The sequence below is a fragment of the Pyrus communis genome, chromosome 17 (assembly GCF_963583255.1).
Source record: "Pyrus communis chromosome 17, drPyrComm1.1, whole genome shotgun sequence".
NCBI classification, from domain to species: Eukaryota; Viridiplantae; Streptophyta; class Magnoliopsida; order Rosales; family Rosaceae; genus Pyrus; species Pyrus communis.
In genome coordinates, this window is record NC_084819.1 from 14,942,283 (window position 1) to 15,014,371 (window position 72,089).

The 72,089-nt window shown below is 37.7% G+C and overlaps 4 protein-coding genes and 2 pseudogenes across 5 annotated transcripts; 3 read left to right on the forward strand and 3 right to left on the reverse strand.

Annotated features, from left to right (window-relative positions):
- Positions 1-221: 221 nt before the first annotated feature.
- LOC137722606 (protein OCTOPUS-like) lies at positions 222-2,708 on the reverse strand. Its single transcript, XM_068461650.1, has one exon. The coding sequence runs from the start codon at positions 2,549-2,551 to the stop codon at positions 428-430; it is 2,124 nt and encodes a 707-aa protein (XP_068317751.1). The 5' UTR covers positions 2,552-2,708; the 3' UTR covers positions 222-427.
- An 11,044-nt stretch (positions 2,709-13,752) lies between these two features.
- Positions 13,753-16,715, forward strand: LOC137722607 (pentatricopeptide repeat-containing protein At3g09060-like; annotated as a pseudogene).
- A 126-nt stretch (positions 16,716-16,841) lies between these two features.
- LOC137722608 (uncharacterized) lies at positions 16,842-18,249 on the reverse strand. Its single transcript, XM_068461651.1, has 2 exons — positions 17,756-18,249; positions 16,842-17,649 (listed from the first exon to the last, which is right to left on the reverse strand). The coding sequence occupies exons 1-2, from the start codon at positions 18,221-18,223 to the stop codon at positions 17,206-17,208; spliced, it is 912 nt and encodes a 303-aa protein (XP_068317752.1). The 5' UTR covers positions 18,224-18,249; the 3' UTR covers positions 16,842-17,205.
- Positions 18,250-24,774: 6,525 nt separating this feature from the next.
- LOC137722072 (protein NRT1/ PTR FAMILY 8.1-like) lies at positions 24,775-39,017 on the reverse strand (annotated as a pseudogene).
- Positions 39,018-49,772: 10,755 nt separating this feature from the next.
- On the forward strand, positions 49,773-53,144 carry LOC137723396 (laccase-4-like). The gene is made up of 6 exons (XM_068462590.1): positions 49,773-49,924; positions 50,525-50,676; positions 50,772-51,016; positions 51,118-51,246; positions 51,502-52,434; positions 52,650-53,144. The coding sequence occupies exons 1-6, from the start codon at positions 49,835-49,837 to the stop codon at positions 52,778-52,780; spliced, it is 1,680 nt and encodes a 559-aa protein (XP_068318691.1). The 5' UTR covers positions 49,773-49,834; the 3' UTR covers positions 52,781-53,144.
- Positions 53,145-53,415: 271 nt separating this feature from the next.
- Positions 53,416-57,366, forward strand: LOC137722469 (transcription factor DIVARICATA-like). 2 transcript variants are annotated; one of them, XM_068461475.1, is made up of 3 exons: positions 53,416-53,560; positions 55,286-55,955; positions 56,425-57,366. In XM_068461475.1, exons 2-3 carry the CDS (start codon positions 55,531-55,533, stop codon positions 56,921-56,923), a joined length of 924 nt encoding a protein of 307 aa, XP_068317576.1. In that variant the 5' UTR covers positions 53,416-53,560; positions 55,286-55,530; the 3' UTR covers positions 56,924-57,366. The 2 variants fall into 2 exon arrangements, with proteins under 2 accessions (XP_068317576.1, XP_068317577.1); XM_068461476.1 differs by lacking the exon at positions 53,416-53,560 and adding an exon at positions 54,686-55,028.
- Positions 57,367-72,089: the final 14,723 nt, after the last annotated feature.

Sequence of the window (72,089 nt, forward strand, 5' to 3'; positions counted from 1 at the left end):
AATAAGCAAACGAACAAATACTGGTCCTTGCTAACTCCTAACAGGCCCGGCACATCCCTTCTCTTTCGGAGATTCTCACCGCCTATCTCCGAAGATATATCCCGCCTCTTTCCATCTCTCACGTCACGTGATGTGTCTCCGATTGGATTATATAGCCGAAATTTACAAGTTGCACACATTAATTAAGACACTAATTAACGATGATTAAAGGCGAACGAAAAACACCGAACTGTTGTTATTTGAGTAATTGAAGCAAGTAAATCGCTAATCACATGAAGAAAAAAAAGAAGGAACACTTCAAATTTTTTATCCCACCAACCAACAAGAATGCATTAGGCAATGTGTGGTTTTACACAAGAAATGCAGCAAATGAACAACATGAACTTTAAAGCCAAAAGAAACAACACCTCATCCATTCACTCATCGTTCAATACAATTTCAGTACGCTTCTGGCAATCGAATGAGCATGGCTGGACCTGCTTTTCCCGACTCCGCCGCTCCTCCAGCTGCTCCTCATCGGAGTCAAATAAAACCTCAGCATTCCGTTTTCAATATGGTTCGGAGAATACCTCGCGCTCCGGTTCCGTTCCAGCACAACCTGATCCTCTTTTTTCTTCCTCCCGGCAGTCCCATTTCCAAACCCGTTTGCCTCCACGACAGGAACCCCGCCATTGCTCTTCCTCATGCTCCCAAATGCACCGCCACCGAAACCGCCATACCCATGAGAACCATTCCTCCAACTAGCACTACTATTACTCCTCATAATCTTGGGGTTAAAGCCCTTGGCTTCCCCATTCCTCTCACCACCACCGCTGCCGCCTCTGAGCTCCGGCCACGACTCCGAATAAGACCGCTCCACGCCGTTTGATCTAACACTACTATACCTATCGTCGTCCTCATCTTTGTTCCCACCCCTCCTGTGTATAAAACTCCATATATTCCACGCCTTGCCCCACCTCCTAGACTTTTTACACCCTTTATTCCTCTCCCCATTTCCCACCACCGAACCCGTATCTCCGCCGCCCCGAAACGACGCCATATCAAAGCTCTCAGAGCAGTCATCCCTCAGAGAATTCGAGTTGTAAAATTCCCTCAGATCTCTGTCATCAGGAACAGTCGTGGGCGACACCTTGGCGTTGGCATTGGCATTCGAAACCGACTTCATTTCATCAATCTCCGCCACCACCGCCGCCGCAGTCTTCCTAATGGAGTTGGACCGGTCGAGGCTCTTCCTCCGCCGAGAAGAGGAGTCCGAATAGTAGTCCCGGGTCTGGGCCGACCCGCCCGGAACCGTTTCCTCTTCAATCGAATTCTTAGGCGGCTCCTCCACCGGAATCTCAGCGTCGCATCTCGCCACGTGGACCACTGGAGCGTCCTCCACCACCGAGAGCATCGTTGGCATCCTCGGAAACGTTCTTCCGATGAGGTACCCGTCCCACGAGGCCCGAGGCTCGTCAAAGGAGTATCTCGGGTTGTCGAACGATATCCGACCCGCGTCCAATGACATCCGACCCGCGTCCAGCGACATCCGACCCACGTCTAGCGAAAACCTCGGATCCGTGTCGCAGGAGCGCCGGCCGAAGCCGTAATCGGCAATCTCCGACTGAGTTTCTCTGAACTGTCTTCCGATTGGCTTCTCCACCAGCAATGTGGCCGATCCGCCGCCGTTCCGCCGCTTCTTCAGCTTTTGTTTCTGCCTCCATTTCTGTAATTTCTTGCTGAAAACCGAAGCTGCTGACCAGAAGCTTCCCGCAATCTCCTTAAGGTCTCGCTTCTTCGTCTGAGAATCAAGATCTATGTGATCTTTCATTGGTTTCAACTCCTCTTCTTCGAATTGCTCCGGCACTGGCTGCGGTGGTTGAAAGTCTTCCTCCTCCTCCTCTACGATTTCAGGAACTCTGTCTTCTGTTACATTTGGGACAATTGCATCCTCACAAATTTCAATTCCGAAGTCCTCGCCGCCACTAAACTGGTTCTCGTCCTCTTCGGCTTTGTCCTCCTCTTCCTCCTTGGCCTCGATGACGGGACCCCGGAAGCTGGAAGAAGACCCACCCAAATTCCGGGTCTCGACCTCAACGTCAGTGGGCGGTGCTTCCTTCTTGTTGGGATTGCGGCCGTCGTCTTGGTGAAAGAGTGTCCACAGAGTGTTCCGAACGTCGCAGGACTTCCTCTGCGGCTCAAACACGCCAGAGAAGCCCTCGTTTTTAGAGGCAGAGAAAGACTTGGTTCGTCGGAGCTCCGGGAAAAATGAGGTGGGTCGATTTTTATTGGAAGAGGAGGCCCCACCACCGCCAATGGGGGGCTTGAAAATGGCCTTAAGCGCGGCTGCGGCGGTGGAGGAAGTAGGGGGCTTTCGAGAAATTGAAGAGGAAGAAGAGGTTGTTGAAGGTTCCAACTCGGCAAGGCGTTCGCAGAGGCATGAGGGGCAGAAGCCCGTGAAATGCTCTTCCGGGTGTCGGGCGCAGGATGTAGAGGGACGTTGGGCCTGAGGCGGCTGCGGCGGTTGTAGCGTTGGAGGCGGCGGTGCTGCTGCTTCTCCGCTGGGATTCATAACCGGTGGCGGTGCTCTGCGTTGTTGCCCACTTTGCTGCTGCTGCTCATGTTATGAGAGTGAAGCAGAGAAGAAGGAGAAGAGTGGCTCTTTCTTTTTGGCTCCAACGGAGAGAGAGAGAGAGAGAGAGAGTGAGAGTGAGAGACTGGGGAGTGAGAAGCACAAAAGGAGAAATAAATGAAATGAAAGTATTTATTTTTCATTTTTCATTTTTTGTGGGGGTTTTTAATTAATTTTCTCTGGGGGCACTCGCTGGTGAAAGGACAATTACGGGCCTACTGAATCCTTAATCGAGGTCAGTAAAAGGGGATATAGGGGTGTGTTTGGCAAGTGGGTTTTTTAACTTGTTTCGGAAGGCTTCAGATTTACATGTTTACTTGTCCACTCTCTACCATATACTACTATATACCTCTATTCACAATGTATTATTGCAAAATCATTTCTTTTGATTTTAACTTCTCATTAAGAATACGATATTTTAAAACCACTCTAATTTATAACATAACGCAAATTGTAAAATTTTAATACGGCCAAACACTCTCTCCAGTATTATGTCAATATTTAGAGATACGGGTCAGCAATCTATTACTTGTTGCCAACTTACATCTTATACTTTTACAACATATTAATTACAATAGTTTTTTGCATAAGACTTTTTTTTTTTTATTCAAAAAAACATTTAAATTAAATAGTCATCACGATTACAACTAGTTTTCATACAATCAAACAAGAAGGCTCGATGAGCCACATTCCGAAGAGATTCTGATTCGCCCCAAATATGAAGATTATTATGGTGAATGCCAGTACTTGTAACATCATCTGCTAGAAAATTACCTTCTCTAAACACATGTGACCATGAAATAAAATCAAAGAAGTTTGCAACATCCTTGATATCATCAATGACATCCTAAGGCGCCAAGAACTAATGCATGATCCCACAACAGCATCAATCACTAGCTTCGAATCACCCTTCGCACAAATTTTCTTAAATCCTTTGCTCCTTGCAATCCAAAGTGCATCCCGTTGAAAGTGTAATTAGAAGTTGAAAATATATAATGCAAGTTGCTTTCAAAATTTCTCGACGTAGCATTTTTGTATTCTTCAAAACATTGCACAGTTAAATCTACAATGCAAGAATGTGAAAAGTAAAAGTTAAATTGGTCAATTATTCGAAAAATGTTTTGTCAAATGTCACCCGACTGACCCTAAACTTCTTAAACACTCAGTTAGCATTAATCAAATTCCTAATTAAGTTATTAGCAAAATAAGAGGATTGAGGTGCCCCAAATTGGTTGGCTTTTTCCCTTTCTCTTGCTAATAATCTCTGTTTTTCTTTTCTTAATATATTTTTATATTAAAAATTCGTAAGAACGCTTTGGATTTTCAAAGATTCCTGTCGATTGAGAAAAGCAAAAGCAAACCCACGCCAGCCCAAAACGAGAGAGATGGAGCGCTGCTGCCTGCTGTTGCTCTCTTTCTCACATTTCGCTTTCTTTCCTTCTTTCTTTCTCTCTTTCTTTCTTTCTTTTCCTCCTTTTTCTTTTTCCTGTTTCGGGTTCTTTTTGTTTTTCGGCTTTTCTCTTTTTTTTTTTCCCTCCCAAAATACCTTCCCATCGATCGTATTCCCTGTTTGGCACTCTGGCATTCGCTTTCCTTTCCCACTTGGATTCATTTTTCTCACCAACCAAACAAAAACCAAAACAAAAGCAAACAAAATGATGGGTTGCACTCTCCAAACAGTACAGCTCAAAGCCCCTCTTGCAGATTCAGCCCTTGTCGTGTTGCACATTCATCACCTGTCATACTCACACTAACATACAAAGTTACAAACGGAGACAGAATCACACCTAAGCAAATGTCAAGCGGGAAACGGGGACGTCAAGATGATAGTGTCTCAAATTAAATAATGCAATGAGTAAAACTTCAACTTTTTTGTTGATATCAGAGTAAGTTGGTCCAAGTGTGAAGCCTAACGTCAGGAGTGCTCTACGTCACTCAATTTATCCATGTGTAAGGTTTAAATGACCTCACATGCAAGAGGATGTGTTGACAATGTAAATCTCATGTCGAGAAATTAAGGAATGTTGTTCCTACTTATGAAGATGGCTAATCCCCACATCACCAAACGGTCATAGTAAAACCTCAACCTTTTTTCAGCAAGAAGGTTAAAGCATGTGGCTACACATGATAAAATTTTGGACACCATTGTTTTGGCGTTTGTATTTACATACAAAGAGAGACAAAACAAATATCTCAACCCAAATGTTAACCAACAGGGTAAACGATGCCAAGGTGATGATATCTCAAACCAATCTTGTAATATTATTAAAAAAATTTAAAACCCGTGATGACACGATAGGTTTAGAACAAAGTTACTTTGGTGTTAATTATGTCCTCTAAATTAAACAAACTTTGGCCACATTCAATTAATTGATGAGAGCATGCATGTATCTTATATTCAGAATATGACGTCCTACAAATCTTTCTGTATTTGTGTAAAGAAATGGGGACTTAAGCTATTGGCCTGCCTTTATATGTTTGGCAAAAGAGTTTGCATGTATTCGTGCCCTAATGTTTGCCTGCCTCTGCCTGCTGCCTGCTGCCTGCACGCCGCTGTTGCACACATAGATTCTCAGAGGGTCTCTCTCTCGGACTCTCATCTAACACAAAAACGGAACCACTCGAGAGGATGGTGAAAGCCTTCGGTTCCCTATACATTTTCTCCAAAAGGACAATCTGCTTTTCCAATTATTTACTAGTGATTCAAACCAGATCTCATAACCTCCAAAATCTCTTTTATATATTCATTCTTTTGGGCACATGCACGAACACTTTGGTCACCTATTTTGTTTTGTACTGCGACAAGAAAAAGTTACTCTTAACGTGAAAGTTATTATTTTGTACTCGAATGATATTCTAATAGATCCTAAACTACGAAAAAATGAGTTTAAACATGAATATAGAGATGCTTAGACTCAAAGTGACACACTATTTTAACCAATTCTGCTGTATTCAGGTCCACTAATGTGAAGACTAGAAACAGATTAGATTAATTACATATTACTAACGATACTTTGTGCTAATATAATATGATTTTGGACTAAAGATCAAAGAAAATATTTATAAAATTTGTTATGAAAACTCAAATTTTACTTGGTTTCCGTCAAAAGGTCACATTAGGTGCTTTTGTAACATGCAGTACTGCACGACCATGCATGTTCTATTGAGTACCGAGTAATATACTGTGCTGGTGTATGGTGGGGAATATTGGGAAAGGAAAAAAGAATCGACCCCGAAATGAAGGTTTGATTTTCTGATTGATGCGATACATGGTTGTACATGTTTTGCTTGTGAAAAAAGAACAAAAAAAAGTGAATGATTTACACCGGTACATATATGGTATACAAGATTTTAATATTCAAACTTAATTTTGAAACTCCGTGAATCGAACATAAGCATCGTACGTTTGTCATACTGTTAATATATTTGACTAATTGGTTACGTTGATTCTTGTTTTAATGTGCGGTTTCGTTTTATAGTTTAATAAAACAACATAATTTGATAACGGAATATTACTTTCAACGTAGGGTTTTGATTAGTTAACATTCTCGTAAAATATCTATAAAAAAAATATAATCATTGGAGAATATCACTTTTAATATATAGTTTGAATTCACAGTCCACCAATGCATTTATCTCGTAAATATAATCTGAATTTATTACTCTTCGAGGTATATGATTGAGCGTTGATAGCCCACAAGTTACGAGCACCGCTGAGTCACGAGATAACCCGCGGGCTGAAAATCAATAGAGACCATCGTATCTAGCCAGCAGACCTACCTCTCAATCGGTTGCACATCAAGCGGTCCCATTAACAACACAACCTTACTCGCTTCACATGCGCTATGAATGCAACCAATGAGCAAGTATGTTTGAGATAGAGAGAGGGAGAGAGAGTGAGAAATTTTGTGGTGTGGTGGCCCTTACGGGTTGGTGACACATAGTTGTGGGGTGGGAATTTATGAGAAATGTATTTGTCGTGACTGTCGTTGTCACGTGGTATTAATAATACACGTGTTATGATATTGTTATCGATGAATTTTAGTAAAAAAACTTATGTACGAGTGTATGAACCATTTGTCTCGCTTCCCCCACAAATACAACAGCTCATTCACTTCTTCATTATGTCCCATCCAATTGACTCGTAACCCTCACTTTATGTTTGTAGTCGTAGTGCGACAACCGCACCAAATATTCCCGATTATTGATATGGCATGTTTATAAAAGGTAGTATTACTGTATACATATCAGTATGTTACACCATGATTAGAGTTTTGCTACCACGTGACAAATTTATCCGTACATTAGGAAAATTATTAGAGATTTTTTTTAACACAACGATATATTTACACTAAAAAAATGATGAATAAATTAGTATGAAACTCGTCATTCTTAAAATTCAAATTTAAAACTTCTTACTTAAAAATAAAAAGAAATTTTAATAAACCGTTAACTCCTGAAGATTTAAGCAAAGCAAAATTTATAATTTATAGCGTGTGAGCGTTATTTTTTGTGCATGGAATGTGGCGTAAAGTGTTGGCATGTCTTCTCCACCTTTATCTTTTCCTTTTCTAATAAAGTAGCTTATATATAAATGTTATGGAAAAACTATATAACAAAAAGAAATATGTGGCTCAAATGGGTTCATGGGTTTCTCTCTCTCTCGCTCTCTCTCTCTCTCACACACACACACACATAGGATTTGTCTTTCTAGAGTTTTGTTTGTTTGGTTGGATAAATATTATTGGCAGATCTCCGATAGGTACATAATTCTCCATATTCAAAGTGGATATCAATATTTTTCATGTTTTATGCAATAGCCTAGCTACTTAGTGGGGAGAAACATAGAACAAAAAACAAAGATTTTATTTTCCAAAAAAAAAAAAAAAAAAACAAAGATTTTAATTTGGGTAATGCTAAAGTGGCCAATTATTTAAACTATATTTCATAAATCATATGACATATTTGTTGATAATTGAATTATTACTTAAATATTGATTAACATGATTATTTATTATTAGTAATATGTTATATAATTTATAAATTTGGTCTAAAATTGTAGTATGTATGACATTACTCTTTAATTTGGAGACAAAAATTCTCCAACCCTAACGTGGGTATGCATGCAGTGGGCCCCACAACCTAGCTACAATCTGGTTTTTATATTGGTCAATTCCAAATTTCTTTCCACTAAGCAAACATATGTGGGATATGGTCATTGTTTTCAATCTGCATATCATTTTCTTTGAATGGATGTGTGTATATTTGTGTGACAGTCCACAAATATAGTCCCCACAAAATATATAACAATACTTTGGCAATATAAGCTTGTCTTTCTCAAAATCAATCATTGTCATGTTTATGTTGCGAGAGATTTTTCAATGCGTTGGAAATACGGATCAGTACATTAAGCGTAATATGACACTTGGTATATCAGATCATATTTTCGACACATTGAAAATTTTCTCGTGTATATATTTGCATGTATATATTGTTGCTTGCATTATTTCTTTGGAGTACTTTGAAAATGTGCTATTTCTTAATTTGGTTGTCCTCCTCAATGTACACCTATGTCCACCCTCCTCAATGTACACCTATGTCCACAATGTAGCATATATACTTAGAAAACATATAATCACATGCAAAAATAAATGGAAACATTGTTTGTATCATACTTCACCAATCCTGAAACTATCGAGCATTAATTAACTTCATACCTTCAGGGATCCACTGAAGGCTTCATGTTGAGGCACTCTGTCCAAGCATAAGAGTTTCACTCCAACTGGGAGACCAATCACAACACAAATACGTGTCAACATCAGAATAAAACTCCTAGAGTCTCACATCAACTACGGACGAAAGCCGAAAACTCTACTCAACTATAAAAGAAGATAATCCCCAATACCATTATTGTACTTAAACTCGTTATTAAAACTCGTTAATGGTAATTATGCTTGAACTTTTGTATCATGTACACACTACATTATTAATGAGAACTCTTCTTTCCTCGTGGACAGAGCCTGACTTAGGGCGAACCACGTACATATTGTGTTTGCTTCCTTATCTCTATCTCTTTACATATTATCCTCACTAGGTGATCAGAGCAATCTTGCGAATGTCACAAATTTGACACTTTACATTGTTTTAAAGTCTCACTGATTTTGTTCATCAACACACATTATAAAATTGATATTTCTTACTAATGGGATGAGGGAAAGAGAAAACTGACCTTTGGATCACTTATAATGTTGAAAAAAGAAATATTATATGGGTGATACTATCTAAACTCTCATTTTTAGTTTTGACGTGCCATTTGTTAATTTCTGTCATTTGATATTCTTTAATTCATTCGATCTGATAACTAAAAATTAAAAAGAATACGTGGAAGGTAAAAAGAAGTGTTTAAATAATAACACCATATCATATTAGATGGTGTAGGTAATGTAATATTAGTTAAATTGCCACTACCAGGTTAATCATACAATAATTTACCTCTAATAATTTTGTGCACCCATGCCTTTTGTTTAGTGTGAAATCATTGCACGATCCTCCCAAGGCTAGCAAATCCGATATGTTGATTACGCATTGCACTAAGCTAATATTATATTTCTGCAACTTGGCATGTGTGCGGATCGATTTACCCATTCACTTGTTGGAGGGTAATAAGCTAGCTAGGGTTCTTTCTGAAACCTAGCAGAGCCTGCGTTGCATTCTATTGTCGCGATCGTATATATTTTTAATTTCCTCTGAAATATGTAACGACATGGAAAGGATCTGATTAGAACTGTTCGAGCATGCAAGAGCAAAGATCGAAAGGTAGGCTTGGATTTTTAGGGTTTGTTTTTCTGTAGTTTTTGAAGAACTGAAGATTCTATATGGTCAGATTACTAATAGTTTTGTCTCCCCGATGGCCGATGCTAATGCTTTATGCAGTGAGATTGAGCTTTCCCTACTTCTTTTCTTTATTATTTTGTCATTTTCTAAATAAAAAACAACCAAATACTGAATAGTATATATAGAGTACCCAAATTCTGTGTATATACCGATAATGATGTAATACTGAAGTTAAATTGTCATTTGACGTCTTGAACTATTCTAGATGAAATAAACTGTATGAATTATCTATTCCTTCTATTCTATTAAGAGAAGAATCATGTCAACTTTTTTTCCCTTTTTTTTTTTTTTTTCAATTTTGCCCTTACTTTTCAATACACAATATTGACATGCGGAAGGTAAAATAGTAATTTTGTACATTTTGATAAAATGACAATCATATTCCTATTTTTCCTATTTTACTCTCACTTTTGATACACAATATTTACATAAGGAGGACAAAAAACAATAATTATGTAATATTAAGATAAAATATGCACTTATTAAGAGAAATTGTCTCACCACCATTTTTTCATACTCTTTTTAAAATTCTAAAAACTAATCACACTCCTTAATAAAAAAAAAAACAAAAAACAAAATGAAATTGTTTACGCACACAAAGTGTGCTCATCGGCTAGTTTATTTGTTAAATTAATTCTTTGAACTATTTGAACTTAGGCAATTAAACACCTTACTATTATATTCGATGAAATTTCATTCAATTTACCGTCAAATACTGGCATGAATTTATCCTTAAGAGTGAATCACGTGCCAGTATTTGACGACAAAGTGGATGAGATTTCATCGAATCCGATGGCGAGGGCTTAAATAGTTAATTTGAAATGGTTCAGAGGGTTAATTTACCAAAAAGTAGTTCAGTGGTCAATTTCAACTAGAGTAATAGTTGACGGGTTCAAACGACAGTTTACACAATACTGAAATAATGCATCTTCTTACTCTACTCTATATGTGTAGAGTAAATTGTAGTAATGGTCCCTCAACTAAAAATCCATTACCATTGGTCCCTCAATCCATCAAAATGTGTAACTATGGTCTTTTTCGTCAACTTCATCAGAATTTTGTCAAAATGAGTTATGTTAGAATGATCATTGCTACAATTGGGTTAAAGTTGAGGGACCATTTCTTTAATTGGGTTAAAGTTGATGGATCATTTCTCCAGTTAGATTAAAGTTGATGGACCATTAGTTATTGATTTTTAGTTGAGGGACTATACACGCTTTGATGAGTTGAGGGACTAATGGTAATGAATTTTTAGTTAAGAGATCATTGCTCCAATTGAGTTAAAGTTGAGGGACCATTACTACAATTTACTCGTTCGTGTATTAACATAAATTCTCATATTCAAGCGTTAATGTCTGAATTTCATTATATAGTTATCAATTTTATTTGAGGACACACACACACACACATAAGGGAAATGATAAGCCTGGTTTACATTAGATGCATCTAAGAAACACCCTCCAATAAAGCATAAACCTTTCCCATCGAATCATTATTATTGATCATTCTCAAACGGATTAATACAGCTTTCTCCTACTCAAATATTGCAAACATAAAATATGCACAATCACATATGCATGCGCACCCTTAGATTCCACTAATTTCGCTGAAGCCATTATTTCCAATTATGCTGTTTTATTTCACCATGTCCAACAAACCTAAATTTGAAGTTTTAACGTAAGATTTTCGTGCTCCAATAGAATTGTTAAATGAGTTTTCATATTTAGAGAATGTCTAACACTTTTTAAATATAGAGAATATCTGATTGAATAATATTATACTTGATTTATTGCTGATGTGAGTTTTCTAATTGTCTATCTTGATTCTTTCTTTTTGAATTGTTGTTTTTATAGTCATATTGAAATTTGTGACTTGTGCACGTTTTGATATGAGGTTGCTCAAGTTCTAAGTGCTTCGAGTGCTTACCTCATTAACGATAGAGTCCAACTCTAGTCCAACAAAAAGATGTCACGGTGCTACATTTTAACTGTGGAAATTGAAAAGGGGAAAATGTATGCTCATGATTACAAAGGGAAAATGGATGCAAAAGGACAATCAAATTGAGTTATCCTTTACCCCACACGCATACACACACCACATACAAATCACAGGCTTTTGATTTCCTCCAATATTTTATTTTTTTTATTTTTATTTTTATTTTTTTTTTGAGAAATGCTAAGGGACTCTTTTGAAGTGATATTTTTATGGACTCTCTATCACCTCATAAACCATTGCTAAGGAGACTTTATTAAAGTGAGACTCGCTATGGAATTTCTGACATCTCACATTTTAGCATTAATTTTTGTGCCCATATTATAAATTATGCCAATAATATAAGATGACAGAAAGTTCTTAGAGAGTCCTATTTTTGAGAGAATGTCCTTAACATGTAGAGTCTTACTTTTGAGAGTTTATTGACATTCCTCTTTTCTTTTTACTTGAAAGTAAATAAACTGCAGATATAGTTGTAAGATTATCCACTTTAAACAAAGCCTCCATCTTGGACCCAACATGCCTGCCTGCCTCCCATGTCCCACCTTATACTTCATACAACTCTATTATTCTCAAAACATTTGCATGATCAAAAATCCCCGTTTGTGCCGCTAATCACTCCACATGGCATCTTTTCGACCGAAAGATCTTGAACAAACGCTCCACTACTCGTTTTACCTTTATTTTCAGATGTGTCGTAATTAAGTTTAATCGAGATTTATGTTTTTGTGGTCTCTGAACTGGAACACTACTTGGCTGATGAAAGAAAAGCAGCAACAACAACTAAAATCCAATCATAGATAGACACGTATCTAAATAATTGAAATTAAAAATACCGATTAGACACGTATCCATTTGAGATTAGAATTTCAACAATAACAGCTGCTTTTCTTTCATCAGCGAAATAGTATTTTCTAAAATGGCCATCATGAGGCTAATTTGAGGCAATTAGGGTAGAGATTAGATGAGGTAGGTGTATGAATATGATGGTGGCAATTGGAATTGGAATTCCTATCATAGCCATGAAAAGAAGCATATGATCATCCAAGTTCTAGAGTGAAGGAATCCCAAGAAAGAATGCAGAGTTTGGCATGTTACTACCTCTTCTCTTAGGGATTTACAAATATTCCAAAACAAAGATCATGGGTGTGTGCAAAATCTTGAAATTTACACAAAAAGAAGAACATGCAATGTAGTTTATTATATAATTTGCATGAAAATCATCACTAGAAATGTTATTTTTTCCTTCAAAGGTGAAGGGGATATGGGGAAAAAAGAAAAGATGGTCTGTGCTTTTTTGCCCTTATCTTTTTTAGGGGTAAAAGTAGAGAGAGGCTGAGGAAATTGTGACTGGATGGAAAGGATGTGCTTAAAAGAAAAAGAGCTCACACAAGAAAGATCCACAATTTTTCTATATTTCTTTAGGGTTTAGAACAATGTAGATCATGGGTAACACACATTTTCTTCCAGTCTTCCAATTAATTTGTTCTGTTGGGCTGTAAGGGGCCTAGTACATGCTTCCGCAGGCTGGGCTTCCATGGATCCAAGCTTTAGAATTTTATTGGTACTTTGATGGCCGGATTTTCTCTCTTACGCATCACGCACATGCGTATGAATGAGCATTAATTTACTTCATCGAATGTTGACCTTTTGTTTTTGAATGAAAATGAGTGGCAGTGAATTGATTAAGTAAGCTGATGCTCATTTCATGCCCATGAGAGAAATTCTGCTTTGCTGATATGTTTACTTATCCAGAATGGTATTGGATATATTCTACTTCTCGACCTTTCATACGTCCTACGTTACAATTTGTCACCCAACATCTGAATAACTAGAAATTAGATTGATTGATCGACGGTAGTTGATCTCATAACCATTCATTCTCTCCCATGTATTGACTTCTCTAATTAATCACTTTCCTCATTTTCAAGTAAGCAAACATGTAACAAGCCCTTTCTTATGTGCAAAGGAAAGAAGAAGAAACAAAAAGCCTTTTATTAATTTAACCATAACATCAACAATCTCTACTCTCTACTACGTTGGAGGAGGTCATTAGTTAAAAATAATTGTTGGGTTGTAAAGTCTCTAAGGTTTAGCCCAAAAAGTATTAACCCAAAAAATGTAGATCAACCAAATTGGGCCACTTCGTGTCAGTATTTGACCGTTCGGCCCATTACCCGGCCCATCGAATTCCATTTACTCTATTGTTTTCTCTCCAGCTTCTTATCCATTTCAGACTTCCAGACACCCGAAAATTTGTAGCCGGAGCAAAAGCTACCGTTAACATGCTGTATAATGAGACACAGCAATCACACAAATTTGCAACTCTGCCACTGCCAATGGTCGACTTCCCCAAATCTCTCTCTCCGAAGCGAGTCCTGAAGCTCCTCGAAGCCGAGAAGAATCCTCCCGCCGCATTCGCACTGCTCGACTCAGTGACCCGCCACCCGAACTACAATCACTCCCCCGACGTCTTCCACCACATCCTCCGCCGGCTCGTCGACCCGAAACTCGTCGTCCACGTCGACCGGGTCGTTGAGCTGATTCGGACCCAGAAACGCAAGTGCCCTGAGGACGTGGCATTGACGGTGATCAAAGCGTATACGAAGAACTCCATGCCCGATAAAGCTCTGGCCGTGTTTCAACAGATGGAAGAGATTTTCGGGTGTGCGCCTGGCGTAAGGTCGTACAATTCTCAACTGAATGCATTCATTGAGTCCAATCAGTGGGACCGAGCTGAGAAGTTTTTCGCCTATTTCGAAACGGTGGATTTGGAACCGAATTTGCAGACTTATAATGTCCTGATCAAGATTTCGTGCAAGAAGAAGCAGTTTGAGAAGGCCAAACGGTTGCTGAACTGGATGTGGGAAAAGGGTTTGGAGCCTGATGTGTTTAGTTATGGGACTTTGATCAACGGGCTTGCGAAAGGTGGAAAATTGAGCGATGCATTGGACGTGTTTGACGAAAAGCTTGAGAGAGGGGTTGGTCCTGATTGATGAGTTATAATATTTTGATTGACAGGTTTTTGCGGAAGGGTGATAGTGTGAGTGCTAATGAGATTTGGGAGAGGTTGGTGAAGGACTCAGAGGTTTATCCTAATGTTATTACTTATAATGTTGTGGTCAATGGTCTGCGCAAATGCGGGAAGGTCAATGAGAGTTTGGAGATATGAAGTGGGATGAAGACAAATGACAGAGGGCCCGATTTTTTTTTACTTGTAGTTCTTTGATTCACGGGTTGTGCAAAGTGGGGAATGTGGATGGAGCTGAGAGAGTTTATAAAGAGATGGTTGAGAAAGGGGTATTGCCGGATGTGGTCGTTCATAATGCAATGCTGAATGGGCTTTGTATAGCAGGGAAGACCAAAGAGTTGTGGGAGGTGATGGAGAAGTGTGGTTGTCGTAATGTTGTGAGTTTAACACATTAGAGGCTTGTTTTAAAATGAGAAGGTTGATGAAGCGATTTCTGTCTGGCGACTAATGTGTGAGAAGGCTTGTGTTGCAGATACCACAACCTATGGAGTTTTAGTCCATGGACTGTGTAAAAATGGGTATTTGAACAAGGCCTTGCAGATTTTAAAAGAGGCAGAAAATGCAAGAGCTGATCTGGAGGCCTTTGCATATTCGTCAACGATTAATGGGTTATGCAGGGGGGATACTAGATGAAGCAGCCAGGCTAGTTGGTAAGATGGATAAGTGCGGCTATGAACTGAGTTCTCATGTTTGCAATGCATTGATATACGGGTATATCTGAGCTTCCAAACTTGAAGATGCCATTTTGTTTTTCAGGGGAATGTGCACCAAGGTTTGCTCTCCAAATGTTCTCTCCTACGATACTCTCATAAATGGTTTATGCAAAGCAGAAAGATTTAGTAACGCATATGTGTTTGTGAGGGAAATGCTGGAAAAAGGATGGAAGCCGGATGTGATCACATAGCTTGTTAATGGATGGCCTTTGTCAAGGCAAGAAGATTGGCATGGCCCTCAACATGTGGCATCAAGCTCTTGACAAGGGCTTCGAGCCTGATGTAACTATGCATAACATTGTAATTCATGGACTTTGCTCTGCAGGCAAAGCGGAAGATGCTTTGCAGTTTTATTTTCAGATGGGGCGCTGGAACTGCATTCCTAATCTTGTGACCTACAACACCCTAATGGAGGGTTTTTACAAAATTAGAGACTGTGAAAAGGCATCAGGAGTTTGGGCCCACCTTCTTAAAGATGGACTACGACCAGATACCATCACCTATAATGTTACTCTCAAAGGGTTTTGTTCATGCAGTAGAATATCAAATGCCATTAGGTTTTTAGAAAAGGCTTTGCATCTTGGAATTCTTCCAGCTTCCATTACATGGTACATACTTGTTAGGGCAGTGCTCGGTAAGGTGCCACTTCTAACTCTGGGATCGTAAGATGAGGCCTCCATAGTTTCCTTTCATTCTCTTGTCAAATTTTGTTAGGCACGGGGATACTTCAAAATTCCATGTGTCACAAGAAACGGCCTGTGGAAATATGTTGCTGGGCTAGTCGGTGGATGCTGGGATATGTACCGATGACTGATGAGGAATCTGCAGGACGATATATTCTTCATGAACAACATGCTTTTCTTTTGGAAGTGACACAAGGTATGAATGAGCTGTCCACTGCCTGCATTTGTTTCTTGGGTGTGTTGCATTCTCAGTGCAAAATCTGCCTGATGCAGGTTGGATCCCAAGTGTATTGAATCCTGGACAAGACTCTAGTTGGCAGAAGTTTGAGTTTTCCAGAATTTGGATCCAAAATCTTGCTCACCAGGTTTCATGTCTATTGTCGTTCAGTCTTCAATTCGGGTTCTATATGCATTTTACATGCACACTAGTGGGTTAAAGAACATATGGAAGCTCACGTTGAAAACTGTACTTCTTAATTTAAAAATCTTGAGGCCTGTCTAGCATTACTACAATAGTTAAAAGTTCATGAAGCATCATATATGGTAACTGAGTGCCATAGTTTTTGGTGATTCCAGTAATATCACCAAGATCACCTTTTGATGATGCAAGAGTAAAGTGGCTTCATGTATCAAACCCAAGGTGTCAGGTTTACTTCGGGTTATTAATCATGCTATATTTGTAACAGTGCAGAGCTCCTGATGCGGGTTGGATGCAATCATTCTGTAAAGTCACTATCTGGCACAAGCCTCTTTACCTTCCTCACCAGATGTTAATTTCTGCAGCTACTCCGTTCAGGTCAACATGCATTTGTTGTACACTAGTGGGTAGAAGAACATTTAGAAGGTCATATATACACTAGTGGATGCATAAAGCATCATATATGTAACTCGGTTACATAGTTTTTGGTGATTACAGTAGTATCACCAAGATCACCTTTTGATGGTGCAAAAGTAAAGGCTTGATGTATCAAACCCAAGTTGTAAGATTTACTTGGGTTTATTGATCATGCTATATTTTTGTAGCTGAGCAGTACTTCATTGATATCATTCATCCTTTTCGGCAGTTAAATTCTGAAATGTGTCTATTAGAGTTTCTCAGATTGTTTTCGAGTCTACACTTTTAATTAGATATGTAAATTCGTTATGGCTCAAAATTTTACGATTGAGTTGATCAGGAAAAAATATGTTATATTTGTGAAGACCCAAGCTATGTTTATATGAAATAGTTGAGGCCGAAAATTTTACAGCATAATACTTTTGCTTCTAAGGGTATGGCAAGCATCACCTTCTTTCTTCCTCTGTCTTGCCCTCTTCTGTACTTTCTGTTTCTGATAACATTGTCTGCTCATAGATGACCTGAGAAACCAAACCCACAAAAATCGCCCCGAGAAGTGCAACTTTTCTCCAATCAGGTGTTGGAGAGATGAAAGAGTCGACGAGTTGTATGAGTAGCAGGCCAATTAGTGCAAGGTAAATATTCCTCCTGATTTCTGATCCTGCACTGTTTTTGGTAAGCTCCTTGATCTTATTTATTTCCTCGGCAGCGTTCACTTTTTCTTTCGGTTTCCCCTGCGTTAGACTCTTGAAAAATAACCCTTCATTTCGCTCCTTTTCAATCTGACCTTCGAATGCTTCTAAGTCGTTTTCGTTTTTCTCCATCTCCACTATGTTTACTCCTGCAGATTCTTCAAAGGCTTGCATGCGGCTGTTTATATTCTCCAATATCTGCTAATCACAAACGAACAAGAATTGGATTATCAACAGAATTGCATGGGAAGTCGCATTTTTATATCTTTAATGCGGTGCATGGAGGAGGAACTTAAAAACAGACCCTGTCGCTGGCTGCGTCCAGGTCTTTGAGGGCATCTTCTCCAATCTTGTCAAACTCGGCGGTTGCCTCCTCTCCAAATTTGGTAAGATATTCTGACCTTTCGTCCAAGTAATCGGCAAGACGGACTTTCTGAGCTTGAAGCATTGCTATCCTCACCAGCAGCTCTTGCTTGCGAGTGTCGCCTTCAGGCGGTGAAGCTTCCGACTCGGAGTCTGAATCATTGGACTTGCTGCAGCGCAAGATGGAAGTCTTGGCGCTGGACGATCTTCCTGTGTATAAAATGGTATGTTGGGTGGTGGTGAAAGAGGTTTGAATGAGCTTGAGGCCAATCATCTTCTCCGTTTTCAGTCCTGGTTTTGAGTTTGGATAAAGCGGAGAGAGAGGAGAGAGGAAAGAGAGATTTGTATATCGACAGTTGGAACTGTTGAAAGTGCTTGTGAGCCTCCCATCTGGCGTTACATTATCCATTAGTCTAGAAAAGAATGGGATTTTTCACCTAATCATTGAAGGAAAAAAAAAAAAGAAAAAGAAAAGGAATTGTTTCTCTCTCGAAAAGAAAAGAATGTTCGGGATAACGTTTGACAACCAATGTCATGCTTGCTTACTTGGAATGAGTATTAGAATTGGTATATGATGAAATCTTTTTATGTTTACTAACACAAGGTGTATCAGAATTATTTTCATTTCTGACTTTTTCCATGTTTACTACTTTACTCACACAAAGGTATTAGAATTTTTTAAGGGTAAATTACACTTTCATACTTCAGGTTTGGGTTCTATTTCAATTACTTACAACATCTTTAAAACATGTCACTTTCATACCTTAAATACTATTTTATTTCAAAATTATTGGAAGCTTTCTTCCTTAATTCAAGGGAATGTTATTTATTTTTCCTAAGCCAGACAACTTCCGTAATACAAGGGTGCTTTCTTCCTTAATTCAAGGGTGTCAACTCCCTTAATCAACTCCCTTAATTCAAGGGGCTGTTATTTTATTTTTTCCTAAGCCACCTGTTGTGGCGTAAAGCAAGAGGAGCAAGAGGTTAATCCTCTTATATATTGCTGTACAATTGTAAAAGAATATATGAGTGAAATACAATTCAATCCTTGAAAATCAATGTGGTATCAGAGCAGGAAAATTAACCTGCGTCTGCTACACTGCTATCCGAGCGTGTTCAACCCTCAAAATGTCTGAAGAAAATCCGCTGATATCCGAAGTTGAAAGCTCACAGGTGCCTTCCTCCTTGAACGTGCATGAGGTGGACGTCAACCCAAATCAAAGATTAAGCTCAGTCGTGTTGAATGAGTTTAATTACTTGCCTTGGTCGAGAGCTGTGTCTTTGGCGCTAGGTGGAAGGTCCAAGCTGGGGTTCATAAATGGAAGCATCAAAATACCTGATGCTTCCTCACCAAACTATGAATCCTGGCTTAGCAAGGATCAGCTGGTTATGTCATGGCTTTTGAATTCCATGGATCGTAAATTAGCTGAAATATTCAGCTATTCAGAATCCTCGTACCAGCTATGGGAAGCGGTCAAGGAAATGTATGGCAGCCAAAACAATGCTGCACGGGTCTTCCAATTAAAGAAGGACATCTCCGATCTGCAGCAAGATGGAAAACCGTTTGTGCAACTCCTAGGAAGCATGAAAAGCATGTGGAATGAGTTGGAAATCTATCGCCCTCATACAACCGACGCAGCACTGCTACGAAAGAGAGCAGAAGAAGACAAGATATTTCAACTCTTGTCCAGTCTTGATTCAACGTATGAAGACCTTCGATGTCACATACTCATGAACATTGAGCTTCCTTCTTTCACCAGTGTGTGTTCGAGGATTCAACGGGAAGAAGTAAGAAGGAAAGTCATGAACATAGGTACAACGACCAGTGTACCTGAGGCTAGGGCATATATAACCAACGAAAAAAGGTACAAAGGAAAACATCCGAACTTGAAGTGTCAACACTGCAATAATATAGGTCACGTCAAAGACACATGCTGGATTTTACACCCAGAGTTAAAGCCTGAGTTCATGAAGGACAACAAGGGTGTGCAAAGGATGAACCGTGCTCCACATCGAGCGAATCATGCGTCTACCTCCACCTCCAATGGGCCAGATCCACTCAAGAACTTCACAGCGAATCCAGCTGAACTCATGAACGAGTTTATGTCATATCTTTAAAGCAAGAAAGGAGTTGCTGGAAGTGATCGTGCTGATAACATAGAAGAAGGGAACTCGACGGCATTGCTCGGCAAGTTTGCAGGGTTCTTGGCAGACACGAAATCCGTACCCCAAGAGGACATGCAAGGTATCATGAAAGCCTTTAAAACTGCTCTTAAAATAAATATGTTGCATGATTTTTGGGTTGTAGATTCGGGTGCCACAGATTATATGACCAACCATGTGTTTAAGTCTCAAAAATTTGAAAAATTTGCAAACCCTTCTCAAGTTTCAATTGCAAATGGTGAGAATGTAAAGGTCTTAGGGAAGGAAAAAATAAAATTAATGTCAGACAAAATTGAATCAATGGCTTTATATGTTCCTTCCTTCCCATTTCAACTTCTATCTGTGGGAAAGATCACAAATACCTTGAATTGCTTAGCCATTTTTTCTCCTCACAATGTTATTTTTCAGGATTGTGCCACCAAGAAAACGATTGGTGAAGGGTTTTATTTAGATGGTCTCTATTACATATCAAAGAGCAATCCGAGAGGGTTTCAAGCCAAGCTCAACCACATTCAAGATAATCAATTGTGGCATCAACGTTTAGCTCATCCTTCTTCACCCATTTTGTCAACTCTATTTCCAAACTTAGGAAAGGATGATATTTCATGTGAAACATGCCACTTGTCTAAATCCACTCGACTACCTTTTAACTCTTCCTTGTCTAGAACTAGTAAGTGTTTTGAACTAGTTCATTCAGATGTATGGGGACCAACTAGTGAATCATTTGATGGCTATAAGTATTTTGTGATTTTTGTGGATGACTTCTCTCGAGTCACATGGTTATATCTCTTAAAGTCTAAGAATGAAGTTATGGAAGTTTTTAAGGATTTTCATAACCTTCTTAAAAACCATTTCTCCTCTCAAATTCAAACCTTAAGGTCTGACAATGGCACCGAATATATGTCCCATATCATGAAACAATATTTGAGCACTCATGGCATCATGCATCAAACAAGTTGTGTTGGAACACCTCAACAAAATGGTGTATCCGAACGCAAAAACCGTGATCTACTTGAAAAAACAAGAGCACTAATGCTACAAATGAATGTACCAAAGAGATTTTGGTCTCAAGGTGTTATGGCAGCTGCATATATCATCAATAGATTACCCAGCCGAGTCTTGGAATTCAAGTCTCCACTCGAGGTCATGAAAGGAAGGAAAATTGACCTCTCACACCTTAGAGTGTTTGGCTGCATCTGTTTTGTGCATATTCAATCTCTTCACCGAGATAAATTAGATCCTAGAGCTGCTAAATGTATTTTTCTTGGTTATTCCTCTACATAAAAGGGATATAAGTGTTATAATCCCCAATTAAGGAGATTGATTGTATCCAAAGATGTGCGATTTCATGAAACTAACCCTTTTTTCAGCAAGTCAAATGAAATCACAGCCCAAGGGGATGGCATCTTGGATGTGTTCCCACTACCAAGAATTGAACTGGATGAACCACATCAACACGAGCTCAGTTATGTCAACGTTGATGATTCTCCCAATGAAGATAGCAATGAAGGGTCTCACTCTGAGGATACACTGCATGACAATTGTGACAATGAAGATGATGCGAACAAGTGTGAAACAACGCTTCCAGCTCCTCGACGCAATCCAATGCGAGTTAGAAAAACTCCCACAAGACTTCAAGATTTTGTTATGTACAAACCCACACATCCCATCTCCAATTGTGTGTCATCCAAGAGAGTGACACCGAATCATGCTGCATTCCTAAGCACTATATCCAGTTACCAGGAGCCTCAGAATTTCCACGAGGCCAACAGCCAAGAGGTGTGGAAAGAGGCAATACAAGAATAACTTAAAGCTCTAGATCAACACAATACCTGGAGCATCACCAAACTTCCAACAGGCAAGAAAGCAGTAGGTTGCAAATGGATTTATAAACTCAAATTCAAGTCAGATGGTTCAATTGAGAGACATAAAGCAAGACTGGTGGCTCGGGGATTCACTCAAACATTTGAGGTGGATTACAAAGAAACGTTTGTACCTGTGGCCAAAATGAACACAGTAAGAGTGTTATTGTCTGTAGCTGTAAACAAAGGATGGTCCATGTACCAAATGGACGTGAAGAACGCATTCTTGCACGGTGATCTCAAAGAAGAAGTCTATATGAAATTGCCACCAGGGCATCCACAAAGCAATGAACCGAATGTGGTGTGCAGATTGCACAAAGCCATTTATGGCCTAAAGCAGTCCCCACGAGCTTGGTATGCCAAACTGAGCTCAGTTCTCACTAGTGTTGGTTTCAAAAGCAGCAACGCCGATTCCTCACTATTTGTTCGCACAGGAGCTGTGGGCACATTAGTTGTGCTTATTTATGTTGATGATCTGATAATTACGGGTGATAATACTGACGAGATCTCCACTCTCAAACAGTCTCTCAGACAAAGATTTGCAATTAAAGACCTTGGGATATTGAAGTACTTTCTTGGTATAGAAGTGGCAACCTCACACAAGGGACTGTTTCTTAACCAAAGAAAGTATGTCTTGGATTTGCTCAATGATGCTAACATGAGCGATGCTAAACCAGCCACCACTCCTCTTGACAGTAAGCAAAAACCTAGCTTGAAGGGCACGCCACTCACGGATATCACCCATTATCAGCGATTGGTTGGAAAATTGATCTACCTCACAATCACTAGACCCGACATCACCTATTCTGTAAGTCTTGTGAGCCAATTCATGCACTCCTCGACTCTTGAACATTTGACTCTGGTTAAACGGATCTTACGCTACTTAAAAGGTTCAGTGGGTCGTGGTATCATCATGCGGAAGAATGACAACACTCAAGTCGTAGGGTATTGTGATGCTGATTGGGCAGGCAACGCAATCGATCGTAAGTCCACCTCCGGCTATTGTACATTTGTCGGTGGAAACTTGGTCACCTGGAAAAGTAAAAAGCAAACTGTTATCGCCAGATCCAGTGCCGAAGCTGAGTACCGTGCAATGGCTTCCACTGCGTGTGAGTTGATCTGGCTCAAGGGTCTTCTGTGTGATTTAGGATTTCCTGCAACTCTTCCTATGTCCTTGTTTTGTGACAATCAGGCAGCCATGCATATAGCATCTAATCCCGTGTTTCACGAGAGAACGAAACACATTGAGGTTGACTGTCATTTCGTTCGGGCACAGGTGCAGTCGCAGGTAATTCAGACACGGTATACACGAAGCTTCGACCAGTTGGCCGACATTTTCACCAAGCCCTTGGCTTCTCATCAGTTTCAATTACTTCTGTTCAAGCTTGGATCTATAAACCTTCTGGATCCAGCTTGAGGGGGAGTATTGGAAGTCGCTTTCTTCCTTAATTCAAGGGAATGTTATTTATTTTTCCTAAGCCAGACAACTTCCGTAATACAAGGGTGCTTTCTTCCTTAATTCAAGGGTGCCAACTCCCTTAATCAACTCCCTTAATTCAAGGGGCTGTTATTTTATTTTTTCCTAAGCCACCTGTTGTGGCGTAAAGCAAGAGGAGCAAGAGGTTAATCCTCTTATATATTGCTGTACAATTGTAAAAGAATATATGAGTGAAATACAATTCAATCCTTGAAAATCAATAAAAATAATACCTCCGTTACATTTTCCATCCATTGATCTGTTAAATGCTGACGTGGCTGCCACATATATGCCACGTGGTTGCCAAATGTCTGCCACGTGGCAAATAAAAATATTTTTTTTAATTTTTTTTAAAAAACTTGAATTTTCTCAAAAAAAAGAAATAAAAATTGAAAAAAAAAAAATTTGAAATAAACCCCATCCCATCTCCCCGCAACCACCCCCCCCCCCCCCACAAACCCATAACCCTTTCTCCCCACCCACACCCGCCCAGCTTGTCTTCCCCCTTCCTCCAGGCGACCCACCTGAGCCAAAACCTCGACCCTCCTTTTGCCCGCACCCCCACGGTGCAACCCACCTCGACGTCTCCCCCCCTCCCCCCAGAGGGACCTAACTCCCTGCGTCCGACCTCGCCCAGAACCCAACCCCCACTCTCCTCTCATCTGCAACACCCACCCTATTCTCCTTCCCCCATCCGTGCCCTGCTCGTCGGCAAGTCAGTCGGCTCCGACAACGAGGTATGCATTTGATTTTGTCCTTCAAATTTTGAATTTTTTTGGTGCTTGGTTGGTGGTGGTCTAGATGGAGTTAGGTTTGCTAAAGGTGGGTGGGGTTGCAGATGAGAAAATGGAGGGTGGGGGTGAAGAAGAGAAAGGGCTTGGGGAAGGTGGGGGTTTGCTGGGTTTCTTGATGGGATGGGAGGTGATAGAGTGGAGGAGAGGGAGGTGGGTCGGGGGGGGGGGATGGTTAAAGGTTTCTGGGTTTGTTTGCAGAGATAGGGGGTTGCGGGGAGCTAGGTTTCAGTTTTTATTTTTTTAAGATTCATGTGTTTTTTTTTAATTAAAAAATTATTATTTTTGCCATGTGGTGTGCCACGTTGGCAGCCACGTCAGCACTTAACAAATCAATGGATGAAAAATGTAACAGATGTATTATTTTGAAATAAAATAGTACTTAAGGTATGAAATTGAAATGTTTTGAAGATGTTTTAAGGAATTGAAATAGATCCCAAACCTAAGATATCAAAGTGTAATTTACCCATTTTTTAAATTCCTGACCTTTCATGTGTTTGCTAAAACATACAAAATCATGAAATATGTAGTTTTTGCATTACAATCAGCAATGCAATACCTGGAAAAGAAGAATTATATATGTTGCTTGTACGAAATATCTAATCTCATTCATAGATCTATTTTCTACTTTCTCAATTCATGACTTTTCTCGTCCGAAGTAAGTTAGTATGCCTAAAAAAATGCAGAATTCGATCTATCGTCTCTCGTTTCAATTTCATCAATAAATAAACGAGTCATTAATAAAAATGCAGGAATCGACCAATTATTTCAATCTAAGAATGATTAATTGTCACGAAGTGAAAAACAACTACTACGAAAACACTAACAAACATACATTAAATCAATCTTGAAGTCGACACACAAATCCTCCAACAAAAAATTTCAAACACCAAACAATAAAATCAGACAAAAAAAAAAAAAAAAAACTAAAGTGGCAGACCAACTAGAAGATTCACAAGTGCCAGTCCACCACCCTACTCCACCACCCTGCATATCATTGAGCACGCCCAGTCGCCTTCTTGTACGTATACCACTTAGCAATCCAGACGTACACCAAGAAATTAATAACGCTCAGAACAGCCAACAGCCAATAAAAATAGTCCAGGTGTCCCCTGTTAAGGTTATCCGGAATCCACCCAAGATTCCCATTCTTCTTGGTAACTTTAGTTACCACAGTAACTAGCAGAGTGCTGAGGTAATTCCCCAGTGCAACAGTGGTAAGTGACAGTGCAGAGCACAAGCTTCTCATGGCATCCGGCGCTTGGTCGTAAAAAAACTCCATCTGCCCAATGAAGGTGAAAACCTCAGCACACCCAATGATGAAATACTGCGGGACCTGCCAGAAAATTGACATGGGAATGTACTCTAGGTCGTAGTAATTATTTTTTCTTACAGTGCCAAGCCTAACAACCTCCAAAATCCCAGCAACAACCATGGAAAAAATGGATAGTGCTAGGCCGATTCCCATCCGTTGCAGCGTCGTGAACCCTCGATCGTGGCCCGTGAAGCGCCTGGCGAGGGGGACGAGGAGCTTGTCGTAGATCGGTGCCCAGAAGAGGACGCTGGCCGTGTCAAAGACGGAGAGGGAGGCTGATGGGATCTTGAAGTTTGGGCCCATGTGTTGGTCTAGAGTGTTGCCTTGTAGGACAAACATTGTGCTCATTTGGCCGTAGACGGTGGCGAAGACGATACCGGACGCCCAGATTGGGAGGAGTCTGATGACGGATTTTAGCTCCTCTACTTGTGTCACTGTACAGAGGCTCCATGGGCTTGGCAGTTCCTTTGCACGGTCTGTCTCTGACTCCACAGCTGCCTTGTCAAAGAACCTGAAATTAGAAGTGTTTATGATTAGAAATATGTTGAATTGTTATTAAAAATCAAAGTGCCTCCTTGAACTTGAAAGTATTTTATAAAGAAATACATGAGAAGTGTTTCTCAAGAAAGCACTTCTATAACTCGAAAACACTTTTTAAGTATTTATGCAAAATGTAGTTAGAAGCACTTTTGGCTATGTGCAAACACTTTTTGTCCTTCCAGATGAGGTCCTAATCAAGGGATTCGAAAGCGCTTTTAAAATGGTAAGAGCGCTTTTAGATAGCCAAGAATATTTTGAGAACGTTAGACATGAGGTCAAAACTGCTGCTGCTAGCTAGGTTATGAAAACTGGGCTTGTTCAAGAAGCACTCAAGATTCTTGGGAAAAATCGCTCATGAGCAAAAATGTTTCCTACTGAAATTCTATCAGCGTGTGCTTCTTACCCTAATTTGTTGGTGTGCTCAAGCTTCCGACTTCCTTGGATGTTGCATTCCTCATCTGCAGTCTCATAGAGAAGAGACTTGTCAGCAGGAATTTTCACTTTGCATTTCCTGATGGATGCAACAACCACCTGAGCAATCCTTGTGAGGGGACTCCCGCCCGGTTTCTGAAGACGATATAACTTGCTTCCCGAGAAAAAGAACACAACTGCGATCGCCATTGCAACTGCTGGGACTCCGAACCCCCAATTCCATCCCACATTCATTTGCATCCAGACCAAAACCGTGGAAGCAATAAGCGCACCGACATTGATTGACATGTAGAACCAGTTGAAGAAGGAGCTCTTCTTCTTCCTCTCAGTTTCGTCAGTTTCATCAAATTGATCTGCGCCGAAGGATGAAACGCATGGCTTAATTCCACCAGTACCTACTGCAATCAAGTACAGCGCTACAAAGCAGGCCGCTCTTTGGGATGCTGTTGCGTTGCAACCAGAGCTATCGCAATGCGGTTTTAATCCATTGATCGATGCAGTGAGGGTCAAGAGAGTCATACCCTATAAAAAAAAAATTCTTCAATATATAGCCTCTTGAAGAACACAATTTATATCTGGACCAAACTTACAAGAACATAAACGATTGAAAAGATGGCAATTGTCCAATATCTTCCCAAGTATGCATCAGCCAGGAAGGCTCCTATCAATGGTGTCGCGTAGCACGTCCCTGACCAATTAGAGACGCTGGTCGCTGCCTTGGCAGTTCCCATGCCGAGACGTTTCTCGAGATAGTTCACTAGATTGGTACCCATTCCGTAGTATGCCAATCTTTCACAGCATTCATTACCTGCAACAGTATTATTTAGTGATCAACATTAGGCCATACCATGAATAAATCAAAATCAAAATCAAATTCGTAACCAATAAAATCATACCGAGAATAAAGCGGCATGCCTTCCAATTTCCAGTCTTCTTCTTGTTAGCCGGTTTTTTATGGATGTCCACAGTCCCATCGTTTGTGTAAAGATCACTGTCCGCCATAGCTACAGATTAGCTATCTTTCGAGTTCCACTCTTTTTTTTCTAGATATTCAAAACCAAAGAGACACCTACAAAGTCACCATCATCATCGAATACATGCTGAGATAACAGTTAATCATAAAAATTTGAAAGTGAAAGCATTGACTTGGAATATTCTCTATAAGAATGCTGTGGCCAACTCAATTCTAGATTCTCAAAATATGAAATCAAGAACTTCACCAAACACTTGGACATGAAACAGATCACATGTATGGCCAACTCAATTCTAGATTCTCAAAATATGAAATCAGGAACTTCACCAAAAACTTGGACATGAAACAGATCACATGTTTGGCACATAACCAACCTTACAAAAACCATCTATCTATTTTGGAACATCGTTAGATTAGATAATTAAAGTACAATTCGAGCAGCCTGTCACATAAAACTGGAATCATACATCACACGAGAAGTGCTTCTTACAGTCCCCTAACGAGTGAAAATCTTAATAAAAGATAATGGTAAAGACAGAAGCCCAAACTAGCTAATTAGGTTTCTTTACCTCTTATTCAAAATTGAAGGGGCATCTATCTAATATTAGTAGAGTCTCTACAATCATCAAAGAATCGCAACCCACATTTTAATTAATCGAAATTCACTGAACACAAATAAACAAAAGTTGAGTGAAGCCTAAGCAATGTGTGATCATTATGCGAGTCAAAACCCATCTTTTTGAGATTAGGGTTTTCTCAATATAAAAAGGTAACCTCCACAATCCAATATCATAAGGGGAAAAAAAAAAAAAAAAAAAACCAAGAAAAATAGAGTATAACTGTGTGCAAGATCAACACAAGCAAGTTGAAGAATCAGAAATCATAAGACTCGAGACTTGTTGGGGGCTTGTTGCTCAGTTGGCTACGAGCATTCACCCTGCACTCGAGTTCCATTGTCCCCTTTTTCTATATCGCATATATAAAAACAAATAAATAAAAAGACTTGAGAACTAGTCTAAAGAAATCTGCATCTTTGACATGAATGACCAGAGAGGGAGAAAAGTGCAGACAAATCACGTACCTCTCGAATAGTAGATTTTTATGAGGGTTGGCGAATGGTGATTAGGGATACTGAATTTTAATAGGAGATTACGGAAAGGAAAAAAAGGAAAGCCTAGTCCGGTTCTTCCTCACAAACAATTCAAGAACCACGCAAAGAAAACTGTACGTGTACATTAGATTTTGTTTTTATTTTTCTTTTCAATTTTTTGTGTGGACGATTAATAGCCGTCGATCAGTGTTTAGCACACGACTTAATGGCTCCTACCCAGTGACGGATCCAGGATTTTAAACTCGGGGGGTCTCAATAATAAAGATCAAAAAATTTATAGACAAAAATAACATTGAAAATTTAAATATAATACATTTCATTCAAAAATCATATGCAAAACAATATTATAAATTATAAAATCTTATTTCAAGCGTCCGTTACAAGGTTTCATAAGTTACTAGGGAGTACCCAAGTTATTGATCATCTAATGTGTACCACTAAATTTAAAACACCGGTCAAATAAAACTCTTTCCAAACCCCCACTATCTTTCTAACCAAACACACCATTTTTCTCTTTTACTACTTTCCAAACATCCACCTTCTCTCTCACTAAGAACACAGCTGCCATACCTCCACCAACTGCCTCCCTCCCCTTTCTCCCGAAGCCATGGCAGCTTTACCCCCAAATTTCACCAACCCATGACAGATCATATCCATCTTACTAACCTTATGAAGGAAATTTCACCCATAAGAAACATTACTAAGGTGGTTGAAATAATTTGGGAAAATGTGGGTTTATGTACTGCCATGAATTCCATGACGGAGAAGTCCGACGATGACGACGGAGTGCTGCCATGGCTTCCACAATAAAGATAGGAGGATTTTGGGGTGGGTTCGATAGACGACAGAGAAAGGTGGGAGGAGAAGGGGGGTGGCACCGACGGATACGACCATGGCAAAAGCAAGGAGGGGAGAGGCAGGAAGGGTCCATATTTTCTTTCTTCTATGTGCGTGGTTATCTTCTTCGAGAAGAAAATAGCCACTGCAACCTGCACAGACCTCATGTTCGAGTATGAGGGGTCCTCGGAAAATTTCTAGCAGCGATTTAGGATCACCAATGGGTCCTGGGACCTCCCAGGTCCCAATGTAGATCCGCCATTGCTCCTGCCGTTATAACAGTGATTAGCATGGCTCTTTTACGATAATACCCCTACAGACTGCACATTATGGAATTCTAGCGTATTGCTTAGGGAAATGATACCTTTTCTTCTCCTTGTACACACTTGCTGATTTTTGTCTCTTGATTCTCATTTAGCTTATTTCATCGAAAGATTAGACATAAACAATGGTGTGCAGAGAAAGAAAAAAAGTGTGCAAAAGTCAATTTCCGCTTATATACAGTTAAAAGCCAAAACGGTCCCAAGGGGCTACTAATTGAATCAGCATATAGCGCCTTTAACTGGAAACCCACTATTGTGCAGAAGCAAAATCTCATCAATTAGGTTGGTTGGTAAAGATGCTTCGATCTTTATCCTTACCAGACTCAATCGCAATGTGAAAGCTCATTTTCCGTAAGTGCTTATGAGTCTTTGTGGTATATAATAATCGATGGGTAAGGAAGTTTCATTATAAATTTTTTTCTTGTTTTACCATAAAAACCTGAACTTATTTTTGTAATCCTTATGTTATTGTCATTTTAGGTTAACTTTGTACCTGGACTCTTTACTGGAGCCATCAAATTGAAACCTCCATTTTCTTAGCAAATTTGAAGACAAAGAGATCCTACTTCGACAGCACAGTCCGACACTAACTGAAATCCGTGTTGGGGTTTAAAAAATGCTTCACTACTTTGGAGATGTTTATCTCACAAAGGAGAATGTAATGCAGCGGAATTTGATAGGCAAGAGAAAGAAAAAAACACTCTCAAAGTGTTATACAAATTTTTTTATTCTCACACAATCTTAATACAAGAGGAAACACTCAAACACACTCACACTTCACTCTTTTCTCACTTCTTGCTCTCTTTCTTAGCTCTTGCTACATGGCAACACACACACACACACCTAAATTTATAGGCATGTTTGCCGACTTCACTAGCACTTTCTAGTGCATGTTAATGCACACACTGCACCGACATATGGCTTATGGCCATATAATATTACAACTTGCTAGAATTATCTAGCTTATTATGCATGCCTAATGCACCGACAACCTTTTGCTAGAATTTTCTAGCACATTTCATGAGTTTTCTATGGGCTGGATCATCTTCTTGGGCTGAAGACAAGATTACCATTCAACATCCCCCCTTAATCTTGTCTTGTGACGCCGATTGAGTTTCTTAGTCTGACAAAGTCTTCTTGTTTGAGGGGCTTGGTGAATATGTCTGCGATTTGGTCTTGAGACTTCACGTATTCTACTTGCACATCCTTTCTTGCAATGCACTCTCTTATGTAGTGATAACGGGTATCTATATGTTTGCTCCTGTTATGGAATACTGGATTCTTTGCTAGAGCTATTGCAGACTTGTTGTCGACATAGATCTTTGTTGGCTCTTCTTGTCGCATTCTTAATTCTTTCAGCAAGTTTCTCAGCCAGATTGCATGGCAGACACATGAAGTAGCAGCTACATATTCAGCTTCGCAGGTAGAGAGAGTGACAATCGGTTGCTTCTTCGACATCCATGTGAATGCAGTGTCTCCCATGAAGAACACAAATCCAGTAGTGCTTTTTCTATCGTCGGAATCTCCTGCCCAATCACTGTCGCTATATCCAACAAGTTTGTAGTTATCAGAACTTGAATAAAACAAGCCAAAGTTAACAGTACCTTTGAGGTATCGAAGAATTCTTTTGGCCGTTTTCAAATGTGTAGTTGTGGGATTCTCCATGTGGCGACTGATTAATCCGACAGCATAGAGAATATCTGGTCTTGTGCAAGTCAAGTAGCGCAAGCTTCCAACTAGGCCTTTGAAAAATGTTGGATCTACGCTTTCTCCTTTGTCATACTTGGTTAGTTTGACTCCGCACTCCATTGGCGTGCTCACGGGCTTGCAGTCGTCCATTTTGAACTTTTTCAGTATCTCCTTTGTGTAGCTTTCTTGGGAGATGAGAATTCCTTCTTCGTTCTGCTTGACTTCAATGCCTAGGTAATATGCCATCAACCCGATGTCGGTCATCTCAAATTCTTTGGTCATCACTCTCTTGAACTCTTCAAACATGCTTGGATTACTCCCAGTGAAGATTAGATCATCCACATATAAGCACACAATCAAAATATCTCCATCTTTGACTTTGACGTAGAGAGCATGTTCATGAGGGCACTTGATGAAGTTGTTTTCCTGAAAGTACTTGTCGATGCGACTATTCCATGCTCGTGGCGCTTGTTTTAACCCATAGAGGGCTTTCTTCAGCTTCAGAACTTTGTCTTCATGCCCTTTGATCTCATAGCCTGACGGTTGCTGAATGTAGACTTCTTCTTCAAGGACTCCATTTAGGAAGGCGGACTTCACATCCATTTGTTGAATCTTCCAACTGTTTTGAGTTGCCAAAGAAATTAGTAATCGTATAGTTTCCAACCGAGCAACGGGTGCGAATACCTCATCATAGTCGATTCCGGCTCTTTGACTATAGCCTTTCGCCACTAGTCTTGCCTTGTATCTTTCGACCTCTCCATTGGCATTTTTCTTTGTCTTGTACACCCACTTGACTCCGATGGCTTTGTGTCCTTTCGGAAGAATAGCGAGTTCCCATGTATCATTCTTCTGGATTGCTTCAATTTCTTCATCCATTGCTTTCCTCCACTTAGTATCTTGCACTGCTTCTTGGAAGTCGACTGGTTCACAATCAGCAAAGAGACAGAAAAGTGTAGGATTATCAAGTCTTTCAGCTACTTCATAAAGATCTCGTATACTTCTTGTGCGTGGTACTTCTCTTTCATTTAGACTCCCACTTGACAATGCTGATGCTGATGAATTACCATGATCGGTTGATGTTGGTGAAGCAGGTGGAGTAGTGGATTCTTGTTGAACCTCTCTTGCTTGCTCCATCATCCCTTGTTCATTCTCTTCTTCAAATTGAGGAAAGAAGTGAAGATCACCTGCATGTGGGCCAAAATCCCATTCTCCTTCTTCATCGAACATCACGTCTCGACTGATCACCGTCTTCCCATTGTTTGGATTATACAGCTTATAGCCTTTTGAATTGGTGTCATAGCCGATGAAGATGAACTTCTCACTTTTGTCGTCGAGTTTGATTCTCCTCTCGTCTGGTACGTGTACATGGGCTATGCTTCCAAAAACTCTTAGATGAGAAATACCTGGTTTTCTTCCACTCCATGCTTCTTGCGGAGTTTTTCCCCACACACTCCTTGTTGGAGACCGATTGGATAGGTAGACAGCACATGCTACAGCTTCTGCCCACAATTCCTTAGGCAATTTCTTGCTTTTGAGCATGCTTCGAGCCATGTCGAGGATGGTTCGATTTTTTCTTTCTGCCACTCCATTTTGTTGAGGGGATCTTGGAACTGTCAAAGGTCGACGAATTCCATTTTCTTCACAAAACTCTTGAAATTCCTTCGAAGTGAATTCTCCTCCTCGATCAGATCTCATGGCTTTGATCTTGCAACCACTCTCCTTTTCTACAGCGGCTTTAAACTTCTTGAATGCTCCAAAGACTTCTGATTTCTGCTTCAAGAAATACACCCAGGTTTTTCTTGAAAAATCATCAATGAAGAGAAGGAAATAATTATTTTTACCCAAAGAGCTTGGTTTTATTGGACCGCACACATCGGTGTGAATGAGCTCGAGTGGCTTCTGGGCTCTTGTTGTCGACTCCTTTGGAAAGCTTTTCCTGAACTGTTTCCCAAGTAAACATCCTTCACAAACTTGATCAGGGTGGCTGATGCACGGTAAGCCTCGCACCATCTCCTTCTTAGATAATAACTCCAATCCCCCAAAGTTAAGATGCCCAAAACGAAGATGCCAAAGCCAAGATATGTCTTTGTAACATATCTTGAGACACTTTGCAACATCATTTTGAATGTTCATGGGAAACATTCTATTTTTTGACATTTTCGCCTTGGCAATTAATCTTCCTTTGTCATCTCTAAGAAAAAGGATATAATTTTTCGTATGAAAATCATAACCTTTTTCTAAGAGTTGACCCAAACTCAAAATGTTGCTTTTCATATTGGGCACGTAGTAGACATTTGAAATTAATTGGTGATCGCCATTTTCCAAGGGAATAAGGATGTTACCTTTTCCTTTTACGGGTATTTTGGATTCATCTCCAAAAGAAACGTTGCCACTCACTGATTCATTGAGCTCTACGAAGATACTTCTTCTTCCGCACATGTGGTTGCTAGCGCCGGTGTCAAGGTACCATGTATAGTCTTGGTCTCCATCATTGTTCTTGCATGCTAGTAGCACAACACCATTCTCTTCTTTCTCTTTTTTCACATAATTGACCTTCTCATCAAGTCTGCTGTTTGGAGCTCTACATTCCCAAGCATAATGCCCAAACTTTTGACAATTATAGCATTGAACATGAGATTTTTCATACCTCGAGTTTGAGCGTCCTCTTCCGCGACCTTTTGTTGAGCTTTCTCCTCTTTCGTAGTTGCTATGGTTGTTTAAGTTCCAACCACATCCAAGCCCATGTCCACGTCCGCGACCTCGGCCACGACTTCTTCCGTATTGGCTTCTCTCGTTGTCGAAGCTTTCTTCTTTCTTCCTTGGCTGAACATGCGTCTTAAGGAGCTGCTCATCATTCCCTTGTCTCTTCTTATGTTTCTCTTCATATGCTTGTAGCGAACCCATTAATTGCTCTATACTAATTTCTTCCAAGTTTTTAGTTTCTTCAATCGTCACGACAATGTGCTCGAACTTGGGGTCCAACGAGCGTAGTATCTTCTCCATAATTCTAACATCTTCTAACTTTTCTCCGTTTCTTTTTAATTGATTGGAAACGGCTAAGACTCTTGAGAAATAATCAGAGATTGATTCAGACCCTTTCATTTGTAGAGATTCGAATTCACCTCTTAATACTTGAAGACGAACCTTTTTCACTTGTTCGGCTCCTTTGTAAGAGGTTTGAAGCTTCTCCCATGCTTGCTTGGCAGAGGTTGCACTCGAGACCTTCTCAAAGCCATTGTCATCTAATGCTTGGTAGATGAGGTAGAGAGCCTTCTTGTCTCTCTTTCTTGAATCTTTCAAACTCTCCTTCTGGGGTTGAGACAGAGTAGCTTCATCTTCTGGCTCAGTGTAGCCTTTCTCCACAACTTCCCAGACATCGTGTGCACCCAAAAGGGCCTTCATTTTGATACTCCAATTATCGAAGTTGTTGCTGTCGAGCACTGGAACTTGGAAGGCTGCCATAGCATTGCTAGCCATAGCTCTGATACCACTTTGTTGGGGTTTAAAAAATGCTTCACTACTTTGGAGATGTTTATCTCACAAAGGAGAATGTAATGCAGCGGAATTTGATAGGCAAGAGAAAGAAAAAAACACTCTCAAAGTGTTATACAAATTTTTTTATTCTCACACAATCTTAATACAAGAGGAAACACTCAAACACACTCACACTTCACTCTTTTCTCACTTCTTGCTCTCTTTCTTAGCTCTTGCTACATGGCAACACACACACACACACCTAAATTTATAGGCATGTTTGCCGACTTCACTAGCACTTTCTAGTGCATGTTAATGCACACACTGCACCGACATATGGCTTATGGCCATATAATATTACAACTTGCTAGAATTATCTAGCTTATTATGCATGCCTAATGCACCGACAACCTTTTGCTAGAATTTTCTAGCACATTTCATGAGTTTTCTATGGGCTGGATCATCTTCTTGGGCTGAAGACAAGATTACCATTCAACAATCCGACGGTTTAGAGATTCTAGTCATGTGAAAGTATCCCATAAATTTGACTGGAGAGAAAGTCACGCCATGCCCTCAACAGCTTTCCTATGTTTACAAACCTTCTAAATGGATATATTAGAAGGAAAAAAAATTAAAATGGAAGGCGTAACAAGAGAAATTCATTTGTGTGACAGCTACACGGTGTTACTGATTCACTAAAATTAAAACATTTGCTTAATTATTAAGTAGTGCCATAAGCTCAGCATTATGCATATTATAAACTGTGTGGACCCATGACACCATGGCGGTTGATCAAATTTCTAGTAGTGACCTCACCTGCACATCGCTGAGAAAAAATTCCTAGTTCTGCCCTTGGACCAAGATATATCACTAGCAAAATGGATACTTGCTAGATAAATTTTATGCTTAAAAATGCAATAATAATAGTAGTCACTGCTTAATGACTAGGTACCACTGCCCTCTTGTGAGTGTACGATCATCTAGCAACCAAAAGATAAAACCCTAAATTCACCACACTCAACAAAGCCAAAAGCCAGAAAAAGTAGTGAAGGTGTCCATAATTCAAGTTGTCCGGAATCCATCTCGGCTTCCCATTCTTAGAGCTCACATCGGTCACAATGTTCACCAGCATTGTACTCAAATAGTTCCCCAAAGCAGCAGTTGTAAGGGAAAGAGCAGAACACAAACTCCTCATTGCATCAGGAGCCTGCTCATAGAAAAACTCCAGTTGCCCATTAAATGTGAAAACCTCAGCACACCCTATAATAAAATACTGAGGAACTTGCCAAAAAATCGACATGGGTACGTGCTTTAGGTCATAGTAGTAGTGTTTTCAAACTTCACGGAATCTCACAAGCTCTAAAGTCCCCGCGGCGAGCATGGCAAAAATGGAGATTACTAGCCCAACTATTCTTTGGAGTGGGGTGAAGCCGCTGTTTCTGCCCTTGAATCTCACACGGTTGTAAACTGGAACCCAAAAGATCACACTGACGGTGTCAAAGAGGGAGAGCAAGGTGAAATTTCAAAGGATTTGCTGACATGGAGGTCCATTATGTTGCCTCGGAGCACAAACAATGTTCCCATTTTACTGTAGACAGCTGAGAAGATTACGCCGGTGGCCCATATGGGAGGCAACCTTATGAGGGACTTGAGTTCCTCGACTTGTTTCACGGTGCAGAGCCTCCATGGCATCGCTGAGCCCTTGATTTTATCCAATTATGTCTCTACCGCCGCCTTGTCCAAGAAACTACATAGTTCGTAAATGAAAAGGTTGTTATGGCCTCCTTCGTCATGTTGGACTGTAATTGATTGTACAATAGTAAAACATACAACATTTTCTATTTTACCATGTCGAGCCTTTCTAGGATTCTAGCAATTAGCAGAACGTAAGCGTCATATCAAATTAGGTTTCACAAGCACCATATTAAAGTACTTCTTTGCTACAAACTTAAGAATTACCTTAGCTGCTTAGTGTGATCAAGCTTTTGGCTTCCTTTGACGGCAGGTTCCTCATCGGCAGTCTCATACAAGAGCGACTTGTCACAAGGCACTCGAACTCGAAACTCCCTGAAGGATGCAACAAGCACCTGGCAAATGCGAGTGAGGGGACTACCACCGGGAATCTTGTTTTTGTACAACTGAGTGCCGGAAAAGAAGCTCACAACAGCAAGTGCCATGCTGGGATGCCGAAGCCTCAGCTCCACCCAACGTTTGTTTGTATCCAAACAAGCACAGAAGATGCCACCAGGGCACCAATGTTGATTGAGAAATAGAACCAGTTGAAGAAGGAACTCTTGGTTATTCTTTTCGGCCTCATCGGAGTCATCAAATTGATCTGCTCCAAATGATGAGACACAAGGCTTTATGCATCCAGTTCCAAGTGCTATGAGGTAAAGCCCCATGAAGAACACCCATGTATGTAACCCTGTGGGATGGCACATGTTGTCACAGAGTGGTTTTAGTCCTTGGATTGACGCTGACAAGGTCAATAATGTCATTCCCTGCGAAAAATTATGGCTTTCAATTTCATATCGATCAACAAGAACTCTAATATTTAGTTTGACGTGAAAGGTTTCACTTATCTACTTATGTTGTCATTCAAATGCTTATATTGTTGTCAAATTGAGTCGAGTCAAACAAATGTTGGACAAAATCTTATGTTGTCAGACAGACCGAAAAAGAACATTTTCCATTGTTGGACAAAGAAATTAACTTACAAAAACATAGATGATGGAGAAGGCAGCAATTGTCCGATATCTTCCTAGGAATGCATCAGCTAGGAAGGCTCCAAGAAATGGTGTGACATTGCATGTACCTGACCAATTTGTGACATTAGTGACAGCAACCACATTCCTCTGGTTCAGTTGAAACTTGAGGTAATTAACAAGATTTGTGTTAATCCCATAGTAAGCCAGTCTTTCACAGCATTCATTCCCTGTCAATCAAAACCCAACAATTTCAATTTATTCAGCATATATACTTTGTTGATCACTTAGATCATATTTCAAAGTTATAAATTATAAAATGTATTTTAGACTTCAAAGTATTTTGCCAATTTTCTCTTGAACTTGTACTGTCTGTGGATGCAAATTTATTCCTCCTTGTTCTTGGACAAAATTGCACCTACAAAACAAGAAAACACCTTAGGTCAAGGCCAAGAACGTCACACGCCCACGATAAATATGAGGGGGGGGGGGGGGGGAGGGGACCTAGGTTTTGGAGAAAATGAGGGTGTTTATATAGGAGTGTGGCCGGCCCATTTGGAAGGAGGAGGACCGGCCACTTGGATGGATTCTGGGTGAGATTCATGATTTGTTAGCTAATTAATAAATTAATTAGGTAATAAATAAATAAATTAGTTAATTAATATAATTAGAAAGGAATGATTTGGGGGTTACCTTATGGAGAAGATTTGATGAGGATGGATGAAATAAGTTTTGAATAAATACCTATTTTGGGCACTTTTGACTTGATTGAGGGATGATTGCTCACTGCTTGCGCGTAGAAATCCCAGTGTGTCTCGAGGGTAATTTTTACTTTTTAACCCAAAAATCCACGTGTCGCCTCCATATTTTTCTTAATTATTTTTTACTCCACACTGTCGATTTCTCTTTTGAAATTTTATTTTGACCAATTTCCCCCATACAATCATGTTTTTCCCACATTTCATCTAACATTCCTTAAAATATTGCATTTCAGTAAAGGAAAAGTAAAACTGTTGACCCTAAAAAAAAAAAACATTTAATGGATGAAATGTGAATAAACATAACGAGGGGGAAATTGGCGAAAAGAAAAATTCTAAGACAAAATCGGCCTCTGTCGAGATTCTCTTAAAAAAAAAAAAAAAAAACCTAGGAATATCCAATCAAAATTTTAAGAGTGAATGAAAATCTAGCTAGGGGTAATCATGATTTTAAGTCTCTAAAATTCTATAGAAATTTGAGTGTATCCAATCAAGATTTATAGACTATGAAAGTTAAGTTCTATTCAAAAGTCACTGGCTTGAAACAATTATAAAAAAAAAATAAAAAAACAACAAATTTTGATAGATTTTAAGAAACTTTACAATTTATTTAGAACATCACAAATCTAGCCTCCGTCTTGAGATTTTGATAGACTTTTTTTTCCCTCTTATGAGGAAACGATCCACCACCTTCCTCCTAACCACAATGTCTTCGCTGCAAATTAACACAGCCACCTTCGCCACCTCCACCATCTTGTCATGACCATCACCTCTTCCACTCCACCCTCACCACCATGACGCCACCACAACCATAAACACTTGATGCCATCACCGTCGCCAACGCAACTCACCAACGCTTCTACTATCACCACTAACATCACAGATGATAGCCTGCCACTACTTCGAGTAGTGAAAAGTGAAACTATGGGAAATGCCCACTACCACTAAATAGTTCATAATCCATGAAAGTTTATTCATTAAAACCATAATAAAATGATCACAAACTCTATTAAAATCCACATATAGAATTCTGTCAACGTCCATTTGGAGTCTCACATGCTTCCTCAAAATTCATGAACTTATAAACTCTCTCAAAATTCTTTAAAAATCTCAATTAATTACTAGTGCACCCCTCGGTGGTACGTGAAGCTAGGATGGGTGTCAGCTACAAGCGCTTTTGGTAAAAATTCAGAATGGGCACCCTTTTGGGCCAATTGAATGACTTGCATACACACAACTCAATCCAAAATGCTCTTGATAACTTTGACTAGCCCATGTTGTTGCTAAGTTAGCATTTGGTCAGCCATTTTTGAGAGACCAATGCTATACTTATTATATATTTGTACTATTTCTCTAATAGAAGTAGTACTCACCAACACATGTTAGTTCCACCTCTATTAGATCATCTCCAACCTTTAGCCTAAAACCTAAAATTTTTAGCCCAGAAAATTTAGGTTTTAGCCCAGAAACAACTTTTCTGCTCCAACCATTCTAGCCTAAAATTTTAGCCCCAAATTATTAAAGAATGAATTTTGGCTAATTTTTTTTCTTAAATTAACTTTAAAAAAAAATTACGTAGACTATCGTAAATTACTTTTATAAACATTTTAATCTAAAAATATTTAAATTCCGATAAATATTGAAAAATCACTAAATTAATACATGAAACTCATGAAACACTATGGAAGAATATGAAAATCATGATAGAGATGTATAAACACAAAAGACATGAAACACACAAGACACACAGAACACATGTGAAGCACATACAAAACACATGTGAAGGACATACAAAACACATGATAGAGATGAAGCACACACAAAACACATGTGAAACACATAACACACATGAAAAAATGGTAGAAAGAAAAATTGGAAGAATTGTAGGAGAATAGTGAGTTTTATGTGGATGTTTGAACAAATACATAGGTGTTTATAGAGTTTTTGGATGAATTTTGAGTTAAATAATTTTTTTTTCAATTATTTAGCCGTTGGATTTAAATTTGGGCAGTTAGATTTTTTTTTTTATTTTTTTTTTAACATTTTAGATTTGATTATATTTGATTTAAACCGTTGGATTCAATAAATATATAAATATAATAAAAAAAATTTGAACGTGGACCGTTGGATTAATCAACGGTCCAATTAAATCTGGCCATTGGATCAGAAAAGTAGCCGTTAGGCTACCCGACCGGTTTGAATTTGGCCTGACACGCAAGGGACATGCCTACATGGGTGGGGTCCCGCTGGGATCAACCCTGGCGCGTGGTACGCTTTGGGCAAGTGGGTGATGGCATCTGGGCTTCACAGCCCATTTTTCACTAGCACAGGTGGGGCCTATTTTGATTTCTGGCTTAAAAACGGGCCGGTATTTGGCCCTCTTTTGAGTTCTAGGTCTTAGGTTTTATTTAGCACTTAGGTTGGGTTGGGTTTTTTTTTTTGGGGGGGGGGGGGGGGTGGGGCGGGGAAGGGGAAATTTGGGTTTTAGCCCAGGGTTGGAGAAGGCCTTAGAGAAATGGTACAAATATGTGATAAAAATAGTTTTTTTTGTTTATGGGATGAAAATTTCTTAGCATGTGTTTTCTGGCCTAACATTGTATTAGGCTAATGGATTATGCAATGATGTGGAGATGATGTCAAATATGTAATATAAGAATCCTCTGTTCAAACTCATCTTATAGCAAGTGGGTTGCTTCTTCCTGCTCGCTTCCTTCGATTTGTGGTGGCTACTGCTGTGGTACTTGGTGGAGGAGTGCTCAGAAAGCGGAAGCGGTGGTAGGAAGCTTCTAGGGTTTGTTTTGGTATTTTCTATGTTCTGGCTCAAAAATTATGTTTCAGGCTATTGGATTACTATGAAGGTCCGTTTTTTGTTTATGCGTTTATTGTGTTGGTAATAAAGTAACTTTTGACAAAAAAGAAAAAAGAAAAAAGAAAAAAGAAAAAAGAATGGTAGGTTGTGAATAATATGTGGATGGCCCACGTGAATAGTTTGTTACTATTTATGCACAGTATTTTCACTATTCATTTGTGGAAAATTTGTAAAGTGAATAATGTTATCTTTGCTTATAAAACGAATGAGGCTCACAGAAGAGGAAGATAAAAAAGAGAAGAAGAGGAAGAGAGAAAAGAGAGGAAGAGGAGAGGGGAAAATAGATAGAGAGTTATTTTGTACTCTTATTATTCTAAATTATAATGGAAGCACCACTGCTGCTCCGAGCACGTACTCTAGTCACACTGACTATAGAGGAACCTCTTAAATTTTGTGTCTTGTTTTATTTATTCCACTGCATACACCATCGATTTTAAAACACGTTATCAGTATGAGAAGTTCACATGTCAGTGGAAATCATAACATCATAAATTCGGACAAACAAAGGTACAACAAAACAAGCAAAGGTATGTCCATTTTTTCGTCTCTCCCACCGCGCCAGAAGTGCCCCATCGAATTCCGATGAGAATTGAAATTTACAACGACCTGTAGTCATCACGAGATAAGAAAACTCGTACCTGACAATTGGTTTCCAGAGATCTAGAAGAATCTCATCAGACTTGGAAACCTAGATCGCGTCATTTTCGATGAATCTTGAGAACTCCTATGAATACTCGGTTGTCTGAGATAGTGATGGCAAGACTAACTCCATATAGGCCTCCCTTTCTTGCACCTCCATCAACCCCGATGTTATCTATGTTCCTGTATGGAAGTTCTTGCTTCGCGATGCCATGTTCTCTGGACCATGCAAGGAAAATTGAAGGAAACACGGGGATGGGAAATGGTATTCCTTATCTGGCCTCTCATATGGAAAAAGTAACAGTCTGTGGGTTTTTGTAGAAAGAAAAAGGGGCAAAAGCAATGGAATGATGCATCTGCACATTTTGAAAAAGTATAAGACAAAATAATAAAATAAAAGGAAAAATGATGGTGCGTCAGATACCATGTGGAAACCAAGAAAAAAAGAACAAAGGTTTTTTGGATTGTTGCACCATGTGAATGAATAAGAAAAAATAATAATAAAAAAAAAGGTAAAGGTTTTTGGATGGTGTTACACCATCTGAAAAGAAAGAAGGAAAAATATATATTTATTTATGTGAATGATGTTGGTTTAAAATCATTTCATAAGTTCTATTTACTTTAAAACAATTTATTTATCATGGACGGTTTTACCGCCTACTGCTTTAAGTTTTGATTTATGTGAATGGTGCTGAATTAAAGTCCTTGTCACAAGTTTTATTTACTTAAATGCAATTTATTTACTATGGTTAAAATTACCGCCTATTGCTTTAATTTACATATTGTAGTAATCTTTGTTACGATGAGTATATACAGAACCTGAAGTTCCTTGATCAGATCAGAACCTGCAGTTTCTTGATCCTCATCATATAAAAATTATTGGACTTGAAGTTCCATCATGCAAAAAGATCGGGTATGAAGTCCCTTGATCCTCAAGATCAAGACATAAAGTTCCTTGATGTGTATAGTAAGTTTGAAGTGCCGTAGTGCCTCAACTTAATTGTAATAAAAGCCATAAGAGTCTCAGTCTATAGACTATTAAATAAGGACCAGAAGTTCCTTATATCCATACTCAAAATGGTTTAGCAGAAATATTTATTAAGCGAATGAAATTGATTACCCACGTTCTACTCATGAAAATGAAATTGCCAATTTTCTACATAGGGACATGTCATTTTACATGATGCAATATTAATTCGGTTGAGACACTTGCCAACCATCAATATCTTTCAATACAACTCGTGTTTGGGCACTAACCAAACATTACACATCCACGAGTTTGTGGTTGTATTATCTTTGTGCCTATTGCATTGCCACAACGTACTAAAATGAGGCATCATCGTGGATTAGGCATTGACGTTGAACACCATCTATCATTCAATATTTGTAACCCTTGACTAAGGATATGTTTACCGTGTGGTTTGCGGATTGTCATTTTTATAAGACAATTTTCCCGTCATTTGGGGGAGAAAATAACTTCATTTCAGAAGAACGATGAGAAAATATCATTCCAGAAGAATGATGAGAAAAGACCGTTACAGAAGAACGAAGAGAATTTGTCTTATTTTGATTCATGAAGCAATCAATATAAAAACGAAGTGAGAATAATTGAATAATGCAACGATATGCAAATCAAATGCCAGATGCATTTAATGATGCAACAAAAGTGATGAAATCACATATACTTGCTGCAAATGTGCCTACAAGAATTGATGTCCCTGTTGGGCAAAATAATGATGCAGTAAATGATTTATCTGTTGCATGCCTAAAGTGTGGTAGACCTTCAGACTCAAAATGTCCAGTCCTTTGAAAGAAGAAGAATATGGCACTAATGAACTATTGCATTCCCGAAGCATAACTGTTGCATGCCAGAAGCATGACAGTCGCCGCATGGATATACGTCCCAGAAAGCATAATCCGCGGACATGGGAATATTGATGTCTCATGCATGAAGCATGATAGACGTATAGGTTCCAATGACTCCACTCCCGGAAGTAGAGATTAAAATCCAAGCTCTATAACGCTCAAGAGGAGGTTATGATCCACATTCTCTAAATTATGACTATCCAGGAAGAGATAGTGTAATGCCCTTGAAAAGGCAATGGATATCCAAAAGAAATGAAAAGCTTTTATGCATGCGCATGTACATGAGAATATGGGATCACGTATTGATGATAACCAATGGTAATTTTGGTTTTTACAAGTAGCTACTAAATTCATTAATGAGCTGTGTTGATATTGAGTCCCTTTTTTTTTCTGTCAACAAAATTATTGGCCAAAAATGGAGAAAGGCAATTCCATTACAATTTTGTAAGAACGTGGAAAAATGGACCTATATACTTGAGTACAATACAAATAACCAAAAGATGTTGAACCTAGAAGGTTACATGTGGGCATTTGTAATACCGTGAAATACACTCACATGATATGACGCAAGGTTATAAACAAGTTCATATGAATGGAGAATTATATACAAAAGATTATGAGTCGCTCACATTATATCTGCATAATTACATCACTCAAATATACATGGAAGCAAATTGCTATATATAAATTCCAAGGGAAAATGTGTCATAAAGTATAGAAAATCTCTGAAGGATTCAAATTGCTTGAAGTAAGCCCTGGAAGGATAAAGCATAAAATATGTACTCAATACCAATGGATGGTATAAATTGCCTTAATGAGTACTTTCATTATGGTATTGTTGCAACATACTAAAATCTCTTGCAAAAGTTAATATTAAATTGGGACTCTTAAAGAGTCAAGAAAGATTATAAAGTGTTGAGAGAAATATTGTCTCGAACTGCAGATTGAACAATATGCCAACACGAATTTTATCCATGATGTTTATGATATTAAGGAATCATATGGATTGAAGATTATGAGTTGAATACTCAAATGATTTAGACACTAAGAATGATCATGTATCTTCTTGAGGGTAAAGATAAATTGATATTTGGTCCAGAAGTACCACATCTTAGTGAAGTATATGCTTTATTGTATTTGGCACAATACATTGAATGAAATAAAACTTATATATTGATATCTCCAAGAAATTACAGATATGTGCATACACATAAGTTAAAACAAACAAACAAACAGGATAAAGCCTTCATAAAGGTTGCTCATGTGAAGCCTCAGTACTCTGCAATACCCTAGAAAGGGGAGGCACCGGAGATAGATCATGTGGCACCCCAGTACTTGACAAAACACCAGAAGGGGAAGACATTAGTTGCCTTCGGAATCTAGCAACGAACCTCTAGTGATCACTTTAAATCCGATTTTCGGATTCCTGTAGCTAGTCGAGATCTCTTTTCATGCTCATTGAGTAATTAATTGCAAGCACGTATAACACTCTATTCTCATGCTTGAGCCCTCTGATCTCTTGTTTAAGACTTGTCACCTTAGTCATCAATGATTCAACTTGGTGAGTTCGAGCAAGTAAGCGTTAATCCATATTGGATACAGAGCCTGCACATTAAACACTGAGAGTCTTGAACAGCCGACTCATCAGACCGTTTTGAAAGGATTCTGTTATCCTTTGGAATGAGAAGATTCCTAGTTACCACATTAGCGGTTATGTTATTATTCATCATAGAGTCCCCAACCATAAAAGGACCATTAGAAGATAAGAATGACGGGCGCCATATATTATCCTGACGCTGCTCGTCTGTATTACTCCTAAGACTTAAATCTAAGCAAATGTTAGATGGGCAAGCCATTTTCAGAAATGATGAAGGAAAAATGAGGTTAAATAAAATATCAGAAGTGCAAAAAAGGGAAATTTTCTACAAGCAGCAACTTTCTGAGCATACTCTTGAACACAATTGATGTCTTCATAAAAGAAGAGGCAACAGAGCCACTTGTTCAGAGATCGAAGATGCATCACTCTCCGAATTTCAAAAGCCAGATTTTCCTGAATAAAGTTCGTTGGCATTTTTCAGACGCAATCTCAGCTTTTTCGGATATCCCGTGCAACTTTGTCAAAGATCTCTGACAAAGTTGAAAATGCGTAAATCTTACTGTTCTAATTACACCACAGTTGCTGACAAGAGTAAAGGCACATCACTACTACTTGCTATTGAAAAATCTCTATATATGTCAACCTTCGTTCTCCATAACAAGGCAGACTTGCAAGAATACTTAACTCTTCCTCATCTCCGAGAATACATTTTCAACAAAGCATCTTGAAATACCCAGTTTTCATTATCTCCGAGAATACCTCTTCAAAACCAGTCACACCAGAGCAAGATTATCTCATATCATCAGCGACGAGAGCAAGAGTATCTCATATCATACAATCTCCCTGTCCTTTCCTTTGTCCTTGTTCTTGCCTACAAAGACAAGGATAAAGAAAGCAATATGTTGGAACTTCCACTCAAACTTTCGGTAAGGAACCGACTGCTTGGAACCTTTCCTAATTGCTTACCTAGAATTGCTCTCGAGTACTCATCTTCAATTGTTGATGGAGCTGGGTCTCAAGTCATCAACACTGCAGAATAATTGGCCCGTTGTTGGCTTTTTACACTGAAGCTACCACGTATGGATGAGTCACCAAGAAGTGGATGACCATTCAAATGCAAGGTTTGCATTCCACTCCTGCATCAGTGAACAAATACTACAAGAGAAGATGCCACACATGCATGGGGGAAAACTAGGGAAAATACCACTTCTGCAAGAGGAATAAATAATGCAAGTGAAAATGATACATTGAAGCATGTGGAGACAAGCGCAACAAACGCGTGCTGATTCATCCCTGAGAAAGCCGAAGATCATTTGCCACATGAAGCTCCTCATGGTCCAATTTTATTCAAGATCAAGCCTAGATGACCCTTAAAGAAATCACAAGTTCGATTCAAGATCAAGTGTCCACCATCCTTGAATCAAATTCAGCTCCAGATAAAAGTAGTAAATTCAGACATTTGGAGGAAGTCTCGCAGAAGGCCCTACAACCCAGTTCAAGAACAAGCCTGTGGAAAGTTAACAACAAGTAAATCACATCTTTCGACAACTCTTCTTGCTAAGAGACTGAAGCAAAATGATCAACGATCAGCCTAAATGATTTGAAATCAGGGGGAGATACTCATCAGGGGAGCATCCAAAATAGATCAAGATTTTAACGTGTCAATCGAAGACTTGTGGTCATCCAAATGGGAGTGTTGTGAATAATATGTGGATAGCCCACATGAATAGTCTGTTACTATTTATGCACAATATTTTCACTATTCATTTGTGGAAAATTTGTAAAGTGAATAGTGTTATCTTTGCTTATAAAACGAATGAGGCTCACAGAAGAGGAAGAGAAAAAAGAGAAGAAGAGAAAGAGAGAAAATAGAGGAAGAGGAGAAGGGATAATAGATAGAGAGTTATTTTGTACTCTTATTATTCTAAATTATAATGCAAGCACCACTGCTGCTCCGATGACGTACTCCAGTCACATTAACTATAGAGAAACCTCGTAAATTTTGTGTCTTATTTTATTTATTCCACTGCACAAGCCATCGATTTTAAAACATGATATTAATAATTTAGATTAACCAAATAGTCATGATCACTCACCTATAGATCAATATGATATTAATAAATTCAATGATGAATGACAGACCATCAATTCTTTAATCATTTGATAATTAAGAGAACATTTATGTTATTTAGATATCGAACAAGATATTAATATATATCTTCCCAACCTCCTGAAAGTTTTACTACAACTTAAATGAAAGTTTTGTCGCAACACGTGGTGGTTTAGTTACAGCCTCAGAACTTTCTAGAATATGTAATTTCTAGCCGTGAAACTTTTTTTGCTTCACGAAGATATTGAGATGAAGTCATGTTTTCAGTGAAAGTTACATGAATTCTTGTCCTACTTGTTCTGGATGTGCCATTGTTTCAATGCGATTAGATATCAACTTATACTAACTACTTAACTCATGGTGTCGAATTTGATTAATGTCACTCAACCATCAATATCTTAATTACTATGACTCTTAACCTAGCCAAACTAATTTCTACCTTTTTCCCATCTTGTCTAAACACTCGCATCACATCTAGAAGATATTGGTGACTCAATATATCTAGTTATCCATATTCAGATTATAAATAAGAAATTATTATACAATATTAAAACCAAATATCAACTACCAATTTACACGTTGTAACATATGACTGAACTACGAGTTATACTATAGGATTTAGTATTATTACCTATACGCATTAAAACATGAATATACTGATTATATTGTATGGTACATTGATAGAAAATTACAATCTCACAATTACTTTACTAGGATAAGGAAAACATTGTTTTCTCAAACAGAAATACCTAATCATGATGAAGACTAACTTCCAACCAAATTGACCACCAAAACCTCTAATCACACATACATGTTAATTTGTCAAGTACGCATAATGTAGTCAGTCATGAGAGAGAGAGAGAGAGAGAGAGAGAGGTTTTAAAAAAAATTGGGGAAATAATAAGGACAAAGCAGAAGTTGACGAAGAAAAAATGCATGCAGAAGAGGATGTTTGATGAATACTGAGTGACTTACCCACCGTCGGTTTAAATTTTAGTCTTGGCTTTCAAACAAACTATCATGTCTTCCATCCGTTGGGGCTCCCATCTGATTTATGACCTGAAAGCCATTTCTCAACCATTAACTAATTTGTTCCCTAAGCATCCAATTAGGCAGTGTGACCCAAACAAATAGAAGCATCCAATTAGGCGGCATACAGTAGGTTTTTAGTACTTATACTTCCATATACGTATTTCTCTACCTACCACATCTACATGTATTTTGCTTCTCAATACCATTTCATACTACATGTGTAAAGATGATATACTGAATATGTATACACTTTTTTCAAATTAATTAATAGCTTAAAAATGTCAAAAAAAATCTTCCAAAATGATTCTTATCGGTCCATTGATGGTAACCCTCCTAATTAATTGTTATAAACTCAAGTAGAGTACTTTTTAATTAAAATTTTAAAATTTATTATTATTAAAGAGAGGGGGAGATTCAAAACTATTACAATAATTTAACGGGACAAATTTCAAAACCCAACCACCTTCGAAATTAAACTTGATATATACAAAACCCTACACCTAGATAGTTTACCATTTTCTTGCAGAATGAGCTTCTTTCTCAAATGTCATTGTTTTGCTCATTTTGAATGTCGGGATTGAGAGCATATTCGGTGTTGGAGAGATGCAAATCTAAGGTTAAAAATACATTTACATTTTATTTTGCATTTTCGACACATGTGAATATGGATTTTACTCCAATGGATGAGTCAATTTGGAAACTCATTTGTACGTGGAGTACCATTAAAAGCGAAAAATTCGTTCACTAAATGATGAGACAGTACTTAATTGATTCAAATTTAAGTCCACTTTAAATACTACATGTTATTAACACTACACTTACACATCATTTGGTGAATAAATTAATTTGATACTAAAAATTGGTGCTCTAGCATTATTGATACCTCTATTTAGCTTCATAATTATGTATAAGAAATTTGGTGTTAACTACTTTGCTTCCAAATATCCTCAAAATTATAACTAATGAATGGACAAAAACTCTCTGATTTCTTTTAGTATTAACTACCAGCTGCTGGGTTGACTCAAAAACTCTCTGCAAGATACAGTAATTGGGGAACATATACACTAATTATAAGTTGTCCCAAACACTTAACAAAAAGTCCACCCGATCAACCAAATTGCTAACAAAAAGTTTTAAATCGGATAAAGGGGAATTTAATAAGCATCTTTTTTTAAAGCATTTACCAGAAGTTGCAGCTGGAGCTGGTCAATCAAAAACTTTATGTAACATGTAAGAAATCACGGAGAAAACCTTGAGTTAGCTTAAAAATCTTGTTTCCAAAGATTATCATCGTCCACCTACCCTGGAAAAACGACGTCACAGCAGTGTCTCTCGTCACCCTTTATAAGTCATGACCATGTATACATCAACAATAGCAGCACAAACAATTAAAAAGCGAAGTTTATCGTACAGTACACTAGCTAGTGCAGAGAGAATCAGAGAGAGAGTACTGAGAAATGGTGTCGTCAATTCGATTTCTCGTGCTTTTTCTGGCATGTATTCTTCCTGCTTTGGTTGAAAGCAGAATCCGACACTACAAGTTTAATGTAAGTGCTTTTAACAACGTTTATCTTGCTATATACACGGTTTATTGTTACATACATTACTACTAAAAAGGTCACAGGTGACAGAGTCTGCATCGAAATCGTGCCGTCGTCTATGTTACTGCCGTCTAATGCATTAATTCTGTTCTTGCTATGTATGGTATTTGTTCTGGCCATGAAGATCTTTATTTGTTCACACATGCATAGATAAATTATAAATGGGGAAAAGATATTAGATATGCCAAAACTGGAAAAATCAGATAAAGCCAAAATCATGTAATCTCAGACATGGATTTCTTAGACTACAAGCTAGCTAAGCATGTAAGCTGGTACACCCTCAAAACCTAAAAGTTACATTTTGCTTCCAAATGACATTGCATTGCTAATTTCTTACCACAATATTACAACATGTGCATTTATAATTGCTTAACTAAACACGTTCAGTTATTCATAAGTCTAACATGAAGATATAAGTTACGCTAGTTGGTTAGGGCAGTGCATCATTCTATTAAATTGTACACAAGTTTGAATCCCTGTTCCTAAAAATTAGAGAAGATTAGAATATTGACTTGGGTTTGCCATTGATTTTGATAATCTGCGCAGGTGGTGCTAAGAAATAGTACTAAACTATGCTCAAGTAAGCCAATTGTAACCGTTAACGGCCAGTTCCCGGGGCCAACTCTCTATGCCAGGGAAGACGATACCGTACTTGTCAAAGTCACCAACCATGTCAAGTATAACGTTTCCATTCACTGGTGAGAACTTAGTTGCCAACTTAATTATATACCGCTTTATGATTAATCAACCCTCTAAGTTACAGTAAAATTCAAATTAATTTTTGGACTGGCAGGCATGGTATCCGGCAACTGCGAACAGGCTGGGCAGATGGTCCGGCATACATCACACAGTGCCCAATTCCTACAGGTCAAAGCTATGTGTACAACTTCACCATCACAGGGCAAAGAGGCACACTTCTTTGGCACGCACATATTCTCTGGCTAAGGGCAACTGTCCATGGTGCCCTTATAGTTTTGCCCAAGCGTGGGGTTCCTTATCCATTCCCAGCACCCCACAAGGAAGTACCTGTCGTATTAGGTAAGACTAATCTAATTCTCTTTCTCTCTAATAACAACACGATTAAGGTGATCAATGTTGGAATTTTATGTAATTTGATCAAATAATATGAAAATTTTCAGCTGAATGGTGGAAATCAAATACTGAAGCTGTGATCAATCAAGCTCTCAAATCTGGTTTAGCACCTAATGTCTCGGATGCTCACACTATAAACGGCCATCCAGGCTTGGTTCCAAATTGTTCTTCCCAAGGTATGTACGCACTGAATAAAAATAACATATCAAATAACATATCAGTAGACTGTTTGACAAAAGAACATTATGATATTTTTTAAGGAAAACTAATGAAAATGGCTCGTAAACTTTGAGTTTTAACGATAAGGACAAAATAAAGGGTAAAATGAATAGTACCAGGATTAATTTTTTAGTGTAACAATATGATTTTTCATTAAAGTGAACAATATCGTGAGCTTTTCGTTAAAATTCTCTTTTATTTTTTTAATGCAGGCGGCTTCACATTGCCCGTGGAAAACGGCAAGACCTATCTGCTACGAATCATCAATGCTGCGCTCAATGAGGAGCTCTTCTTCAAAATTGCAGGACACAATTTGACCATAGTGGAAGTAGATGCCACATATGTGAAACCCTTCAAGACGGACACCATTGTGATTGCCCCAGGACAAACCACCAATGCCCTAGTCACGGCGAATCAAAACTCCGGCAAGTACATGGTGGCAGCCTCGCCATTTATGGACTCTCCAATCGCCGTTGACAACCTCACCGCCACCGCCACTCTTCACTATACTGGCACACTTGCTACCACACCCACAACCCTCACTAGCGCACCTCCCCAAAACGCAACCCAAGTTGCTAACAGCTTCATAAACTCTCTCAAAGCCCTAAATTCCAAAAAATTTCCAGCCAAAGTCCCTTTAAAAATCGATCACAATCTTCTGTTCACAGTTGGACTTGGGATTAATTCATGCCCTAGTTGCAAAGCTGCAAACGGAAGCAGAGTAGTGGCTAGTGTTAACAATGTCACATTTGTTATGCCAACCACAGCTCTCCTTCAAGCACATTTTTTCAACAAAAGTGGGGTTTTTACCACGGATTTCCCCGGAAACCCACCAACGGCTTTCAACTTTTCTGGAGGTCTACCGGCAAATGCAAGCTTGGCAACTACAAGTGGGACAAAGCTTTATAGGCTAGCTTATAACTCAACAGTTCAACTTGTGTTGCAAGACACTGGGACTGTAGCCCCTGAGAACCACCCTATCCATTTGCATGGATTCAATTTCTTTTCAGTGGGTAGAGGAATTGGGAATTATAACCCCAAGACGGATCCTAAGAAGTTCAATCTTGTTGATCCCGTTGAAAGGAACACAGCTAATGTTCCGACCGGCGGATGGGTAGCTATCCGATTTATCGCAGATAATCCAGGTAAATTCTATTCAATTATCTTAAAAAACTATCATGTGACTTCATCATATGTAACTTCTTTCTCACAACATGTACGTAGAATCCACTATTATCTAATGGGATTCACATGCATGTTATATGAGAGATGTCACACATGACGGATGCATACAATTTGGTATGATTTTTTAGTTGGTCTTAACTCTTCTCCACCCCCCAAATTTGTGTATAAATTTTAGGGGTTTGGTTCATGCATTGCCATTTGGAAGTGCACACAACATGGGGGCTTAAGATGGCATTCTTGGTGGACAATGGCAAAGGACCTAATCAATCTCTTCTTCCACCTCCAAAGGATCTCCCAAAATGTTAACCTAGCCAAAAGGAGCCTCTATCAATCTTGCAAGTAGAGAAACCTAACAAAAATTGAGCTGTGCAGACTCAAACGCACAAATGATCAAGAAACGAAGAAGAAGAAAGAGAGGATGAATAAACAAACAAAGTTATCTATATGTAGATTCCTTGAGTGAATGAAACAATTTGCTCAAGCAAGTTTGGATTCATTTTTTTTATTGTTGAAGTTGATAAAGTACACATTCTTTCTCAAGAATTAATATATGTATTGATGTTGGATGTCCAAGTCTTTGTTCATGTATTGCAAAGTTGTGAAATGAGATTTTCAAATTTCCTTTTTATGACCTCTCTTGAATATTTGGACTCTCAAACGGTAGCGCATATTATATATATACTAAAACTAGGTTTCCTGGGCACTATTTGAACAGTGAAATGGTGGAAATGCCCTTTGTTTCTTCTCACTTCCACGTTTTGTTGTTTGCTTGGTACAGCAAAATTCCAGTTTTGCCCATCTTGGCCACGCGCCACTCATCATTTACCACTATGTTTTTGTTCTGTTTCCTAATCTTTCTTTTGGCTTCTGGTTCTTTCTCTCAACCATGGCCTCCATTTTAGGCATCAAGTTCACAAAATCTGGAGAGCTTTCTTTCTTGCCTACAAATGAAGGTGGCCGAGAACGAAAGCCTGTGGTGGACCACCGCCAAAATAATCGACGAATCCACTCTGAGTCAGCTTATACCAGCCGAGAACAACTCGCGACCGCCACCGTCACCGGCTCATCGACTCCACGCATTCTCAGGTATTCAAGTTCTTTTTACTTTTTTGGGTTTTTCTTTTTAGAGATTTTTTACCTTTTTTTCCTGATAAGAATGCTGGTTTTGGATTTAGCATTTGATTTTCTCTGATGTGATTTTGAATTTATTGTGTGGAAATTCAATTTGAAGTTGTATTTTTTTGGGTCAATTCTGAATTACAATTTGAAGTTAGATTTTTTCTAGGTTAATGTGAAAAGGGACGATGAGCGTAGAATTGCATTAGTTGCTTTACTCAATGGAACATACAATTAGTGGAGAGTAATTCATATGATAAATTTATATATCTAGATAATTGATGCTTCCTTTTTTTGGTTATAGTTTTGGTTTAATTTATCATTTTTATGGTGCTTAAGAATCCATAGCTTTTGAGGTTTGATTATTTTCTATTTTTAACTTATCCTTGAAAACAAAAACTCTTTCATTTTGCATATCCTTGCACATTTAATATTTTGTAATATACTAGTAGTGTATAGATGTTTGTTTGTTTGTTAGGCTCTTATTTTCGAGTGCAAATATAGTACTTAAACGACATGTGTTTTAATGTTTTGAAGTAATATTTATGTGACAATGTGTGGAATGTGCAAATTTAAGAAGAAAAAAAAAAATCTTAACGGGTCGGGTCACTTTACCTATTAGGTAAAGTGACCCGACCCGTTACCGTTAAGATAACGGGTGTGACACGATAAGATCCGTTAAGATAATAAGTATTACACGAACATGACAGACACGATCCGTTTGCTAGGCCTATGTGTAGGATTGTCATTAGCAATCTAATTGAATCTGTAATACTAAGATGCGGCAAAAATTCAAAAAAATATAATATTAAGTTCTATCTGGGATATTTTACTGGAAAAAAATAGTTTGGTCTGCTTCTGTGCGCAATTACCAAAAGGCCCACATGCGCATTCTGTCACCAATCACTGAATCACAGGCTGTCCATTTAAAAGTCTCAACATTTTAGTTCGGTTGGGCATCTCTCTCTCCCTCTCTACTCTCTTCCTTTCTCTCTCTACTCGCTACCCCCACAAACCCCATTCCCAGCAATCACAACTCAACAACTTTGACTTCTCCTTCTCTCTCTCTCTCTCCCCTCTCTTCCTTTCTCTCTCTAATCGCTGCGCCCACAAACCTCATACCCACCAATCACAACTCAACAACTTTGACCTCTCTCTCTCTCTCCACTCTCTTTCTTTCTCTCTCTACTCGCTGCGCCCACAAACCCCATAGCCACCAATCACAACTCAACAACTTTGACCTCTCTCTCTCTCTCTCTCTCTCTCTCTCTCTCTCTCTCTCTAATTTGTTCCTGTTCCATAGATCCCTCTGTCTCACAATCCCTCGTCTGCATTCGCTCCTTTCACGCTCTTCACCTTTCTCTCTGTCTTTAACTCCAAACCCCACAAACCCAGCAAAAACCCAGCAAAAGAAAACATCCCACTTTCTCCTCTTCAGGTCAGCTCTGTATAATCCCTCTCCTTTTTCTCACTTTCCTTAATTGGGTTCTTGTTTTCCTTTCTGGGTTTTCGTCATAATCTTCCAAAGTTTCCATATCACTGTGCAAGCTTCAATCTTTCATGAAAACTTGATCCGGGTTTTGGTGTTTATGTGATGTATTTGTGTTTTTGAATCGGATTCTAGGGTTTATCTTTGGCAATCCAAGATCTAATATTTTCTAATTTGCTTGTTGGATTACCTTCGGGTTTGGAAAGGTTGGGCATTTTTCAGATTCCACAACACGTGCTTGCATAAAATCCCCACTGAGATTCCTTTCCAAATGCCACTCCTTGATTAATGCCACAGTGGTCACAAAGACTTCCACTTTTCTGCATTTCCTATCTGGGTTTTCTCTCTCTTTGAACTTTCAAAGAGAGAGGAGAGAGAGAAACAGACTCATTGGCATACTTGCTATGTGATTAATTGCTGCCCAGATTGAGCAAACTATCTGAAAAAAACCATGTTCAGAGGAATGGAAATTCCATCTCCAACCTCCTATCTGCAGAACTCCAATTGGTTGTTTGAAGAAAGCACGGGAGCCGAATGGACTGTGGAAGAGAACAAGCTATTCGAAAATGCTCTCGCTTTATACGATAAGGAGACACCCGATCGATGGCTCAGGGTGGCGGCTATGATCCCTGGAAAGACTGTTGGAGATGTGATCAAACAGTACAAGGAATTAGAAGAAGATGTTAGTGATATCGAAGCTGGGCTTATCCCAATTCCTGGTTACACTAGTAACAATTTCACAACGGAGTGGGTTAACAATCAGGGCTTTGATGGATTGGAGCAGTTTTACAGTGTTGGTGGAAAGCGAAGCGCCTCGACTAGGCCCGCAGATCAGGAGAGGAAGAAAGGGGTGCCATGGACAGAAGAAGAGCACAGGTACACTTACATTCATATTGAATAGTTATACATTTATTCGTCCTGGTATTTTGTTGAGTGTGAATCCCATGTCGGAGAATTAAAGCCTTTCATAAGAGTTTACTCTCGTAACAATACTTAGCAACAAGGTATGTCTTAAAAGAAACTACTTGAAACCAATTAAAGCTTAGAAGATATATCACGGTACAGTTAAAAATCCAGTTGACAAAGTTAATGGTATATAGAGCTTTTTAAGCTGAGATTATGATATGTTTCAGCAGTGAATAAATCTGCTAAATTAGGTTTAAAATCCAGTTGAACTAAGTCTGTTTGATCTGTTAAATTAGGTTTAATTCGTACAATTTAATATACACATGAACAGTGAAAAAATCTGTTTAAAAATTGGCTTACTATAAAAGTGCTTTTGGATTTGCTTCGTAGTGGTGTTCTGCTGCAGCTTTTAATGTTGGTGCTTCTGTGAAAATTGTAGGCAATTTCTGATGGGCCTTAAAAAGTATGGAAAAGGTGACTGGAGAAATATCTCTCGAAATTTTGTGATCACAAGGACGCCCACTCAGGTTGCTAGTCATGCACAAAAATACTTTATCAGGCAACTCACAGGAGGGAAGGACAAGAGAAGATCTAGCATCCATGACATCACAACCGTCAATCTTCCTGATGTGAAACCCGCCTCACCAGACAGTACTTCTAAAAGCCCACCATCATCGAATCACTCCTCAACCGTGGTGCAGCAGCGACACCAGCATCAGAAGTTGGCCAGCATGAGCATTGACTGGAAATCGCCCGATGAGGGACAGCAAATGGTTTTCGGTTCTGCAAATGGGAACAACTTCATGGGACCGTTTTGTGGGATGTCTTCACATGTACCTAAGCTTGAGGAGAAAAATTTTCTGAGTGGCAATCTTCATGGATCGCAGTTGGGACATTACAACGCCTGTTTTGAGATGCAATCAATGCGATATCAGTGAACGTGTGCATTAGTTCGATGTTTTGGAGCGAGAAGAGGGTGTACTATTCGACCTATGGTGAACAAAAGTCGATGAGGACTAAGAGTTAGTCCCCAGGTTTTTGGACTCTACAAAAAGATCAGTTGGTTCATCTTGTGATTTAATATTCGAATTCTGAAAGTATTGATCCAAAAAAAGAGAACTTATTTACATGAAGCTTTGAGCTCTATGATCACTTGTGTTCTGGTTGTGTGCTTGGGGAGTTTGAGTAAATAGTCAGAAATGAGAGTAATTTGGGATTGAAAATTTGCTTGTGTTTATAAAGTATAATTTTCTTTAAAAGTTATTTGATGGTACACAAAATTAAGTGATCACTCTCCCATCTACTTTTAAGCTTTTTTTGTATAGTTAAACCATCAATGCAGAAATCAAAATCCAAAAGTCTTGGAATGGGAAGCATGAAACTGATAATATTATTTTTCATTATTATTTCGCTCGTTACGTGATTTATATAAAAACATGCATAATTTTGTTTAAGCGCGACTCTAGATACAAAAAACACTCACCAACCTCCCCTAATTTATCATGTTAATCATGGCACACTTTTGGTCTAACTCCCTCGCATAAAAAAGGATTGCGAGTGCCGCATAGAAAACCCTCTCCTCTTTTTTTTTCTTCCAAAAGAATTTTCGCTCATCAAACTAGGTTAGTCACGAAACGAGCTTACCATAAGTTTATTCACCAATAAAAAAAATTAATGCCATATGGTTATATCATATATCTCTGGTTAAAGATTAACTCAGTATACAAGGCATCCGATGCTACTCACAATGGATTTTTTTTTTTTTTTTTTTTTTTTGGGTTTCTAGAGATCATGTCGTCCATAACGTAGCTCTCACTTATACAAAGACACTAGAATATCGCGCCATCCGTAATGTTATTAATATCACATAACGTCAATAGTATATCTTTCGTCACGTGAATACTAAAATAATTTACGCATGGTTTTACACAATCCATGTCTTCAGATGCTTCAGTCCAACTATCCAATGGATTACTGCAAGTGACAAAAATATAATTGGAACTCTTTATCCCTTACTTGTTTAGGGAAAATAGTATTTTATAAAATGCATCTGACTTCCCTTAATTGGATCGAATCTCGACTCTGAGCTAATACCAAGAGCCACTAATTCAAGCATCTCATGCTTCAGTCTGCCCCCTTCTCTCTTTCGTCACTTATTGTGGATGACTCTAGCCAACTACTTTTTGTTCTCATACACTTGACATTAACATTGTATTCATTTGATCACGCCTAGGACGACTTTATCTCTTAGCTTATTATAACCTTAACTCATTTCTTCGTTACATTTCTTCATTTTGATAAACTCAAAAGTTAATTTATATAATCAAGGCGATTTCAGGAATTAAAGTAAAAGGAAAGGAACCCCAAAAAATTCAAGCTCTTTTTAAGAGACACATCAAGCTACTCTTAATTTTAAATCTCAAACTATCTTTTTCTTTACCTGTTTTAAGTAAACGAATACTCATGCATATTAAAGGAAATATATACAACTCAAAAGGAATTTAGCCACGAGGAGTGGAGAGAAAAAAAGCAAACAGAAAAGGGGCACTTAGATTTAAGGGGAATTTTTTAATAGCTAGTGGTTAAAATCTTTTATTCTGCACATAAAATTCTGAGTTCATGCCTCCTCTCCTAGTAGCCCTTGTATAAAAGAATATATATCAAACTAACAAGGCTCCTCATAATCCAAGGAAAAGTAGATCCTCCAAGATAATCCAATAGTAATACTAATCTAGTGAATAATTCTCTGTGTGTTTTCAACAAAGAGCCGTACACAAGAAAAAAAAATGAAACCGTACAAACTTCCCTCCCTCCCTCAAAAGCTGGTATCTGCAGAGCCTTGGATTTTGGTTGACCTGCCAATTGTAATCAACAAAGGGAATCATGGTTTAATGATTCTTAAGTGTACTATGCCACATAAAGCTAAACTTCAAAAAGTCCCCCATAATCCTAATCCTATGTTATTTCATGGGACATTTAAGCAAGTATGTTTCAACTAATCACTCTTTATGTCAATTTTCGGCATTTTATCATTTTTATTTGGACCTCAACATATGGGAGCTTTGGATTCTTTGAGAAAAATATATTCTTGGCCTTTTATTATGCGTGAAAGCACTTTGAGGACAAAAGGTAGCTCTTGCTAGTCAATTTGCAATGTGGATGGAGCGATCTTGACCGCCAAGTTGCCAACCTAAGAGACTGTATGAGTCACCGGTGCATGGATATCATCAAGCATATGAAACAGTTAACCACCCGCGTAGTGCTCATAAACGACAGTAATGGTGAGTTTACGTAACTTGATTGGGGAAGTGTCTGACTTCATTCCTGCGATTTCTAATTATTTTGATTCCTGGTTATCCTAATTGTTGATTAGTAAACGTGTCCTAAGAGTAAGGATTCTTCGACTGTTAAGTTAAATGAACATAAGATAAGATTCAAATAAACCAATTTCAAAGATGTAGCATTATAGTTGAAAATTCTCCAATATTTAGACCAATCTCACAGTAACAACGTTATAGTTGAACACTCCATAATGGTAATAGTTATTTAAGATAAATAGTCCTCAATGCGCTTGATCATTATGTTTGAGTATGCACTTAATGTTATCGAATGAAACAGTTGTGAGTTGTCCTGTCTTAATTGACTAGATTTGAGAAGAAAAAAATTCGTACTTAAGAGTAGTCTTAATCTCATAGTATGACTGTGGATGAGCAGTCATTCCACCCAAGTCTACTTGTAGTTTTACAACTGTGTGGAACTGTTCTAATTGTGGAACTTAGGATTAATCACCAACTTTGTGACTAAAATCAAGTAATTTTCTTGGAATCATTCTTTGTGTCACGTGTCATTCTGTCACTAGAACTAAAAGATTTACCCCATGCTTTACCTAGGAGGTAAATCCCAAACAACATCCTTTAGGCAGTAAAAAAAAATTGGAGAAGGATAACACGATCCCTGTATTCCTCCTATTCCCTTTGTTTAGTTGCATGCTGTTGCTAATTGCTGGCACTAAAATTATTGTTTGCTTTTTGCAAAAACCTTATGGTGCCCACCATATTGCCTTGCCCACGCACTAGACAAAATACTTGAGGCAACATGACCAAATTGTAAAGAATCCAAACAAAAAATTGAACTATTAAATGACAAGTTTACCCACTTTCTTTTTTAAAGAAGCAACTTTTCTGCAAGTTGCATTGCAAAAGCACTTTTGGCCACCTTTATTCTAATTTTGATTATTAACTTTTTTCTGTTTGATTTATGACCACTCATAGCTTAGTCTCTCACAAAACCACCGCCCACTTTTTGGCTTTCTTGTGTTCCTTCAATGTTTATGCAAAAGTATTTTGATTCTTAATGGTTTTGAACTTTCAGTCGACATGCCTCTCGGCCATGTGTAAATAAAATTTGGCAACCCACATGCCACCCTGGTCTACTTCACGAGCCTTCATTCCGTTTGGTAACTTCCCTTCTTTCATCCGTCCACGAGGTTGTAGAAAAAGCGAAGGGGGCGGCTATCCAGCGGGAGTTGTTTCGGTTGTATGCCACGAGGTCCCTACGGACAAGGGGACAGGTGAATCATCGCTTTGGGGCATAGACAACCCTCCACCATCCATCTCATTGTATTCTAACGTTTCGTATTGTACTGTACCGTATCAGACCAAATACATCTATTGTGTGAGAGAAAGGAAGAAAAAATTTTTGTTTGAACAAAAACTGTAGCAATAATTCATTGATACAAAAACTCATACATTTAAAACTTTAAAATTTTTATAAACAAATTACATACATATGAATTTAGCAGGTGACTTCACGTGTAAGAAATTAATCGTATTTGAAAGAAAAAAAGCTCAACGATTAGTTCGTGAAGATTATTTATTAATTCTCTGTAGTGCATCATTCTGGTCGTTAGTGTCTATCACCAAAAAAAAAAATTAAGAGGGAGAAAGTGGAAGAGATTTCATATGTAATAACCCATGAACATCCTAATTATATTAAATTAAGTTGCACATTTGGCATCCAAACAAATGAAACATGTATTAATAACTTTGCAACAAGGAAAGATATAGTAATATAACTAAAATGAGAGTGGCTTGCTGCTTTTGGGAAATAGCAACACACAGCAAAAGTTTTGAGGTGGTATGTGTATATCTTCTGTTTTGAGCTGCGTAGGCAATGTGGTGAGAGGTGCAATTCCTTGTCATGTTTTCCATTACTTGGTTCAAAACCCTAATTTTTCCTGCTCTTTGTGAAGGTTGCTCCTAATTATTGTGCATATATACAACCATTTTAAGGATGTGTTAGGAAGTGCTTTTAAATTGACTAAAAACACTTTTGATGAAAGTGTTTTTGGAACTAATCCTTAGTAAAAATGCAAGTAAATCCTAAAAAAAATCATTTAAAGTGCTTCTTGTAAGAAGTACATAACTTGTGTTTCTTCTCAAATGCACTCTCTTGCTTGTGAAAGAGGTTGCTACTTTATTAGAGTGCAAAGGGAAAAAAAGGCAATAGCACATACACCTTGTTTGGTGGTATCAATTCACTCATATTATTAGTTAACAATATCATCTTCCTATATTATGACATGTAAATTAGTAACATTACGTGAGAATATGATCATCACAATTAAAATGTTTCATACTGTTATAGACTTCATTATTGCAAGTTGAGGCACATGATGATACATTTATCAAAAAGCAAAAAAAATTATATGGAAACAAGAACAAGATGATTTGGTAAGCTTTTGCATGCACAGGGGTTAGTGGTATTATCATTGATTAACAAAGAATCTAAGTCCTTATTACTCTTGTGAGATCACAATCACGTAATGTTATTAATTACTCAAGTTAAGATCAGCTGTATTTGAACGAGTTTGTAAAATCCTTATGAATATGAATAATAGATATATATCATTTCTAATCTAACCCAACTGTTCTCAATTAAGAAGTGAGATCTTTCTAAAGGAATATAAAGCAATTCTTAATTATAGATAAAAAGGACTAAGATAGACTAGTTGCATGATTAAAATTGGAGCTGACCTTGTATCAATGTCAACCCCTTCCAAGAAATTTAACTTGGAACCCAAGAAATATAATTTTATTCCCACATGAATATGGAACGAAAGAACCAGTACGGATTGGATTTTCCATTCGTTGATTTGACCCATTCTCCATCTTGACCCAAAATCCTAAAGGTGAATTCTCATATTTGCATCCTGAGTCCAGCCCATATTTTGAAACTTTGCTACTTAATTTGATCCGTTTGGTGGACAAGTGAAATGAAGTGAAAATTTGCCCAATCCAATATGAACCATAAGTAAAATTTGGCAATTTTTTTTTTTTGTTGCAAAATATGGAAAAAAGGAAGGCTTTATTACTTGAAGATTTCGCTTTGTGTTATTCTATTAAGATTTAGGTCTTTTTTTCTTTTTTTTTTTTGGTCTTTGTGCGCTAAGATATCGTTTGGTATGCAGACGGGACGGAACGGAACGAAATGGGACGGGACGGGATCGGACAGGACAGAACGGAACGGAGCGGGATCAAAGATGCCCTCGGATGGAAACAAGGAGGAAGAAGAAGGAGACGGAGAGGTTATAATTTTGTGTTCCACAGATGTGGAACGAGTCGTTCCAGAGGGGTGAGGTGGAACGAAAATTCACTTAAAACTCGTCATGTGGAACAGCTCGTTCCATATGTTTTAGGCGCACCAAACGTGGGACGGAACGCCTTGTCCCACTCTGTTCCGTCCCGTCTCACGTACCAAACGGTACCTAAGGTTGTTGTGATTTATTTCATATTATTGTTCATTTGTACTTTTATAAATACTTCATCACAGTAAAAAATAAAGTATTTTGAAGTTTATAAGATTATTAGAGAATTCTGAACTTGCCCTAAACTTTTTATTTTCAGCCTTTTCTTGATATTTTTCATCAGAGTCCAGTTAATAACCGTCTTTAAAAAAAAATTAAAATAAGAAATAGAATAAAACTGTTATGATAAATATATAAGAACTGTATAAGGAGATACATATAAAATAAAACTAAAAATCAAAAGTCATTTCAAGTTGTTTTCACGTTTAATATTTTCTCATTCATAAAAAACCCCACTTTATGACAACAAAACAAAAGATTTCAAATTTTATGGTTGATAGGAGATGTATATATGCAAAGAACTTTAGTCAAAAATATGATGCAGACCCTAAAACCTAACCCTAGCGAGCTTACTAGTCAATTCCTCAGTGACACTCACCAGTTCCCACGGACGTACGTACTCTAAGCACTAAAACATTGACTGATGTTAATTTTCCGTCCTATTTTGATTAATTCCAATCATCAGCAAGAGGTGAACATGGAAAAAAGAACACGTACTTCGCATCATCTGTCTTCAAATATCTTTTTCAACGACCAGATTACATGAATGTATTGGGAGACAATTAAGATTAGACCTTAATAGGACGTTGTTCAATTCATCTGCGCCAGTGTACTATTCCTACTTCACCATCCATTTCCATTATCTGATGGGATATTGAATGAATTTTTTATCTTCACATTTTCACACGTATTCTTACATGTCACAAACTTTCAAATCAAACACGTGGACAACATGAATTGAATGATGTGAAACAAGTGTGGCCGTTAGGCTTCGCACGTGGGCCAATCTGCTCTGATACTCTAAAAAAAATTGAGGTTTTACCATAAAATCATTTGAAAATATGAGGAGTAGACCAATCTCTCATAATCCTTTGCAAGATTTCTCCTTTCATCGATGTGAAACTCTTTTATCTTCACATCCTTACAGATGCTGTGCTCTATGACTTTGTTTCTAGTACGTATTTGTAATTAACGTAGCAGAGAATACATCTAAAACGGGTCGACAAAGGTTGAATACAAGAGCGTGAACTGGAATATATCCATAATTTGAAATCCACCCAAACAAAAAAAAAAAGAAAAAGAAAGAGAAAACTCTAAAGCTTAACCGGTTAAATGGTGAACGAGCTTGACTCATAAATATAGACATAACTTGACTTGAATAAAAAACATAAAAACTCTAAATCATAGGAAACCCTATAAAGTATCCAGAACATTTTCTTTAGAAAATTCTATAGTTCAATCGAAATCGGCTTCTCAAATATTTTCTTTAGAGGGTCTAAAATTTTCTTCAATTCAAAAGCTAAGTGATGTGAAAGATCAATAGTAAACTCAACAGCTTATTTATTATCTTCTGTATGTTACACCATCATCAAAATAGTTGCACATAAAGTGACATGAAAGAAAATAACGATTCATGAGAACTCATTTCATCATTTGCCATTCTTTGATTTTTAACTTGACTTGTCTTTCTCCGGCTTTTTATAGATAATTTCATCACGAAAATGCACTTCCTAGTAATCTGGATGTAATCATATTTACCAAATTATTTAGGGGACTTTGATGATATCAAAGTACATGCAGAAGACATATTTTGAATAACGGCGTGTTATGCACAACTTACACGTTTTAAATGTATTTATATGCGTGAATTGACAAAAAAAAAGTTAAATATTTGAAGTAAATGAATAATCTTAGATCATGCTAGAAAAAACCCCTCACAAACCAATCAAAGCAGCTGAATTCACATAATTAAATCGGTCTTTCAATTTCCATCTACATTTTATTGAATTTACATTAATAATAGAGAAAATAATATTTAATAAAAAACTGATTGAATCACATTATTGTTAGCCCATTGTGAGACTAAGCCCAACCCCCTCCCTTTTAGTATAGATAATATCATTTGTTCAAAAAAAAAAAAAAACAATCATTTGACAATTATTATGCGTGTGTGAAATTTTTTTTTTTTATAACCGCCATTGCATTCCTCTTAAGATGTTTTGAACATGTTTAAAAATATAAAAATTAATATTTAATAAACAATTGATTGAATCATATTATTACTAGCATATTATGAGGTACTAATTTTATAAAAAAAATAAAACTGTAGAAAAAGAATTAATTATTAAAAAACACTATTAAAATGACAAAAATACCCCAGCATTATTTTGGATTGCTTTTGAACTTTTTTTTGTTTTGAGAGCATTTTCATCCAAAAAAATTTGATGAAGCTTGTAACCCGAAAAATGGGTTGTTGGCTTTATATATAAAGATGTTCTTTGTCAGCGATCCAGCCACTAAAATTTTCAGTATGCAAACTTCCCCTAAAAGGACTATCCTTAATATCTTCAATACCCTCAAAATCATACTGACGACATCCGCTCCAGGAAACTCCTCCAACACATTCCTTCTCAACAAAAGACTGTCTACAACAACCAGTGATTAGCATTGGTGTATCTTAAATACCCTTCATCCAATTATCAGCGTTAATGTGAGGTTTAACTGTATCTCCCATGGTCGTTTTCCATTAGAATAGGATAAACTCTCCTAATACTAGTTGAAACAATGAAAAATAGCCCATTAAACCATAAATTATTGATTCTCTAATTATTTTTCTTGATTAAATGTTACTTTTTTTCTTTTAACTTTATTATATTTAAAATAAGTTTATTCTTTAACCTACAAACAAAGGACAGTTGTGCGTGACTTGATTTTGACACTACGGCCAATTAGAGCCAAAAGAGGCTTATGCGTTTGCCAGACTCGCTATGGCCCAGGTTGTCTTGTTTTTACGTGTGGAAACAAAACATAAAACGCCAAGAGCTCAAGCCATCAAAGTTGCCAAGAATCGGTTGCGCATGATGCACAAGTACTCTAACTAGGTCTATGTATATATAATGCTTTTGCCAACTGGTTGTTGTCATAAGGGGTTGAACTTCCCATGTAGACATTGCATCTAATCTAATCATGGCAAAATCCTACGTACCATGAAAAAATAAGCAGAGAGAGAGAGAGAGAGAGAGAGAGAGAGAGAGAGAGAGAGAGAGGGTGAAAGAGGATGTACTTGTACCAGCTTGTCACTCACCTAAGTTGTTGGAAATGGAATATGGTTGGTCAGCTTGTCTGTGACCAAAAACCAATGATTTCTTTTTTAGAAAAACTAATGAAAAAAACTTAAAGATTTTAAGTTTTAAAGATAAAAATAAAATAAAGAGAAAAGTAAATAGTACTATAAATTGACTTTTTAATGTAAAAATGTAATTTTTCGTTAAAATGAACCGTACTGAGAGTTTTTCGTTAAAGTTCCCTTCTTTTTTTGGGTCTAAAAGACATATATATCATTGAAACCTAAGAAGTTGATCATGTAATAGGATGCCATCCTAGAATTATACGCAAAACTGTCAATATGAACATAATATTGTCAACTGTAAATTTGAATCACACACATAGTTTATTTATGTAAGAACTTGTGGATTTCAGTGGAAGGGGATCCTCTCCGAATCCTCTTTGTGCGGATCTAAGGGATCCATCAATCATGGTTGTTCAACATACATCGCGCGATTAATTTTCGTTAGATACTATTTATATTCAATTTTAAATTTTAAATTGAATATAAATAGTAACTAACGAAAACTGACCGCACGATGTAAGATGAACGACTGTGATTGATGGATCCTCCGGATCCCCACAAAGAGGATGTGAACAGGATCCTTTTCCAGAAAAGTTAGCAATTTTGTTAATTATTATTATTATTTAACATATATCCGTAGGGCTTTAGCGTCTTTGTATTTACAATGTTGTATTTTTCTATGTTATATGATAGTTGTAAAGATGCACCATCCATGTTGTGTCTTGATAATGTATATAATCCTTCCTTTTTATTTGGTTAAATTAGTAGGAAACAAATGTTCAATACTTTCTTTTCTGTTCCTTTTGACTTATACCGCAACATAACATAAGTTTAATTAAAGAACATACAGCTCGATATTAAAATATCTTTCTTCCTCTCTTGAGTTATTCGCGAAAGTTAATTGTATTTTAATCCTAAGGCCCACTCATTACTAGCGCAAGACTCACAACTAGCAAATTATATGGGCTAATCATTTGGATTAGTATCGTTGCAGCAGTAGTCAAGATACCCGATTCTTATTCTTAATGTGATTCCGTTCATGCACCAATGTACAACTAATCATTGGGATTCTATTAATTAAATGGTTATTACCACCAAAACATGTTTGGAATCACAGAAAGACTAGTATTAGTGGGGAAGTTAGCATCTTGTCAAAAGCACGATTAAATAATATCAACATTCATTTCTTTCAAAGAAAAGTAGTTGATCTTTTTTCCCTTGGCTCTTGTCGTCTTTCGTCCTCTCTCCTAGTAACGTAAAGAGGTTCAGATCCTCAAAATATCTTTCGCTCCCAAGTGGCTTTCCACATGTTGATGAGATGAGAGGACATGGAATGACTATATTCGAACAATCTACTTTTTTTTTAATCTAAGGTTTATATGCTCTCTAAATTAACTGCACTTAGGGCTGTTAAATTGACTCGAATGGTTTGAGTTTTGATTTGCGTTTGGCTAGTTTGTTATTATGTTTATTTTAGTAGGTCTTAGTGAAAAATAAGTCAAACTAAACATAAATTCGAGTTTTTTTTAAGAATGAGTTGAGCAAAGCCAATTAAAAGCTCATATTTAGTTTACAAATGAGCCGAGCTTAAGCACCTTGGAATTCGACTTGGCTCGGCTCATTTACCCCCTAACTGCACTATATTTATTGACTTCATTACTATTGAATCTCATTTCCATTATATGTACATGTTGTTGATGTGTGTAGTGTTCACTAAAATGCATTAACGGTGAAAAATTATTATAGGTATATGTATAGACAATTGTATTTAACATTTACAAAGAAAGATAATCTAACGGTGCTATGGATAACTAGCAGTTACTAAAAGTTTTTTTAGTATGAATTAGTTCTTAAGTTAGCAGTATCATATTCTCAGTATTAGAAGAATGTCTCAAATTTGAGTTCTCCATCTTTCCATTCATTGAACAATCAACTTACATTTGACCAAAAGATCAAAGTGGTAGTGGGAGAAAAGGGAGAAAAGTTAACTATTGGTTAGTGTAAGTATCGGGCGGTCCAAAACCCTCAAGATTCATGAACATCAGAATGTGGTTTCATTTCAAGGAAACAATCGAGTGGCCCGGTCTCAGTTGTTTTATTGTCTTTTTGATCAGTTAGGATCTAATGAGAAAAGGGCAGATGGATTTGACTATGTACTTTACTTTGGCCAACAACATATCGATTAAAGTCCAGGCATAATACATGAACACAGCCAATAGAACCAGGACACGCTTTTGAGATTGCCATATACATAGTTGGTTACTTGGTTTTTTTTTTTATTTTTTTTTTTTTAATCAGTTCTTTGATGCTTTTCAGATGTCCCATCCATGGTGGAAGAGAGTTGAACTTATTGGCCCCCCATTTCTTAGTTAATTGAACTAGATAATTTACAAAAATCCAAGTGGCTGCAGAGCTACCAGATTACACTTTCATCAGTACTTATCGTTTCTTTCGTGGCTCCTGTTATCCGTCAAAGTTAGCTTGACATGTTTGATCACTCCATTAGATTTTGTTTTGGATATGTCCCAGAGCACTTAATATTAATTTGCATATCCAATTATGTGGATGATCCTCACCACTAATTAATCAACTTTATAAGTTAAACATTGTTGAACACACAAAATCTTAAGTATTCCTTTTTCTTTCTCTCTCTCTTTCCGTAAAGATTTATAGCTCTATTGACATAAAACTTTTATTGTGACAGTCTTATTGTTATATAATATTATTCATTCATGTGTTACATCATGCTTAGACGATATTGTTGATACTTCATGAACAAAGGGTATATATTTAATAAATAAATATACATATGTTATAACGTAAATAAACTCGATAACACAAAATTACAATGTGCCGATGTGAGAGTTCCAAAAAAACAAATTCTCATCGTTGTATTGTCGTCATGTCATTGTTGTGTCATCATTACTGAAAATGATTATCTCAACAAATTAAATGTCAAAATATAGTTATTGTAGCTTATTCTTCTTTTATATTCCTAGGTAGAAAACACTATCCTTTTAAATTTCAATGGAGTCCATCAAAGATTCAAAAGTTTCTTTATGTGTTACACGTGTTTATATGGTGCGTAAAGCAGTGGTTTCGGTACTTTTTCTTTTGTCTTCTTCTTTTTTCAGGATATAGGAAGTAGTTAATTTCCTAAACAGAACAAACAAAGATTGTTGGGTGACAAATTATTGAACGCAAATTGAGCAAGCATAAACGAAATGGGCTGCAGTGCTTAGAAAAGAAAGAGCCTGCGCATATACTTACTGGCTTTCCGAGAAGAAGCAAAAATGGTTTTGCACGCGTGAAACTAATATTAAGTGCTTGATGTACTTAAAAGTTTGGGTGTGAGAACGTCTAAGCCACATCAAAACCCTAGCAGTGGTGTGATGGCAATTCTGTTCATAACATATCAAAACCTTAGCAGAACTCTAATTCAGTAGTCTTGTAAGTGTGTTTAATTGGAACGAGAATAGAAATTCATTACTTTAGAACGTTAACCAAGTTAATTGTAGAAAAATGTCGCACGAATAAACCACATGAGAGAAATTCAATACAAAAAACAGAGCAATACATGCCAAGATAACTTACTAGACTAAGCAGATAATGCTTTATAGTAGTAACGGAAAAATATTTATGCCTACACACTTTGATACAAGCTCTATCCCACTAATTCTCTTTTCCCCTACTAACTAATTATTTAGCCCATGAACTTTATCCGCTCCGTTGTAAAATAAAAAAAAAATCACTCAACTATTACATTATCGTATCGGAAATACACTTCATAAGCCATGATGGGCCAGTGTCCTAACAGAAGGAGAGACCTCGAACCTATAAGCTACACTAAGCGATCCGATTTGCTACTTGATTAACAGTTCGAGGGACATACTGAACATGTTCCTGGTGTGTTTAATCTGTATCTATTAGAAATATGTATACTTCTTATCGGTGTGTTTGTTCATATGGAATGATATATCTCCTCGTTTCATCCAATCGACAAGTTTCTAAAAGAGATGCTAGATTGCGACTATTAACTACCAAAAACATGTTTGCTAGCGACAGTGGGCGACATGCAACGTAAGTTTATACGTAGGCGTATATAATTGTAACAGAGAAATATTTTGCATTTGATCTTCTTCAATTCATTCGATCTCGAAAATTGAGAATGATTCGATACCTATATTTCGATTTGGTATGACAATTATTGGTTCTTTATTTTGTATTTTATATCTATGTCCTGACAATTGAACCAAATAGCCTTGGTCAAAGAATGAAGTGATTTGGCCTACTAATTTTCGTCTTGAAAACAATAAGAAAATAATTAGAAAATGATTGTCAAGTAAACCCAAAGCAACAAACAGTCAATAAGGTTAGCCTAACGGTGCCGATAACTATAGGATAATGAGTAGAAATAGGCTAAGCGCAAGTTCGAAACCTTCCAATGAAAGCAAAAAAAAATGTCGAAATCGAGAATCTCCATATGCCAAACCAACCTAAATCGATCACACTGGCAACATCTTGTCCAAATCATTACTTATTGACATGGTCGATTTCAACTACTAATTAGATCCTAAACCAAAAAAATATCAAACTCTTCCCAACCTTATCCACATTTAAGAGGGATTGAGAGTGAGTGACCCAAGCATGACTCTATGTAGCAAGAACTAAGAGAGATTCTTTCAAAGTGGTATTTTCTATGAACTTTTTATTATCTCACAGTTATATCATAATTCTTATATTAATACTATAAATATTATACGAAAATAAAAAATAGTCCAGAAGTAGTGAGGATCCTCGCCAATCCTTTTTGTGAGGATTTCGGGGATCCATAAATTATATTTGTTCATCATACATCGTTCGGTAAAAAATCATTATAAATTTTTTTATTTAAAATTGAATATAAACAATACTTGACAAAAACTAACCGTATGATACATGATAAACAGTGAGAAGATCCGGCGAGGATTCTCACTCGTCTAAAAGAGTCTCACCTCCACATTACTATTCTTACTCGAAATTGAATGAGGCAGAGGATCTGCATGCTTTTCAATCAAGGCGTGAATATTCCCAATTCCGAAGGATCTTGGCACATGTCGCACTGTGCTTTACCCATATTCTGATGAAATCAATTGAAAAACCATGCAGCTTACGAGTCATGACCAAATAATTGGTGATCTGATATAAGCATGACTAAGTAATTGGTGATCCAATGTAAGCGTGCTAAGATACAAGGAATTGTTATTGGCACTTCAAAAATCTCATTATACACTCCAAATTTTTTATATTTGGAAAGAAAAATACACTTGTAAGGAGTGTAGAATAAGATTTTTGAAGTGCCAATAACACTTCCCAAAATATAAACAAACTATTTTATTGGACAATGTTTTGTGTTACTCTAACTTACGACTATTATTCTAGAAAATCCTACCTAAACTCTGATTAATTATAGGCATTTTGAAAATTAAGAAGGACGTCTAAACCTGTTTAGACCGCAACTCTCATTCAGACAGAAACTTAATAACTTTCATTTTGAATCTTATTTTTTAAATAAATTTTTAGAGACTTGTTAAATACTTTGAGAAACACTCATTATATATTTGTTCACCATGTTTTCAATATGTTCTAATTCATCATAATCTATATGTCATTCGATTTTGCAATTTATGTATTTTGATACAATTATTTATTTTTTTTAGTATAAGTAAACATTTATATCTACATGTTAATTAAACATTAAAGGTTGAAATGTTATAATGGTCCATATGTTTTAGTCATTGGATCAATTTAATCCATGTGTTTTCAATTTGGCCAATTTGATCATTGTGCTTATCTTCGTGAGCCAATTAAGGACATTTCCATCTAATATTTGTTAAAAAATTCATAAATTATTATAAACTTAGCTATATAATTATTTATTTGATTTAAACTATTTAATAAAATTTAAAAATAAAAGAAAAATTATTCTCCTCCCATCTCTCCAACTTCCTTCCTAACGTTACTTCCCTCTCTTTTCTATGTGATAACCTTAATAATTTTTCAAATTTGAAGTTTTTTTTTCTCTTATATGTGTTATTTCTCATTGATGTGCATTTTTTTTATAAAGAGA

Excerpts from the sequence above, each read along its gene's own strand:
- LOC137722469 (XM_068461475.1), top strand. The coding sequence starts at position 55,531 with ATGTTCAGAGGAATGGAAATTCCATCTCCAACCTCCTATCTGCAGAAC. Across the intron at positions 55,956-56,424 it reads TGGACAGAAGAAGAGCACAG|GCAATTTCTGATGGGCCTTA; the intron begins GTACACTTACAT and ends TGAAAATTGTAG.
- LOC137723396 (XM_068462590.1), top strand. The coding sequence starts at position 49,835 with ATGGTGTCGTCAATTCGATTTCTCGTGCTTTTTCTGGCATGTATTCTT. Across the intron at positions 50,677-50,771 it reads TATAACGTTTCCATTCACTG|GCATGGTATCCGGCAACTGC; the intron begins GTGAGAACTTAG and ends TTGGACTGGCAG. Across the intron at positions 51,247-51,501 it reads TCCAAATTGTTCTTCCCAAG|GCGGCTTCACATTGCCCGTG; the intron begins GTATGTACGCAC and ends TTTTTAATGCAG.
- LOC137722606 (XM_068461650.1), bottom strand. The coding sequence starts at position 2,551 with ATGAATCCCAGCGGAGAAGCAGCAGCACCGCCGCCTCCAACGCTACAA.
- LOC137722608 (XM_068461651.1), bottom strand. The coding sequence starts at position 18,223 with ATGGATAATGTAACGCCAGATGGGAGGCTCACAAGCACTTTCAACAGT. Across the intron at positions 17,650-17,755 it reads TGGACGCAGCCAGCGACAGG|ATATTGGAGAATATAAACAG; the intron begins GTCTGTTTTTAA and ends TGTGATTAGCAG.